At 42.7% G+C, this 60,948-nt stretch overlaps 2 protein-coding genes across 2 annotated transcripts; both read right to left on the reverse strand.

Annotated features, from left to right (window-relative positions):
* Window positions 1–9,365: 9,365 nt before the first annotated feature.
* Window positions 9,366–45,589, reverse strand: LOC140076177 (uncharacterized). The gene is made up of 4 exons (XM_072122688.1): window positions 45,483–45,589; window positions 42,817–42,920; window positions 10,829–11,050; window positions 9,366–10,747 (listed from the first exon to the last, which is right to left on the reverse strand). Exons 1-4 carry the CDS (start codon window positions 45,587–45,589, stop codon window positions 9,366–9,368), a joined length of 1,815 nt encoding a protein of 604 aa, XP_071978789.1.
* Window positions 45,590–51,023: 5,434 nt separating this feature from the next.
* LOC140076178 (uncharacterized) lies at window positions 51,024–52,937 on the reverse strand. Its single transcript, XM_072122689.1, has 3 exons — window positions 52,904–52,937; window positions 51,920–52,798; window positions 51,024–51,331 (listed from the first exon to the last, which is right to left on the reverse strand). The coding sequence occupies exons 1-3, from the start codon at window positions 52,935–52,937 to the stop codon at window positions 51,024–51,026; spliced, it is 1,221 nt and encodes a 406-aa protein (XP_071978790.1).
* Between the last annotated feature and the right edge of the window lie 8,011 nt (window positions 52,938–60,948).

Here is a 60,948-nt window from a genome sequence, read left to right on the forward strand (position 1 = left end):
GAGCTACCGACTGATGGCGCCATGGCCACGGATGGTAATTCGGAGGAGGAGGAGGTGGAGGAGGGGTGGGAGGAGGAGGAGGTATAGTAGGCCTTTGAGACCTGGACCGAGGTAGGCCCCGCAATCCTCGGCGTCGGCAGTATATGACCAGCCCCAGGGTCAGACTCGGTCCCAGCCTGCACCAAGTTAAGTGTAGTAGCGTTCTTATAAGTTTGGGATATGGCGGATGAGGGGAATGTAAGCAGATGCGCAAGAAGCGCTGAAATAATATCCCTAAATGGTAAAAGTTTGCCAGTATATTTTGTGGATAACACAGCAGGGTGGCGACAAAGTTAACAACCTTGATGTGGAATCCATGAAAACAACCCAAATTTGTGCCTGACACACCTCGTTTGATAAGGGGACGATGTATGGAGGCAGCTATATGGACGACTTTTGGAGGTAGCAATGGAGACAACGTGTGGAGGCTGCTATGGAGACAATTTAATTTGGATAGTGCCTGTATGTGGCAGTCCAAAAAAGTTTTCAAACCAGAGGAGCAGGTAGGTGGCCCTCCAGAAAAATGGAATAGATTGAGTGCCTGTATGTGGCAGTCCAAAAAAGTTTTCAAACCAGAGGAGCAGGTAGGTGGCCCTCCAGAAAAATGGAATAGATTGAGTGCCTGTATGTGGCAGTCCAAAAAAGTTTTCAAACCAGAGGAGCAGGTAGGTGGCCCTCCAGAAAAATGGAATAGATTGAGTGCCTGTATGTGGCAGTCCAAAAAAGTTTTCAAACCAGAGGAGCAGGTAGGTGGCCCTCCAGAAAAATGGAATAGATTGAGTGCCTGTATGTGGCAGTCCAAAAAAGTTTTCAAACCAGAGGAGCAGGTAGGTGGCCCTCCAGAAAAATTGAATAGATTGAGTGCCTGTATGTGGCACTCCCAAAAATTGTTTAAAACAGAGGACCGGGTCGGTGGCCCTCCAGAAAAATTAAATGCATAAAGTACTATAGCTAAAGCCAGTGGGCCCTGTCAAAAAATAGCCAGTTTCCTCTGCTTTACTGTACAAAGAGGAGGAGAAGGAGGAAAATGAGGAGGAGGAGGAGTGGATAAATTATTCAGGTTGAGCTTCCTTCACCTGGTGGAGATTGGAAATTAGGAGAAATCCAGGCTTTATTCATCTTGATAAGCGTCAGCCTGTCAGCGCTGTCAGTCAACAGGCGTGTACGCTTATCGGTGATGATGCCACCAGCTGCACTGAAAACCCGCTCGGACAAGACGCTAGCGGCAGGGCAGGCAAGAACCTCCAAGGCGTACAGCGCCAGTTCGTGCCACATGTCCAGCTTTGAAACCCAGTAGTTGTAGGGAGCTGTGTGATCATTTAGGACGATGGTATGGTCAGCTACGTACTCCCTCACCATCTTTCTGTAAAGATCAGCCCTACTCTGCCGAGACTGGGGACAGGTGACAGTGTCTTGCTGGGGTGACATAAAGCTGGCAAAAGCCTTGTAAAGCGTACCCTTGCCAGTGCTGGACAAGCTGCCTGCTCGCCTACTCTCCCTCGCTACTTGTCCCGCAGAACTACGCACTCTGCCGCTAGCGCTGTCAGAAGGGAAATACTGTTTCAGCTTGTGCACCAGGGCCTGCTGGTATTCATGCATTCTCACACTCCTTTCCTCTCCAGGGATGAGAGTGGAAAGATTTTGCTTGTACCGTGGGTCCAGGAGAGTGAACACCCAGTAATCGGTGCTGGAATAAATTCTTTGAACGCGAGGGTCACGGGATAGGCAGCCTAGCATGAAATCTGCCATATGCGCCAGAGTACCAACGCGTAAGAATTCACTCCCCTCACTGGCCTGACTGTCCATTTCCTCCTCCTCCAACTCCTCCAACTCCTCTTCTTCTGCCCACGCTGAACAGTGAAGGACTGAACAATGGTCCCCTCTTGTGTCTCGCCAACATTCTCCTCCTCTTCCTCCTCATCCTCCTCCACCTCCTCCGATATGCGCTGAGAAACAGACCTGAGGGTGCTTTGGCTATCAACAAGGGAATCTTCTTCCCCCGTCTCTTGTGACGAGCGCAAAGCTTCCGGCTTCATGCTGATCAGAGAGTTTTTCAACAGGCCAAGCAGCGGGATGGTGAGGCTGATGATGGCGGCATCGCCACTGACCATCTGTGTTGACTCCTCAAAGTTACTCAGCACCTGACAGATATCAGACATCCACGTCCACTCCTCATTGTAGACTTGAGGAAGCTGACTGACCTGACTACCAGTTCTGGTGGAAGTTGACATCTGGCAGTCTACAATCGCTCTGCGCTGCTGGTAAACTCTGGATAACATGGTTAATGTTGAATTCCACCTCGTGGGCACGTCGCACAACAGTCGGTGAGCGGGCAGTTGTAGGCGGCGCTGCGCTGCCCTGAGAGTGGCAGCATCTGTGCTGGACTTCCTGAAATGCGCACAGATGCGGCGCACCTTCGTGAGCAAATCAGACAGATTGGGGTATGTCTTGAGGAAACGCTGAATTATCAGATTTAACACATGGGCCAGGCATGGCACATGTGTCAGTCTGCCGAGTTGCAGAGCCGCCACCAGGTTACGGCCGTTGTCACACACAACCATGCCTGGCTTCAGGTTCAGCGGTGCCAGCCACAGATCAGTCTGCGCCGTGATGCCCTGTAATAGCTCTTGGGCGGTGTGCCATTTATCGCCTAGGCTCAGCAGTTTGAGCACTGCCTGCTGTCGCTTAGCGACGGCACTGCTGCTGTGCCTAGAGCTAGCGACTGATGGCGCCATGCCCACGGATGGTAGTTCGGAGGAGGAGGTGGAGGAGGGGTGGGAGGAGGAGGAGGCATAGTAGGCCTGAAAGACCTGGACCGAGGTAGGCCCCGCAATCCTCGGCGTCGGCAGTATATGACCAGCCCCAGGGTCAGACTCGGTCCCAGCCTCCACTAAGTTAACCCAATGTGCCGTCAGCGATATATAGTGGCCCTGCCAGGCAGCACTCGTCCACGTGTCCGTGGTCAGGTGGACCTTGTCAGAAACGGCGTTGGTCAGGGCATGGATGATGTTGTCTGACACGTGCTGGTGAAGGGCTGGGACGGCACATCGGGAAAAGTAGTGGCGGCTGGGGACCGAATACCGAGGGGCGGCCGCCGCCATGAGGTTGCGAAAGGCCTCGGTCTCTACCAGCCTATAGGGCAGCATCTCCAGGCTAAGCAATCTGGAGATGTGGACATTGAGGGCTTGGGCGTGCGGGTGGGTTGCACTATATTTCCTTTTCCGCTCCAGCGTCTGGGGTATGGAGAGCTGAACGCTGGTGGATGCTGTGGAGGATCGTGGAGGCGACGATGGGGTCATTTCGGTGACATGGGTGGACTGCGTGGAAGACTGACTGGTGGACAAATTGCTCGAAGCATTGTCGGCAATCCACGACATCACCTGTTCGCACTGTTCTGGCCTCAACAGTGCTCTACCACGAGTCCCAGTAACTTGAGACATGATGAACCTAGGGAGTGTAGCTCTGCGGCGTTCCCCTGCTCCCTCATCAGCAGGTGGTGTCTCACCCCGCCCAGGACCACGGCCTCTGACCCCTGCAGTAGTTGGACATCCACGTCCCCGCCCTCTTCCTCTACCCCTAGCCCTCGGGTTAAACATTTTGAAAATGAAAGTTATAACTTTAATTTTTTTTTTACTTTTTTTTTGTGTTTTTTTTGTTTTGTGTGTTTTTTAGTTTTTAAAACCAAACGATGCTATCCTATTGCTATGGCTATTTTCTAGCCAACTATGAAAGCACACTGCTATGCCAGATGAGATGACGCTAAGTTATGAAAAAATAAACGTAAAATAAAAAGTAAATGGCAGACTGTGCCTAATTTCAATCAAACCCCTAATAAATTGTCCCACTTCGGTCTTTGCGATGGATATGTGCGTCACTAAGCGCTAAACACAACGGTCCCAAGTCTCACTGCAAATTCCTCACAATATGGTAGTAGATGCACTACAGCAAGGCCAGCCACCAGCAGATCAACCAGAAATAAAATATATAACGCTATTGTAGGCCTAAGTAAGCCGTTTGGATTCTCCTATGGCTATTTTCTAGCCAACTATGAAAGCACACTGCTATGCCAGATGAGATGACGCTGAGTTATGAAAAAATAAACGTAAAATAAAAAGTAAATGGCAGACTGTGCCTAATTTCAATCAAACCCCTAATAAATTGTCCCACTTCGGTCTTTGCGATGGATATGTGCGTCACTAAGCACTAAACACAACGGTCGCAAGTCTCACTGCAAATTCCTCACAATATGCTAGTAGATGCACTACAGCAAGGCCAGCCACCAGCAAATCAACCAAAAATCAACTATATAACGCTATTGTAGGCCTAAGTAAGCCGTTTGGATTCTCCTATGGCTATTTTCTAGCCAAGTATGAAAGCACACTGCTATGCCAGATGAGATGACGCTGAGTTATCAAAAAATAAACGTAAAATAAAAAGAAACTGGCAGACTGTGCCTAATTGAAATCCAACCCCTACTAAATTTTCCCACTTTGGTGTTTGAGGTGGATATGTGTGTCACTAAGAGCTAAACACAACGGTAGCAAGTCCCCCTGCAAATTCCTCACAATATGGTACTAGCTGCAAATAAAAAAATAAAATGTATAACGTTATTGTAGCCCTAAGAAAAGCTGTTGGGTTCTTGTAGAATCACTCCTGCCTAACACTATTCTAATAGAACAGCCTAACGCTTTCCCTGACCAGCAGCAGCTCTCTCCCTAGTGGCATCCAGACACAGAATGATCCGAGCAGCGCAGGCAGGGGCTAGTCTATTCCAGGGTCACATGATCTGGCCAGTCAACCACTGCTATCAACGTGTAAGGGTACCACGTCATGCTGGGTGGAGTGCAGAGTCTCCTGGCTTGTGATTGGCTCTGTTTCTGGCCGCCAAAAAGCAAAACGGCGGGAGATGCCATTTTCTCGAGCGGGCGAAGTATTTGTCCGAGCAACGAGCAGTTTCGAGTACGCTAATGCTCGAACGAGCATCAAGCTCGGACGAGTATGTTCACTCATCTCTACTCTTAAACAATGGCAAAGTGACAAAGACTCTTTTTCCGAGATTACATTATCTAAAATAAAACATTATCACCCTTTTAAAGTAAAAAGTAAAACAAAAAATACAATGAAAAATACATTTGTTAAATTTAAAACATAAATTCCGGTGTCTGGTCACATTAATTAGCATCAATTATCTAAATTCTGTGGCGTCTTAAAATTTCAAGATTGTATCTGATGCCCTAAAATAAAAGGAACATTTTTATTTCTTAACTCTTTAAACATAAATTCCTTCATAAACTATAAATTTGAAGTTTTGTAGCATATAGATGACTTAGATTTTTTAAATTAAATTAAATAAAGGGTTCCATGCACACTAGCGCTTTATGAAAAAAACATTATGGAAGCAGAGCCGTATCAATTAACTTTCTACTAGAGCGAAAAATACATTCTGTAAACAACAAAGAAAGGAAGCAAAAATAGAGAGAGAAAGAAAGCAAAAACAAGCCCAAAATTATTTCCCAATTATATAAGCGACAAGAAACTAGAAACTGAAAGTGCCAACCTCTGAGGAACAACATGGGGTCATGGTGGAGGGAGATGAGGAATAACCTGGGGACATGGTGGAGGGAGATGAGGAATAACATGGGGTCATGGTGGAGGGAGATGAGGAATAACCTGGGGTCATGGTGGAGGGAGATGAGGAATAACCTGGGGTCATGGTGGAGGGAGATGAGGAATAACATGGGGTCATGGTGGAGGGAGATGAGGAATAACCTGGGGTCATGGTGGAGGAAGATGAGGAATATTCTGGGGTCATGGTGGAGGGAGATGAGGAATATTCTGGGGTCATGGTGGAGGGAGATGAGGAATAACATGGAGTCATGGTGGAGGGAGATGAGGAACAACATGGGGTTATGGTGAAGGGAGATGAGGAATATTCTGGGGTCATGGTGGAGGGAGATGAGTAATAACATGGAGTCATGGTGGAGGGAGATGAGGAACAACATGGGGTCATGGTGAAGGGAGATGAGGAATATTCTGGGGTCATGGTGGAGGGAGATGAGGAATAACCTGGGCTCATGGTGGAGGGAGATGAGGAATAACCTGGGGTCATGGTGGAGGGAGATGAGGAATATCCTGGGGTCATGGTGGAGGGAGATGAGGAATAACATGGGGTCATGGTGGAGGGAGATGAGGAATATTCTGGGGTCATGGTGGAGGGAGATGAGGAATATCCTGGGGTCATGGTGGAGGGAGATGAGGAATAACATGGGGTCATGGTGGAGGGAGATGAGGAATAACCTGGGGTCATGGTGGAGGGAGATGAGGAATAACATGGGGTCATGGTGGAGGAAGATGAGGAATAACATGGGGTCATGGTGGAGGGAGATGAGGAATAACATGGGGTCATGGTGGAGGGAGATGAGGAATATTCTGGGGTCATGGTGGAGGGAGATGAGGAATAACCTGGGGTCATGCTGTAGGGAGATAAGGAATAACCTGGGGTCATGGTGGAGGGAGATGAGGAATAACATGGGGTCACGGTGGAGGGAGATGAGGAATAACCTGGGGTCATGGTGGAGGGAGATGAGGAATAACCTGGGGTCATGGTGGAGGGAGATGAGGAATAACATGGGGTCATGGTAAAGGGAAATAAGGAATAACATGGGTTCATGCTGTAGGGAGATAAGGAAAGGGTCAATCTGTTCAATGTTTCTTTTTAAATAAAGGAAAATCCCCTGACTGATGATATGAGGAAGAATAATGTAAATCCTCTAACGACTTTTTTTGGTTTTGCCTTTCCATTTGTAACTCCCCACTTTTAAAAAGCAATACCTTTTTTATTTTTCCATGTAAAGAGCTCTGTTTTGCTTTGTTTTCTGCGTAACAAATTGCACTTCATAGTGACGGTATATACTATTCTATGCCATGTACTGGGAAGCAGAAATTTTTTTTTTAATGCAGTGAAAATGATGAAAAAATGCATTTGCGCCATTTTCTTGTGGGCTTGGATTTTACAGCTTTCACTGTGTGCCCCAAATGACAGGTCCACTTCATTATGTGGGTCAGTACGATCACTGAGATAACACATTTTTATAGGTTTTATAATGTTTTCATACATGTACAATAATTAAACCTGTAGAAAAAAAAAATTCATTCTGCCGTCTTCTGGCGCGAATAACTTTTTCATACTTTGGTGTACAGAGCTGTGGGTGGTGTCATTTTTTGTGACTTTTGATGAAGTTTTCAATGCTTCTAATATTAGGATGGTGTGACCTTTTGATCACTTTTTATTGAGTTTTCAAAATGGCAAAAAAGTGCCATTTGCGACTTTTGCCTTACGGGGTTAAACGTTGTGACAAAACTGTTATTATATTTTGATAGATTGAGTATTTTCAGATGCGGCGATATCTAATGTGTTTATGATCTTTACTTTTTATTTATATTAATATGACTTCTAGCGAAAGGGGGGTGATTTGAATTTTAAGCTTTTTTTTTACTTTTATTTTTACTATTTTTAAGACCCCCTAGGTTACTTTAACCCTGGGTTGTCTGATTGATCCTAAAATACCAAGTTGTTTTTCACAAGTTTTGGAGTTCTGACATTTTACAAAATTAGTACTATAAGTTTGATTCTATAGAACTGTGGAATAACTGTAGAGACACAACAGGTGTATTATTGTTGAGGCAATTTTTTGTGCAATAAGTGGAGGTTTTCTTTCGGAGTAAGGTATTTTGCGATCCTTGTGTGCAGCAATATCCTCAGCCCTGGTCAAAGACCATTGGGGGTGACCCTGATTTTTTTATATTTATGAAATCTCTGTAGATTCCTTGTGAAAATCAGAAATTTCACAAAAATTTCTCCTACTTCCGATCAACTAGCCAAACCAAATAACCTTAGTTAATTGTATTGGATGTTGACTCTTGTAGTGAAGTATGTTTCCCGCAGTGGGTTTCCTGAAACTGCTAGTGATGAAAATATGGCCCACTGTCCCCTGAAACCTTAAGTCAAAGAAGATGATTTCGGTGGAATGAGCGTAGTGCGTGAATCTAGAGATGTGAAGTGTTTTTTGGACAGATTTCTTATATGGAAGGAAAACTCCTCCTTATGTGGAGTAGATAAATCTTGTTTAATTCTGTTTTGAAACGTATCCATAGAGAGTGTACGTGATTGTGATGGATAAAAGAACCGGTTGCTGACATTGAGGTCCTTGGACTGGTCAAAAAGTTGCCATCCGTAGCCTGAGAAGTGTCCAGCAGCATCAAATTCACTATAGTAAGTGGCTCACCAAAGCTGAAATCACCACAAATGTTATTACAAATAATTGTCCATTGCAGACAGGAGTAACTTGTGTGACCATGGATTGTTCATCAGAAGGAAAATGTCTTTTTATCGGTAAATTGCTGACAAACTTATTAGTGCCACAAATAGAAAATAAATCAATTTGTGACATTAATAAGTTTGTCCGCAATTTAACGATAAAAGGACACCTGTTTTTCTTTCGCTGGCCTGGAATAACCTATCTCATGCTGCTGTGAGCGGGGGGGGGGGGGGGGGGTCACTCAATAACCTGGTCCTTGTTCCTGGAGGAAGGAACCCTCACTGCAAACTTTGAAAAGAGCAGGAAAAGAGCAGGACAGCTTCAGACGAGTAAAAGAGGGAAAGAGGCGCAGGGGGCAGGGCCAAAAAGGGGCGGGGCCAGCACAATGACCTTCCCAATTCAGACAGGAAGCAGCGCACCTGTCGAGGGGACGAGGGCAGCACTGACAGCCCTGATCGGTGCGTGTTTCAGGAAAGGTTTTCTGCCATCCTCAGCTGGCTGTACCTCTCTGCAGGTGGTGGGGTGTATATTCTGGGAACTGGATGAAAGATACGGGGCTCGTGCCCTGGAAACTTTGACATTGCGATGCCCCTGGCTCTAACACATCATAAATATGGCGCAGCAAGACAGAGAATAAGATCTGCCGAAAAAAAATGAAGAAAAGCCAATAATAAATTCCCCCGTGTTCACACTCAGGCAAAACATCAGCTGCTCCTTTATCCGAGCTCCTCCCCATTTTTCTCTCTTATTCTGATTGTGTTACATAATTGTACAAGTTCTCTAATTCAATCTGAAGTTTATTGGTTATTGCATCTCATACAACTCAACATCAAACTCAATTACAAATGCAGATCTTCAATAAGAACAAGACTTCTCCCCTTGTGGCTCCTCTCATATGTAAAAAAAAGGAAAATGTTTGACACATTCTAAACATTCAAATGTTGTTTTTTCCTGTGTGAGAGACGTGTTTAGAGATGGGATTTCATTGCAAAACATTTGTCACATTGTTTACACAAACTGCTTCTCCCCTGTGTGATTTCTTTCGTGTTTAACAAGATCTGATTTCCTAATAAAACATTTGCCACATTCTGAACATGAAAACGGCTTCTCCCCTGTGTGAATTCTCTCATGTTCAATAAGTTTTGATTTCTGACTAAAACATTTGCCACATTCTGAACATGAAAACCGCTTCTCCCCTGTGTGAATTCTTTCGTGTTTAACAAGATCTGATTTCCTAATAAAACATTTGCCACATTCTGAACATGAAAACGGTTTCTCCCCTGTGTGAATTTTCTCATGCTGAACAAGATCTGATTTTTGAATAAAACTTTTCCCGCATTCTGAACATGAAAATGGTTTCTCCCCTGTGTGAATTCTCTCATGTTTAACAAGATGAGATTTTTGAAAAAAACATTTGTCACATTCTGAACATGAAAACGGCTTCTCCCCTGTGTGAATTCTCTCATGTTCAATAAGTTTTGATTTCTGACTAAAACATTTGCCACATTCTGAACATGAAAACGGCTTCTCCCCTGTGTGAATTCTCTCATGTTTAACAAGATCTGATTTCTGACGAAAACATTTGCCACATTCTGAACATGAAAACGGCTTCTCCCCTGTGTGAATTCTCTCATGTTCAATAAGTTTTGATTTCTGACGAAAACATTTGCCACATTCTGAACATGAAAACGGCTTCTCCCCTGTGTGAATACTCTCATGTTTAACAAGATATGATTTCTGACGAAAACATTTGCCACATTCTGAACATGAAAATGGCTTCTCCCCTGTGTGAATTCTCACATGTTTAACAAGTTCTGATTTATGACGAAAACATTTGCCACATTCTGAACAGGAAAACGGTTTCTCCCCTGTGTGTATTCTCTCGTGCTGAACAAGTTCTGATTTATGACGAAAACATTTGCCACATTCTGAACATGAAAACGGCTTCTCCCCTGTGTGAATTCTCTCATGTTTAACAAGATAAGATTTCTGACGAAAACATTTGCCACATTCTGAACATGAAAATGGCTTCTCCCCTGTGTGAATTCTCACATGTTTAACAAGATCTGATTTATGACGTAAACATTTGCCACATTCTGAACAGGAAAACGGTTTCTCCCCTGTGTGTATTCTCTCGTGCTGAACAAGTTCTGATTTATGACGAAAACATTTGCCACATTCTGAACATGAAAATGGCTTCTCCCCTGTGTGAATTCTCTCATGTACAAGAAGATTTGATTTTTCAATAAAACATTTGGCACATTGCGAACAAGAGAACGTCTTCTCCCCTGTGTTAATTCTCTCGTGCTGAACTAGATCTGATTTTTGAATAAAACATTTTTCACATTCCGAACATGAAAACGGCTTCTCCCCTGTGTGAATTTTCTGATGTGTGAGGAGATTCCATTTAAGAGTAAAACATTTCTCACATTTAGAACAAGAAAATGTCTTCCTGGTTGCAGTTCTTAGATGCTCGGCTTCTCTGTGGTGGCTCCTTTTTGGATTTTTAGTCTGTGTTGTATCAGAAGAAGTGTCCAATGTAATAGAACCAGGTGATAGATTGTTGCGGTGAAGGTCTGAGGGTGAATCCTTTCTGCTGTTGTTTTCTATACATGTATCTTGTGTGATCCCACAATCATCAGCTTTAATATCTGAAGATATCAGATGTTCCTCTGAGTCACAAGTAACGTCATCTACAATATAAGGTTGAATAACAAGTTAATCAATAACAAAGTTAATAAATCTGTAATGATATAAATATTTATAACATTTTATATATCATATCTCACCCTCTAAGATAAATCAAACAAGTCCAAAACCAGGGGAAAAAAAGACAAATGTCTAGACTAAAGATGAATGATCCCTATTTTGTACATATGTGAAGCTTTATATTTCAATATATGTACATCTTTGCACCCCCACCTGTACATGACTGTACCCCTACACCTGTACATGACTGTACCCCTACACCTGTACATGACTGTACCCCTACTCCTGTACTTGACTGTACCCCTACACCTGTACATGATTACACCCCTACACCTGTACCTGGCTACACCCCTACACCTGTACATGACTGCACCCCTACACCTGTACATGACTGCAACCCTACACCTGTACATGACTGTCCCCCTACTCCTGTACTTGACTGTACCCCTACACCTGTACATGATTACACCCCTACACCTGTACCTGACTACACCCCTACACCTGTACATGACTGCACCCCTACACCTGTACATGACTGTACCCCTACACCTGTACATGACTGTACCCCTACACGTGTATATGACTACAACCCTACACCTGTACATGACTGCACCCCTATATCTGTACATGACTGCACCCTTACACCTGTACATGACTGCACCCCTACACCTGTACATGACTGCACCCTTACACCTGTACATGACTGCACCCCTACAGCTGTACATGACTGCACCCCTACACCTGTACATGACTGCACCCCTACATATGTACATGACTGCACCCCTACACCTGTACATGACTGCACCCCTACAGCTGTACATGACTGCACCCCTACATCTGTACATGACTGTACCCCTACACCTGTACATGACTGCACCCCTACACCTGTACATGACTGTACCCCTACACCTGTACATGACTGTACCCCTACAGCTGTACATGACTGCACCCCTACACCTGTACATGACTGCACCCCTACACCTGTACATGACTGTACCCCTACACCTGTACATGACTGCACCCCTACATCTGTACATGACTGTACCCCTACACCTGTACATGACTGCACCCCTATATCTGTACATGACTACACCCCTATATCTGTACATGACTGCACTCCTACATCTGTACATGACTGTACCCCTACTCCTGTACTTGACTGTACCCCTACACCTGTACATGATTACACCCCTACACCTGTACCTGACTACACCCCTACACCTGTACATGACTGCACCCCTACACCTGTACATGACTGTACCCCTACACCTGTACATGACTGTACCCCTACACGTGTATATGACTACAACCCTACACCTGTACATGACTGCACCCCTATATCTGTACATGATTGCACCCTTACACCTGTACATGACTGCACCCCTACACCTGTACATGACTGCACCCTTACACCTGTACATGACTGCACCCCTACAGCTGTACATGACTGCACCCCTACACCTGTACATGACTGCACCCCTACATATGTACATGACTGCACCCCTACACCTGTACATGACTGCACCCCTACACCTGTACATGACTGTACCCCTACACCTGTACATGACTGCACCCCTACACCTGTACATGACTGTACCCCTACACCTGTACATGACTGTACCCCTACAGCTGTACATGACTGCACCCCTACACCTGTACATGACTGCACCCCTACACCTGTACATGACTGTACCCCTACACCTGTACATGACTGCACCCCTACATCTGTACATGACTGTACCCCTACACCTGTACATGACTGCACCCCTATATCTGTACATGACTACACCCCTATATCTGTACATGACTGCACTCCTACATCTGTACATGACTGTACCCCTACATTTCTGCACCTCTTTACTCCTATTGCTGCATTTTTATTTTTATGCAGTTGAGATGCATTTTTTACTGCAAACTGTGAATGTACAATGAAAATCATACATTTGATAAAAAGCACAATGGGGTCTTCATTATCGACTTTAGAAGTGCCCACAATTTGGGCGCTGTTAGGGAATCCACCGCTTTTACAAAATGTTTGGCGCACAATTAGAGCTGCAGAAAACTAGTCTAAGGAGTTCTATTGGCTCCAGATTTATGAAGCCAGGAGCTTGAGTGCACCATTTTTTTCTGGTGAACTCAGTTTAACGGGTGAACAGATTCATGTCAGACTTCCGTGTCACAATCCTTTTGCAAACACTTCAGTAATACAAGTGCAATCGCTATGAACTCCCGAGACCAGCGTTTAGCTGCAATAATTTTGCGCCAAAAATTGTACCCAATAGAGACGGAAATATCTCAGATTCACAAGCAGTGCCACAATTTTGCGCCCAAAAATAGAACAAGTCATGAGAGTCAGATAAACACCAATATTGTGGAGGCACTACCGCTATTTTTCCGTTTGAAAGGCTATATTTTGTGGTAGTGGATATAGGCAGAAATAATGTGGCAGAGGAAAAATCATTTATAGAAAGCAATGAAGGATGTCAGTACTCACCATCCTGGTGGTCCTTGGCACAAGCTTCATGTCCTCCTTCCCAGGCTCCCTCCTCCACACATATCTGGACCTGCTCCCTCTCCATTCTGTGTCTCAGTCTCTCAGTCTAAGCTCCTCCAGTAAGATCTTCCAACAAGAAGTTCTCCTCATGTGAGTTGTATCTGGGTTTCTTATACTACTTAGTCGGCCCCCTTTTGTCTCAACAACCTCCCCCATGTAAATGAAGGGTGTTGGTCCCACTTTCTTATTAGCGAGGCTTTTTGTTTAAGAGTGTCTTGTTATGAGTGTTCTCCTTTGTTATGTGTTTATTATCCCTTCCCACTAAAGAAAGGCCAGGATGTGTCTTTCTGATGAAACTAGATAACTTCATTTGCAAATCATTTGAAATGTCGCCCTGTGATTCCCTACTGATTCCACATCCTGAACAATAGGGAATGCAAATCCATGCAGACAAGGCGTCTCCAATGACCATGGGACTGCCCTGTCTGGGAAATGGCTTCATGGAGCAGAAGAATATCATACAATCAAGTGTTTTTTATGTCCAATCAAATATTGAGATATGTTTTTATTTTTAAAATAATTTTAGTAAACATTTTTAGAATTTCTTTCCAGTCACAAAATCAGTATTGGTGCTGTATAGTAAACTTTTGTTAGTAACATTTGTATTTCAAAGTCCTGCTTTTTTATAACTGTATTATACAGTCAAGTACATACTATGGCATTGCCAACATTATTACTACAAAATATTGTAAAAGTTTTAATATATGACTTTTTAATTCTTCAATATATTTGTCATATCTTAACTCTTAAACAATGGCAAAGTAACAAAGACTCTTTTTCCGAGTTTACATTATCTAAAATAAAACATTATCACCCTTTTAAAGTAAAAAGTAAAAAAAAAAATACAATGAAAAATACATTTGTTAAATTTAAAACATAAATTCTGGTGTCTGGTCACATTAATTAGCATCAATTATCTAAATTCTGTGGCATCTTAAAATTTCAAGATTGTATCTGATGCCCTAAAATAAAAGGAACATTTTTTTCTTAACTTTTTAAACATAAATTCCTTCATAAACTATAAATTTGAAGTTTTGTAGCATATAGACGACTTGCATGCACACAAGCTCTTTATGAAAAAATATTATGGAAGCAAAGCCGTATCGTTTAACTTTGTACTAGAGCGAAAAATACATTCTGTAAACAACAAAGAAAGGAAGCAAAAATAGAGACAGAAAGAAAGCAAAAACAAGCCCAAAATTATTTCCCAATTATAAATGCGACAAGAAACTAGAAACTGAAAGTGCCAACCTCTGAGGAACAACATGGGGTCATGGTGGAGGGAGATGAGGAATAACATGGCGTCATGGTGGAGGGAGATGAGGAACAACATGGGGTCATGGTGGAGGGAGAAGAGGAATAACATGGGATCATGGTGGAGGGAGATGAGGAATATTCTGGGGTCATGGTGGAGGGAGATAAGGAATAACCTGGGGTCATGGTGGAGGGAGATGAGGAATAACCTGGGGTCATGGTGGAGGGAGATGAGGAATAACCTGGGGTCATGGTGGAGGGAGATGAGGAATAACCTGGGGTCATGGTGGAGGGAGATGAGGAATAACCTGGGGGTCATGGTGGAGGGAGATGAGGAATAACCTGGGGTCATGGTGGAGGGAGATAAGGAATAACCTGGGGTCATGGTGGAGGGAGATGAGGAATAACCTGGGGTCATGGTGGAGGGAGATGAGGAATAACCTGGGGTCATGCTGTAGGGAGATAAGGAATAACCTGGGTTCATGGTGGAGGGAGATGAGGAATATCCTGGGGTCATGGTGGAGGGAGATGAAGAATAACCTGGGGTCATGGTGGAGGGAGATGAGGAATAACATGGGGTCATGGTGGAGGGAGATGAGGAATAACATGGAGTCATGGTGGAGGGAGATGAGGAATAACCTGGGGTCATGGTGGAGGGAGATGAGGAATAACATGGAGTCATGGTGGAGGGAGATGAGGAATATTCTGGGGTCATGGTGGAGGGAGATGAGGAATAACATGGGGTCATGGTGGAGGGAGATGAGGAATATTCTGGGGTCATGGTGGAGGGAGATGAGGAATAACATGGGGTCATGGTGGAGGGAGATGAGGAATATCCTGGGGTCATGGTGGAGGGAGATGAGGAATATCCTGGGGTCATGGTGGAGGGAGATGAGGAATAACATGGGGTCATGGTGGAGGGAGATGAGGAATAACTTGGGGTCATGGTGGAGGGAGATGAGGAATATCCTGGGGTCATGGTGGAGGGAGATGAGGAATAACCTGGGGTCATGGTGGAGGGAGATGAGGAATAACATGGGGTCATGGTAAAGGGAAATAAGGATTAACATGGGCTTATGCTGTAGGGAGATAAGGAAAGGGTCAATCTGTTCAATGTTTCTTTTTAAACAAAGGAAAATCCCCTGACTGATGATATGAGGAAGAATAATGTAAATCCTCTTTTTGTTTTTGCCTTTCCATTTTTTACTCCCCACCTTTAAAAAGCAATAACTTTTTTTTATTTTTCCATGTAAAGAGCTCTGTTTTGCTTTGTTTTCTGCATAACAAATTGTACTTCATAGTGACGGTATATACTATTCTATGCCATGTACTGGGAAGCAGAAATTTTTTTTTTAATGCAGTGAAAATGATGAAAAAATGCATTTGCGCCATTTTCTTGTGGGCTTGGATTTTACAGCTTTCACTGTGTGCCCCAAATGACAGGTCCACTTCATTATGTGGGTCAGTACGATCACTGAGATAACACATTTTTATAGGTTTTATAATGTTTTCATACATGTACAAAAATTTAAACCTGTACAAAAAGAAAATTCTTCATTTTGCCCTCTTCTGGCAGTAATAACTTTTTCATACTTTGGTGTATAGAGCTGTGGGTGGTGTTTTTTTTTGTGACTTTTGATGAAGTTTTCAATGCTTCTATTATTAGGATGGTGCATCCCTTTGATCACTTTTTATTGAATTTTTTATATTTTTCAAAATGGCAAAAAAGTGCCATTTGCGATTTTGGGCACTATTTTCCATTACAGAGTTAAACGAAGTGACAAAACCAGTATTATATTATGATAGATTGGGCATTTTTGAATGCGGTAATACCTAATGTGTTTATGATCTTTACTGTTTATTTATATTAATATGACTTCTAGTGAAAGGGGGGTGATTTGAATTATTAGGTTTTTTAATATAGCTTTTTTTTACTTTACTATTTTTAAAACCCCCTAGGTTACTTTAACCCTAGGTTGTCTGATTGATCCTACCATACACTGCCATACTACAGTATGGCAGTATATGGGGATTTTGTACATTATTTATTACATTGTGTAGTTAAAACGGAACGCAAAACGGGGCAGCCTCGGATCTTTGTATGACCCAAGGCTGTCCTGGTAACTGATTTCTGCCTCCGATGACTTCACAGGGGGACAGTAATCAAATCTAATATGGCTGAGCCCATGCTCCCCTAGGGCCTCCAGAAGCCTTACCAGAGGCATTTACAGGTCAGTACTGCCACCGATCGCTGGTGTTACCGGTGGGTGTTTGCTGCAATATGCAGCAAAGGCCCACCTTGCATGGAGAGGGCTCAGCCCATCTCGGGATGAAGTGCAATGTCACGTCAATAAGACTAAAATAGACCAATCACTGGGCCCAGGTGGGACATGTATACTATATAACTTGATAGATCTTTTTTTTTATATATATATTTGAAGATTTCTTAACCCCTTATGGATGCAGCATTTTTTTTGTTCATTTTTCGCCCCCACATTTAAAAATCTGTAACTTTTTACATATCTTTTACATTTCTTTGTGTACAGAGCTGTGTGAGGGCTTATTTTCTAGATAACAAATTTTACTACTCCATGACATTATTTATAATATCATCGCTTGTACTGGGAAGCTTGAAAAAAATCAAAATGTGATTACAATTGGCAAAAAAAACCTCACATTTGTGGCACTTTCTTGTGTGATCAGTTTTTACGACTTTCACTCTGGACTCCAAACGATACATCTACTTTATTCTTTGGTTCAGTACGATCAAGGTGATCCCAATTTATACAGGTTTTATTGTGCTGTAAAGGAAACCTACCATTTCAAATGGTAGGTGTAAGCTGTAAACACCGAGCACCAGCTCAGGGTGAGCTGGTGCTGGTGCTTAGTTTCGTTAGTGTTAAAACCGCGGTATCGCGGTTTTAACACTTTTTAAACTTTATAGCAAAAGCTGCTTCGGCGCTGCGCACGACCGTGCGCGTGCAACGCCTGCGACATTTCCTATGTAGGCGCGCGCATCATCGTGCGCACGCAGCGCCGAAGCAGTTTCTGCTATAAAGTTTAAAAAGTGTTAAAACCGCGATACCGTGGTTTTAACACTAACGAAACTAAGCACCGGCACCAGCTCACCCTGAGCTGTGCTCGGTGTTTACAGCTTACACCAACCATTTGAAATGGTAGGTTTCCTTTAATACATTTTCAAAAATTAATATCTTTTTCATACTTATGGAGCTGTGTGAGGTGTCATTTTCTGAAAAATGAGCTGATGTTTTCATTGCTACCATTGCTACCATTTTGATGCCTGTGCAACCTTTTGATTACTTTTGAATTCATTTTTTATGGTATGTAAAATGGTGTAAAAGTAGCGTTTCAGACATTTGGGTTCCATAGGGGTTCCACCATCTGTAATAACTGTTTTCATATTTTGTTTGAAACGCAGTGATACCTAAACTAATACTAATTTTTTTTTTTTTAAATTTTCATTATTTTTGCATTCTAGCATTGTAATCTCTATAGCCATTCTCTATTGTGTGCACATTTATACAGAATGCTGTGGATTTTTACTGCAATTTTCACCCTTGTCAATGCCAGGGTCAGACTCCAATAGAAAATCGATTTATACCCTTGTAAACCTGTTATTAGCCCTTTAGCTGCACCCGCTAAGGCACTGCAGTCCAGGTTTGACTACGGTTTCAAAGGGGTTAAATACCCAGGATTGAAGCTTTTCCATTCCTGGGTGTTGGTGCAGTGATAACATAACCAGCAGGCACCAACAGGACCTGATGTCCTGCAAACTTCCTCTGACACTGTAAAAACCTGATACAGTGGTCATTGAAGGGTTAATTGTAAGGATGAAAACTAAATTGTGTCTTTAAAACGAAAAATAAAAAGATGCATGGCCTGAAATAGTAATTCCTGCTTCTGACAGATGAGGGTATCATTTTTTATGTTAAAGTATGTGCAGCATAGCATGGGCAAACATTCGGCCCCCTGCTGGAGAGAAGATGGGTGAGCAGACCCCTCTCAATAGAGAAGAGCAGGACTGGCACCGGAATACATCAGAATATAGGACATTTCTTTGCCTGATCACGGTGCGGTGATTCAACGTATGCTGACCCCAATGTGACTGTTTGCAATAGACATCTACAGGGAATGATACCATTTTTGGCTGGATATCGGTCCCCATTATGTTTTGTGTGCATTGGTTCCATAGGCCTTATGCACTTGCATTAATGCAGGAGGGGTGTGTGCTTCATGGAAAGCAGCCATTATATGGGACATATCTTATATCATGTGGAGCAGCCGCCCAGTTCAGCCATGGTGTGGTGTATGCAGGTGCTATAGACCTCTATGGGGCTGAGATCTGATCATGGGCTCCCATATATTTAGTCACCATAGGCTTTACTTATACAGGGCGAAATTTATCAAACACCTGTATACGATAAAACATCAGCTGATCCTTTATCCGAGCTCCTCCACATTTTTCTCTCTTATTCTGATTGTGTTACATAATTGTACAAGTTCTCTAATTCAATCTGAAGTTTATTGGTTATTGCATCTCATACAACACAACATCAAACTGAATTACAAATACAGATGTTCAATAACAACAAGACTTCTCCCCTTATGGCTCCTTTCATATATAAAAAGTTTTTCATCAAAGTAAAATGTTTGTCACATTCTTAACATTAAGCTGCCTTTTTCCTGTGTGAGAGACGTGTTTAGAGATGGGATTTCATTGTAAAACATTTGTCACATTGTTAACACAAACCGCTTCTCCCCTGTGTGAGTTCTCTCATGTTTAACAAGATCTGATTTCCTAATAAAACATTTTCCACATTCTGAACATGAAAACGGTTTCTCCCCTGTGTGAATTCTTTTATGTCCACCAAGATTTGATTTACGAGCAAAACACTTGTCACATTCTGAACATGAAAACAGCTTTTATCTGATGGAGCTTAATAACTTCATTTGCAAATATTTACTAGGAAAAATGTCCCTGTGTGATTCCCTACTGATTCCACATCCTGAACCATAGAAAATGCAAATCCATGCAGACAAGGCATCTCCAATGACCATGTGACTGCCTTGTCCTGGAAATGACTTCATGGAGCAGAAGAATATCATACAATAAAGTGTTATTCATGTCCTTTCAAATATAGAGATTTTTTAAAAATCATTTTAGTATAAATTATTTTACATTTTCATTCCAGTCAAAATCAGTTTTGGTGATAAAAATAAACTTTTATTGGTAAAATTTGTATTTCTAGTGCTGCCTTTTTATAACTATGTTATACAGACAGTTCCGGGTTACATACAAGATAGGGTCTAAAGGTTTGTTCTTAAGTTGAATTTGTATGTAAGTCGGAAATGTTTACTTTATTATTGTAACCCCCAGCCAAATTTTTTTTGGTCTCTGTGACAATTGGATTTTAAAAATGTTGGATTTTCATTAGAACCAGGATTAACACTAAAGCTTCATTATAGACACCAGTGATAACTGTTACAGCTGATTAATGTAACCTAGGGCTAAAGTACAGTAAATTACCAACATCCAGAGGTCCGTTTATAACTAGGGGCCGTACGTAAGTCAGGTGTTCTTAAGTAGGCAACCGCCTGTACAGTCAAATACATACCATAATTTACATTGCCAACATTTATACTTCAACATTTTTATTCCTCAATATATTTGTCATAGATTTTACTCTTAAACAATGGCAAAAAGCCAAAACCTTGAGCTCTTTTTCCAAGTTGACATCATCTAAAATATTATTATTAGAGATGAGCGAGCACTAAAATGCTCGGGTACTCGTTATTCGAGACGAACTTTTCCCGATGCTCGAGTGCTCGTCTCGAATAACGAACCCCATTGAAGTCAATGGGAGACTCGAGCATTTTTCAAGGGGACCAAGGCTCTGCACAGGGAAGCTTGGCCAAACACCTGGGAACCTCAGAAAAGGATGGAAACACCACGGAAATGGACAGGAAACAGCAGGGGCAGCATGCATGGATGCCTCTGAGGCTGCATAATCGCACCATTATGCCAAAATTATGGGCAACAGCATGGCCATGACAGAGTGACAGAATGAAGCTAGATAGCATCTAAAACATCCAATAATTGACCCTGACACTATAGGGGACGGCATGCAGAGGCAGCAGCGGCAGGCTAGAGAGTGTCATGGCGACATACCCTAAATGGACTCAGGCTTCAAACCAATGGGTGGCAGAGAGGAACCAAAGGAGGTGAGCAAGAAGCGCTCAAATAATATCGGTACATGATAAAAGTTTGCCAGTATATTTTGTGGATTACACAGCAGGGTGGCGACAAAGTTAACATGGAAGCCATGAAAACAACCCAAAATTCTGCCTGACACAGCTCGTTTGATAAGGGGACCATGTATGGAGGCAGTGAACTAGTAGTAGATTAAAGGTGCTGCAGTTAAAACTATGTTAGTTGGATCTTGGGATGGAGCTGGCGCTCCGCAGCCAGGCGAGCTTTCGCCAATCCAAGCCCCTGTCTCTAGGCTACTCCCCAAACAGCACTTCTAAGAACCTTTTGTATAAGATCAAGTGTAGTAGCGTTCTTATAAGTTTAGGATATGGCGGGTGAGGGGAATGTAAACAGATGCGCAAGAAGCGCTGAAATAATATCGGTAAATGATAAAAGTTTGCCAGTATTTTTTGTGGATTACACAGCAGGGTGGCGACAAAGTTAACAAGTTTGTTGTGGAAGCCATGAAAACAACCCAAAATTCTGCCTGACACAGCTCGTTTGATAAGGGGACCATGTATGCTTACAGTTCATGCCAGTAGCTGCACTGGCTGCCAGTCTCCTTTTGAATAGTTTAAAATAATAACCCTCATCCATAAAGCTCTGTATAATGCTGCACCCCCCTACCTCTCCTCTCTTATCTCAGTCTATCGCCCAACCCGTGCTCTTAGATCCGCCAGTGATCTTAGATTAACCTCTCCCCTAGTGCGGACCTCCCACTCGCGTCTCCAAGACTTCTCTAGAGCTGCACCAATTCTATGGAATGCTCTGCCCTGGACTATCAGACTAATACCTAACCTCCAAAGTTTCAAACGTGCTCTTAAAACCTATTTCTTTAGGCAAGCCTATAACACTCATTAACTGCATGAAGTTTTAACTCTTCTACTAACCCGTCCTGTGTCGTCCTCCCATCTGTTATCCAGCAACCAACAGGCACCAGACTTCTCTACAGTCCCATTCACCCTGGACCTGGTATATAAGATGACGGCTGAGTGGTTCAAGCGACAGCAATTCCATTTATTATATTTTGTTCTATTCCCTAAGAAGAATGGCTTGACCATTAAATATTCTTTTACCTCGTGTTACCCCATCATCTTCATAAACCGTAAGCTCTGGCGAGCAGGGACCTCACTCCTGTTGTTCCATACAAATGTTGTGCTCTGTTACATTACATTTGTATTTGTTTCCTATGATTTGTAAAGCGCTACGGAATATGATGGCGCTATATAAATAAAGATTATTATTATTATTATGGAGGCAGTGAACTAGTAGTAGATTAAAGGTGCTGCAGTTAAAACTATGTTAGTTGGATCTTGGGATGGAGCTGGCGCTCCGCAGCCAGGCGAGCTTTCGCCAATCCAAGCCCCTGTCTCTAGGCTACTCCCCAAACAGCACTTCTAAGAACCTTTTGTATAAGATCAAGTGTAGTAGCGTTCTTATAAGTTTGGGATATGGCGGGTGAGGGGAATGTAAACAGATGCGCAAGAAGCGCTGAAATAATATTGGTAAATGATAAAAGTTTATTAGTATATTTTGTGGATAACACAGCTGGGTGGCGACAAAGTTAACAACTTTGATGTGGAATCCATGAAAACAACCCAAATTTCTGCCTGACACACCTCGTTTGATAAAGGGACGATGTATGGAGGCAGCTATATGGACAACTTTTGGAGGTAGCAATGGAGACAACGTGTGGAGGCTGCTATGGAGACAATTTAATTTGGATAGTGCCTGTATGTGGCAGTCCCAAAAATTTTTCAAACCAGAGGAGCAGGTAGGTGGCCCTCCAGAAAAATAGAATAGATTGAGTGCCTGTATGTGGCAGTCCCAAAAAGTTTTCAAACCAGAGGAGCAGGTAGGTGGCCCTCCAGAAAAATAGAATAGATTGAGTGCCTGTATGTGGCAGTCCCAAAAAGTTTTCAAACCAGAGGAGCAGGTAGGTGGCCCTCCAGAAAAATTGAATCGATTGAGTGCCTGTATGTGGCAGTCCCAAAAAGTTTTCAAACCAGAGGAGCAGGTAGGTGGCCCTCCAGAAAAATGGAATCGATTGAGTGCCTGTATGTGGCAGTCCCAAAAAGTTTTCAAACCAGAGGAGCAGGTAGGTGGCCCTCCAGAAAAATAGAATAGATTGAGTGCCTGTATGTGGCAGTCCCAAAAAGTTTTCAAACCAGAGGAGCAGGTAGGTGGCCCTCCAGAAAAATTGAATCGATTGAGTGCCTGTATGTGGCAGTCCCAAAAAGTTTTCAAACCAGAGGAGCAGGTAGGTGGCCCTCCAGAAAAATTGAATAGATTGAGTGCCTGTATGTGGCACTCCCAAAAATTGTTTAAAACAGAGGACCGGGTCGGTGGCCCTCCAGAAAATTTAAATGCATAAAGTACTATAGCTAGAGCCAGTGGGCCCTGTCAAAAAATAGCCAGTTTCCTCTGCTTTACTGTACAAAGAGGAGGAGAAGGAGGAAAATGAGGAGGAGGAGGAGTGGATCAATTATTCAGGTTGAGCTTCCTTCACCTGGTGGAGATTGGAAATTATGAGAAATCCAGGCTTTATTCATCTTAATAAGCGTCAGCCTGTCAGCGCTGTCAGTCGACAGGCGTGTACGCTTATCGGTGATGATGCCACCAGCTGCACTGAAAACCCGCTCGGACAAGACGCTAGCGGCAGGGCAGGCAAGAACCTCCAAGGCGTACAGCGCCAGTTCGTGCCACATGTCCAGCTTTGAAACCCAGTAGTTGTAGGGAGCTGTGTGATCATTTAGGACGATGGTATGGTCAGCTACGTACTCCCTCACCATCTTTCTGTAAAGATCAGCCCTACTCTGCCGAGACTGGGGACAGGTGACAGTGTCTTGCTGGGGTGACATAAAGCTGGCAAAAGCCTTGTAAAGCGTACCCTTGCCAGTGCTGGACAAGCTGCCTGCTCGCCTACTCTCCCTCGCTACTTGTCCCGCAGAACTACGCACTCTGCCACTAGCGCTGTCAGAAGGGAAATACTGTTTCAGCTTGTGAACCAGGGCCTGCTGGTATTCATGCATTCTCGCACTCCTTTCCTCTGCAGGGATGAGAGTGGAAAGATTTTGCTTGTACCGTGGGTCCAGGAGAGTGAACACCCAGTAATCGGTGCTGGAATAAATTCTTTGAACGCGAGGGTCACGGGATAGGCAGCCTAGCATGAAATCTGCCATATGCGCCAGAGTACCAACGCGTAAGAATTCACTCCCCTCACTGGCCTGACTGTCCATTTCCTCCTCCTCCAACTCCTCCAACTCCTCTTCTTCTGCCCATACACGCTGAACAGTGAAGGACTCAACAATGGTCCCCTCTTGTGTCTCGCCAACATTCTCCTCCTCTTCCTCCTCATCCTCCTCCACCTCCACCTCCTCCGATATGCGCTGAGAAACAGACCTAAGGGTGCTTTGGCTATCAACAAGGGAATCTTCTTCCCCCGTCTCTTGTGACGAGCGCAAAGCTTCCGACTTCATGCTGATCAGAGAGTTTTTCAACAGGCCAAGCAGCGGGATGGTGAGGCTGATGATGGCGGCATCGCCACTGACCATCTGTGTTGACTCCTCAAAGTTACTCAGCACCTGACAGATATCAGACATCCACGTCCACTCCTCATTGTAGACTTGAGGAAGCTGACTGACCTGACTACCAGTTCTGGTGGAAGTTGACATCTGGCAGTCTACAATGGCTCGGCGCTGCTGGTAAACTCTGGATAACATGGTCAGTGTTGAATTCCACCTCGTGGGCACGTCGCACAACAGTCGGTGAGCGGGCAGTTGGAGGCGGCGCTGCGCTGCCCTGAGAGTGGCAGCATCTGTGCTGGACTTCCTGAAATGCGCACAGATGCGGCGCACCTTCGTGAGCAAATCTGACAGATTGGGGTATGTCTTGAGGAAACGCTGAACTATCAGATTTAACACATGGGCCAGGCATGGCACATGTGTCAGTCTGCCGAGTTGCAGAGCCGCCACCAGGTTACGGCCGTTGTCACACACAACCATGCCTGGCTTCAGGTTCAGCGGTGCCAGCCACAGATCAGTCTGTGCCGTGATGCCCTGTAATAGCTCTTGGGCGGTGTGCCTTTTATCGCCTAGGCTCAGCAGTTTGAGCACCGCCTGCTGTCTCTTAGCAACGGCACTGCTGCTGTGCCTAGAGCTACCGACTGATGGCGCCGTGCCCACGGATGGTAGTTCGGAGGAGGAGGTGGAGGAGGGGTGGGAGGAGGAGGAGGCATAGTAGGCCTGAAACACCTGGACCGAGGTAGGCCCCGCAATCCTCGGCGTCGGCAGTATATGACCAGCCCCAGGGTCAGACTCGGTCCCAGCCTCCACCAAGTTAACCCAATGTGCCGTCAGCGATATATAGTGGCCCTGCCCGGCAGCACTCGTCCACGTGTCCGTGGTCAGGTGGACCTTGTCAGAAACGGCGTTGGTCAGGGCACGGGTGATGTTGTCTGACACGTGCTGGTGCAGGGCTGGAACGGCACATCGGGAAAAGTAGTGGCGGCTGGGGACCGAATACCGAGGGGCGGCCGCCGCCATGAGGTTGCGAAAGGCCTCGGTCTCTACTAGCCTATAGGGCAGCATCTCCAGGCTAAGCAATCTGGAGATGTGGACATTAAGGGCTTGGGCGTGCGGGTGGGTTGCACTATATTTGCGTTTCCGCTCCAGTGTCTGGGGTATGGAGAGCTGAACGCTGGTGGATGCTGTGGAGGATCGTGGAGGTGACGATGGGGTTTTTGTGGCAGGGTCCTGGGCAGGGGGCTGACTATCAGCTGACACAGGGGAAGGAGCAGTGGTGTGCACGGCCGGAGGTGAACGGGCTTGTTGCCACTGAGTGGGGTGTTTAGCATTCATATGCCTGCGCATACTGGTGGTAGTTAAGCTAGTAGTGGTGGAACCCCTGCTGAGCCTGGTTTGGCAAATGTTGCACACCACAGTCCGTCGGTCATCCGGTGTTTCCTTAAAGAACCTCCAGACTTCTGAAGATCTAGCCCTCGCCGCAAGAGCCCTCGCCACGGGAGCTTCACTAGTTGACACATTTGGCGCTGATGCACCAGCTCTGGCCCTGCCTCTCCGTCTGGCCCCACCACTGCCTCTTCCAACCTGTTCTGGTCGAGGACTCTCCTCCGTCTCAGAAGCACTGTGTTCACCCGGCCTCTCAACCCAACTTGGGTCTGTCACCTCATCATCCTCCGATCCCTCAGTCTGCTCCCCCCTCGGACTTCCTGCCCTGACAACAACTTCCCCACTGTCTGACAACCGTGTCTCCTCATCGTCGGACACCTCTTTACACACTTCCACTACGTCAAGAAGGTCATCATCACCCACAGACTGTGACTGGTGGAAAACCTGGGCATCGGAAAATTGCTCAGCAGCAACCGGACAAGTGGTTTGTGACTGTGGGAAGGGTCCAGAAAACAGTTCCTCAGAGTATGCCGGTTCAAATGCCAAATTTTCCTGGGAGGGGGCAGACTGGGGGGGAGGAGGCTGAGGTGCAGGAGCTGGAGGAGTGGCGATTTCGGTGACATGGGTGGACTGCGTGGAAGACTGACTGGTGGACAAATTGCTCGAAGCATTGTCAGCAATCCACGACATCACCTGTTCGCACTGTTCTGGCCTCAACAGTGCTCTACCACGAGTCCCAGTAACTTCAGACATGAACCTAGGGAGTGTAGCTCTGCGGCGTTCCCCTGCTCCCTCATAAGCAGGTGGTGTCTCACCCCGGCCAGGACCACGGCCTCTGACCCCTGCAGTAGTTGGACGCCCACGTCCCCGCCCTCGTCCTCTACCCCTAGCCCTCGGGTTAAACATTTTTAAAATGAGAGTTATAGCTTTAATTTTTTTAAAACTTTTTTTTGTGTTTTTTTTTTTTTTTTGTGTTTTTGAGTTTTTAAAACCAAACAATGCTATCCTATTGCTATGGCTATTTTCTAGCCAAGTATGAAAGCACACTACTATGCCAGATGAGATGACACTGAGTTATTAAACAAAATAAACGTAAAATAAAAAAGGACAAATGGCAGACTGTGCCTAATTGAAATCCAACCCCTACTAAATTTTCCCACTTCGGTCTTTGCAATGGATATGTGCGTCACTAAGCGCAAAACACAGCGGTCGCAAGTCTCACTACAAATTGCTCACAATTGGCTAGTAGATGCACTGCAGCAAGTACAGCCACCAGCAGATCAACCAGAAATCAAATATATAACGCTACTGTAGGCGTAAGCCGTTTGGATTCTCCTATGGCTATTTTCTAGCCAAGTATGAAAGCACACTACTATGCCAGATGAGATGACGCTGAGTTATTAAACAAAATAAACGTAAAATAAAAAAGGACAAATGGCAGACTGTGCCTAATTGAAATCCAACCCCTACTAAATTTTCCCACTTCGGTCTTTGCAATGGATATGTGCGTCACTAAGCGCAAAACACAGCGGTCGCAAGTCTCACTACAAATTGCTCACAATTGGCTAGTAGATGCACTGCAGCAAGGCCAGCCACCAGCAGATCAACCAGAAATCAAATATATAACGCTACTGTAGGCGTAAGCCGTTTGGATTCTCCTATGGCTATTTTCTAGCCAAGTATGAAAGCACACTACTATGCCAGATGAGATGACACTGAGTTATTAAACAAAATAAACGTAAAATAAAAAAGGAAAAATGGCAGACTGTACCTAATTGAAATCCAACCCCTACTAAATTTTCCCACTTTGGTGTTTGAGGTGGATATGTGTGCCACTAAGAGCTAAACACAACGGTAGCAAGTCCCCCTGCTAATTCCTCACAAAATGGTACTAGATGCAAAAAAAAAAAAAAAAAAGTAGAACGTTATTGTAGCCCTAAGAAGGGCTGTTGGGTTCTTGGAGAATCACTCCTGCCTAACAGTAAGCTAATAGAACACCCTAATGCTTTCCCTGACCAGCAGCAGCTCTCTCCCTAGCGGCATCCAGACACAGAATGATCCGAGCAGCGCGGGCAGCGGCTAGTCTATCCCAGGGTCACCTGATCTGGCCAGCCAACCACTGCTATCGACGTGTAAGGGTACCACGTCATGCTGGGTGGAGTGCAGAGTCTCCTGGCTTGTGATTGGCTCTGTTTCTGGCCGCCAAAAAGCAAAACGGCGGGAGCTGCCATTTTCTCGAGCGGGCGAAGTATTCGTCCGAGCAACGAGCAGTTTCGAGTACGCTAATGCTCGAACGAGCATCAAGCTCGGACGAGCATGTTCGCTCATCTCTAATAACAATCAATGTTATTTAGGTGTAAAAAGGCATCTAGACCCTTCTTGACGCTCTCCGCTTTCCCTGCTGTGACCAGCGCCTGAGGCAGGCTATTCCACAGATTGACAGTTCTCATAGTAAAAAAGCCCTGTCGCCTCCGGTGATTAAACCTTGTTTTCTCCAGACGGAGACAGTGCCCCCTCGTCTTTTGATTTGATTTAATCTGAAACAACTTACCACCATATTTTTTGTATGGACCATTCATATATCTATATAAATTAATCATGTCCCCTCGTAGTCGTCTCTTTTCCAGACTAAATAAATCTAGTTGTTTTAATCTTTTCTCATAACTAAGACCCTCCATACCCCTTATCAGTTTTGTGGCTCTACGTTGAACCCTCTCCAGCTCCAGGACATCCTTTTTATGGACCAGTGCCCAGAACTGGACAGCATATTCCAGGTGTGGCCGAATCAGTACCTTGTATAGTGGTAATAGTACATCCCTATCATGAGAGTCCATACCACTTTTGATACATGACATGATCCTACTAGCTTTAGAGGCCGCCAACTGACATTGCATGCTGTTATTCAATTTATGATCTACTAGTACCCCCAGGTCCTTCTCAACAAGCGACTCTCCCAGATTTACTCCCCCAAGGACATATTTTGCCTTGCCTTCTTATATGACTTTTTAATTCTTCAACATATTTGTCATATCTTAACTCTTAAACAATGACAAAAGGACAAAGACTCTTTTTCCGGGTTTACATTATCTAAAATAAAACATTATCACCCTTTTAAAGGAAAAAGTAAAACAAAAAATACAATGAAAAATACATTTGTTAAATTTAAAACATAAATTCTGGTGTCTGGTCTAGAGATGAGCGAGCACTAAAATGCTCGGGTACTCGTTATTCGAGACGAACTTTTCCCGATGCTCGAGTGCTCGTCTCGAATAACGAGCCCCATTGAAGCCATTTTCAAGGGGACCAAGGCTCTGCACAGGGAAGCTTGGCCAAACACCTGGAAACCTCAGAAAAGGATGGAAACACCACGGAAATGGACAGGAAACAGCAGGGGCAGCATGCATGGATGCCTCTGAGGCTGCTTAAACGCACCATTCTGCCAAAATTATGGGCAACAGCATGGCCATGACAGAGTGACAGAATGAAGCTAGATAGCATCTAAAACATCCAATAATTGACCCTGACACTATAGGGGACGGCATGCAGAGGCAGCGGCAGCAGCGGCAGGCTAGAGAGTGGCATGGCGACATACCCTAAATGGACTCAGGCTTCAAACCAATGGGTGGCAGAGAGGAACCAAAGGAGGTGAGCAAGAAGCGCTCAAATAATATCGGTACATGATAAAAGTTTGCCAGTATATTTTGTGGATTACACAGCAGGGTGGCGACAAAGTTAACATGGAAGCCATGAAAACAATCCAAAATTCTGCCTGACACAGCTCGTTTGATAAGGGGACCATGTATGGAGGCAGTGAACTAGTAGTAGATTAAAGGTGCTGCAGTTAAAACTATGTTAGTTGGATCTTGGCATGGAGCTGGCGCTCCGCTGCCAGGCGAGCTTTCGCCAATCCAAGCCCCTGCCTCTAGGCTACTCCCCAAACAGCACTTCTAAGAACCTTTTGTATAAGATCAAGTGTAGTAGCGTTCTTATAAGTTTAGGATATGGCGGGTGAGGGGAATGTAAACAGATGCGCAAGAAGCGCTGAAATAATATTGGTAAATGATAAAAGTTTGCCAGTATATTTTGTGGATTACACAGCAGGGTGGCGACAAAGTTAACAAGTTTTATGTGGAATGCCCTGTAATAGCTCTTGGGCGGTGTGCCTTTTATCGCCTAGGCTCAGCAGTTTGAGCACCGCCTGCTGTCGCTTAGCGACGGCACTGCTGCTGTGCCTAGAGCTACCGACTGATGGCGCCATGCCCACGGATGGTAATTCGGAGGAGGAGGAGGTGGAGGAGGGGTGGGAGGAGGAGGAGGTATAGTAGTCCTTTGAGACCTGGACCGAGGTAGGCCCCGCAATCCTCGGCGTCGCCAGTATATGACCAGCCCCAGGGTCAGACTCGGTCCCAGCCTCCACCAAGTTAAGTGTAGTAGCGTTCTTATAAGTTTGGGATATGGCGGGTGAGGGGAATGTAAACAGATGCGCATGAAGCGCTGAAATAATATCCGTAAATGGTAAAAGTTTGGCAGTATATTTTGTGGATTACACAGCAGTGTAATCAACAGATGCGCAAGAAGCGCTGAAATAATATCGGTTAATCATAAAAGTTTGCCAGTATATTTTGTGGATAACACAGCAGGGTGGCGACAAAGTTAACAACTTTGATGTGGAATCCATGAAAACAACCCAAATTTCTGCCTGACACACCTCGTTTGATAAGGGGACGATGTATGGAGGCAGCTATATGGACGATTTTGGAGGTAGCAATGGAGACAACGTGTGGAGGCTGCTATGGAGACAATTTAATTTGGATAGTGCCTGTATGTGGCAGTCCAAAAAAGTTTTCAAACCAGAGGAGCAGGTAGGTGGCCCTCCAAAAAAATTGAATAGATAGAGTGCCTGTATGTAGCAGTCCCAAAAATTGTTTAAAACAGAGGACCGGGTAGGTGGCCCTCCAGAAAAATTAAATACATAAAGTACTATAGCTAGAGCCAGTGGGCCCTGTCAAAAAATAGCCAGTTTCCTCTGCTTTAGTGTACAAAGAGGAGGAGAAGGAGGAAAATGAGGAGGAGGAGTGCATAAATTATTCAGGTTGAGCTTCCTTCACCTGGTGGAGATTAGAAATCCTGAGAAATCCAGGCTTTATTCATCTTGATAAGCGTCAGCCTGTCAGCACTGTCAGTCGACAGGCGTGTACGCTTATCGGTGATGATGCCACCAGCTGCACTGAAAACCCGCTCGGACAACACGCTAGCGGCAGGGCAGGCAAGAACCTCCAAGGCGTACAGCGCCAGTTCGTGCCACATGTCCAGCTTTGAAACCCAGTAGTTGTAGGGAGCTGTGTGATCATTTAGGACGATGGTATGGTCAGCTACGTACTCCCTCACCATCTTTCTGTAAAGATCAGCCCTACTCTGCCGAGACTGGGGACAGGTGAAAGTGTCTTGCTGGGGTGACATAAAGCTGGCAAAAGCCTTGTAAAGCGTACCCTTGCCAGTGCTGGACAAGCTGCCTGCTCGCCTACTCTCCCTCGCTACTTGTCCCGCAGAACTACGCACTCTGCCGCTAGCGCTGTCAGAAGGGAAATACTGTTTCAGCTTGTGCACCAGGGCCTGCTGGTATTCATGCATTCTCACACTCCTTTCCTCTCCAGGGATGAGAGTGGAAAGATTTTGCTTGTACCGTGGGTCCAGGAGAGTGAATACCCAGTAATCGGTGCTGGAATAAATTCTTTGAACGCGAGGGTCATGGGATAGGCAGCCTAGCATGAAATTTGCCATATGCGCCAGAGTCCCAACGCGCAAGAATTCACTCCCCTCACTGGCCTGACTGCCCATTTCCTCCTCCTCCAACTCCTCCAACTCCTCTTCTTCTGCCCATACATGCTGAACAGTGAAGGACTGAACAATGGTCCCCTCTTCTGTCTCGCCAACATTCTCCTCCTCTTCCTCCTCATCCTCCTCCACCTCCTCCGATATGCGCTGAGAAACAGACCTGAGGGTGCTTTGGCTATCAACAAGGGAATCTTCTTCCCCCGTCTCTTGTGACGAGCGCAAAGCTTCCGACTTCATGCTGATCAGAGAGTTTTTCAACAGGCCAAGCAGCGGGATGGTGAGGCTGATGATGGCGGCATCGCCACTGACCATCTGTGTTGACTCCTCGAAGTTACTCAGCACCTGACAGATATCAGACATCCACGTCCACTCCTCATTGTAGACTTGAGGAAGCTGACTGACCTGACTACCAGTTCTGGTGGAAGTTGACATCTGGCAGTCTATAATCGCTCTGCGCTGCTGGTAAACTCTGGATAACATGGTTAATGTTGAATTCCACCTCGTGGGAACGTCGCACAACAGTCGGTGAGTGGGCAGTTGGAGGCGGCGCTGCGCTGCCCTGAGAGTGGCAGCATCTGTGCTGGACTTCCTGAAATGCGCACAGATGCGGCGCACCTTCGTGAGCAAATCAGACAGATTGGGGTATGTCTTGAGGAAACGCTGAACTATGAGATTAAACACATGGGCCAGGCATGGCACATGTGTCAGTCTGCCGAGTTGCAGAGCCGCCACCAGGTTACGGCTGTTGTCACACACAACCATGCCTGGCTTCAGGTTCAGCGGTGCCAGCCACAGATCAGTCTGCGCCGTGATGCCCTGTAATAGTTCTTGGGCGGTGTGCCTTTTATCGCCTAGGCTCAGCAGTTTGAGCACCGCCTGCTGTCGCTTAGCGACGGCACTGCTGCTGTGCCTAGAGCTACCGACTGATGGCGCCATGCCCACGGATGGTAGTTCGGAGGAGGAGGTGGAGGAGGGGTGGGAGGAGGAGGAGGCATAGTAGGCCTGAAAGACCTGGACCGAGGTAGGCCCCGCAATCCTCGGCGTCTGCAGTATATGACCAGCCGCAGGGTCAGACTCGGTCCCAGCCTCCACCAAGTTAACCCAATGTGCCGTCAGCGATATATAGTGGCCCTGCCTGGCAGCACTCGTCCACGTGTCCGTGGTCAGGTGGACCTTGTCAGAAACGGCGTTGGTCAGGGCACGGATGATGTTGTCTGACACGTGCTGGTGCAGGGTTGGGACGGCACATCGGGAAAAGTAGTGGCGGCTGGGGACCGAATACCGAGGGGCGGCCGCCGCCATGAGGTTGCGAAAGGCCTCGGTCTAGCCTATAGGGCAGCATCTCCAGGCTAAGCAATCTGGAGATGTGGACATTAAGGGCTTGGGCGTGCGGGTGGGTTGCACTATATTTCCTTTTCCGCTCCAGCGTCTGGGGTATGGAGAGCTGAACGCTGGTGGATGCTGTGGAGGATCGTGGAAGCGACGATGGGGTTTTTGTGCCAGGGTACTGGGCAGGGGGCTGACTATCAGCTGACACAGGGGAAGGAGCAGTGGTGTGCACGGCCGGAGGTGAACGGGCTTGTTGCCACTGAGTGGGGTGTTTTTGCAGTCATATGCATGCGCATACTGGTGGTAGTTAAGCTAGTAGTGGTGGAACCCCTGCTGATCCTGGTTTGGCAAAGGTTGCACACCTCAGTCCGTCGGTCGTCCGGTGTTTCCTTAAAGAACCTCCAGACTTCTGAAAATATAGCCCTCGCTATATCCCTTATAGCCCTCGCTATATCCCTCGCCACGGGAGCTTCACTACGTGACACATTTGGCGCTGATGCACCAGCTCTGGCCCTGCCTCTCCATCTGGCCCCATCACTGCCTCTTCCAACCTGTTCTGGTCGAGGACTCTCCTCCGTCTCAGAAGCACTGTGTTCACCCGGCGTCTCAACCCAGCTTGGGTCTGTCACCTCATCATCCTCCGATCCCTCAGTCTGCTCCCCCCTCGGACTTTCTGCCCTGACAACAACTTCACCACTGTCTGACAACCGTGTCTCCTCATCGTCGGACACCTCTTTACACACTTCTTTCACTACGTCAAGAAGGTCATCATCACCCACAGACTGTGACTGGTGGAAAACCTGGGCATCGGAAAATTGCTCAGCAGCAACCGGACAAGTGGTTTGTGACTGTGGGAAGGGTCCAGAAAACAGTTCCTCAGAGTATGCCGGTTCAAATGCCAAATTTTCCTGGGAGGGGGCAGACTGGGGGGGAGGAGGCTGAGGTGCAGGAGCTGGAGGAGTGGCGATTTCGGTGACATGGGTGGACTGCGTGGAAGACTGACTGGTGGACAAATTGCTCGAAGCATTGTCGGCAATCCACGACATCACCTGTTCGCACTGTTCTGGCCTCAACAGTGCTCTACCACGAGTCCCAGTAACTTCAGACATGAACCTAGGGAGTGTAGCTCTGCGGCGTTCCCCTGCTCCCTCATCAGCAGGTGGTGTCTAACCCCGGCCAGGACCACGGCCTCTGACCCCTGCAGTAGTTGGACGCCCACGTCCCCGCCCTCGTCCTCTACCCCTAGCCCTCGGGTTAAACATTTTGAAAATGAAAGTTATAACTTTATTTTTTTATTTTTTGTGTTTTTTAGTTTTTAAAACCAAACGATGCTATCCTATTGCTATGGCTATTTTCTAGCCAAGTATGAAAGCACACTGCTATGCCAGATGAGATGACGCTGAGTTATGAAAAAATAAACGTAAAATAAAAAGAAACTGGCAGACTGTGCCTAATTGAAATCCAACCCCTAATAAATTGTCCCACTTCGGTCTTTGCGATGGATATGTGCGTCACTAAGCGCTAAACACAGCGGTCGCAAGTCTCACTGCAAATTCCTCACAATATGGTAGTAGATGCACTACAGCAAGGCCAGCCACCAGCAGATCAACCAGAAATAAAATATATAACGCTATTGTAGGCCTAAGTAAGCCGTTTGGATTCTCCTATGGCTATTTTCTAGCCAAGTATGAAAGCACACTGCTATGCCAGATGAGATGACGCTGAGTTATGAAAAAATAAACGTAAAATAAAAAGTAAATGGCAGACTGTGCCTAATTGAAATCCAACCCCTAATAAATTGTCCCACTTCGGTCTTTGCGATGGATATGTGCGTCACTAAGCGCTAAACACAACGGTCGCAAGTCTCACTGCAAATTCCTCACAATATGGTAGTAGATGCACTACAGCAAGGCCAGCCACCAGCAGATCAACCAGAAATAAAATATATAACACTATTGTAGGCCCAAGTAAGCCGTTTGGATTCTCCTACGGCTATTTTCTAGCCAAGTATGAAAGCACACTGCTATGCCAGATGAGATGACGCTGAGTTATGAAAAAATAAACGTAAAATAAAAAGAAACTGGCAGACTGTGCCTAATTGAAATCAAACCCCTAATAAATTGTCCCACTTCGGTCTTTGCGATGGATATGTGCGTCACTAAGCGCTAAACACAACGGTCGCAAGTCTCACTGCAAATTCCTCACAATATGGTAGTAGATGCACTGCAGCAAGGACAGCCACCAGCAGATCAACCAGAAATAAAATATATAACGCTATTGTAGGCCCAAGTAAGCCGTTTGGATTCTCCTATGGCTATTTTCTAGCCAAGTATGAAAGCACACTGCTATGCCAGATGAGATGACGCTGAGTTATGAAAAAATAAACGTAAAATAAAAAGTAAATGGCAGACTGTGCCTAATTGAAATCCAACCCCTAAAAAATTGTCCCACTTCGGTATTTGCGATTGATATGTGCGTCACTAAGCGCTAAACACAACGGTCGCAAGTCTCACTGCAAATTCCTCACAATATGGTAGTAGATGCACTACAGCAAGGCCAGCCACCAGCAGATCAACCAGAAATAAAATATATAACGCTATTGTAGGCCCAAGTAAGCCGTTTGGATTCTCCTATGGCTATTTTGTAGCCAAGTATGAAAGCACACTGCTATGCCAGATGAGATGACGCTGAGTTATGAAAAAATAAACGTAAAATAAAAAGTAAATGGCAGACTGTGCCTAATTGAAATCCAACCCCTAATAAATTGTCCCACTTCGGTCTTTGCGATGGATATGTGCGTCACTAAGCGCTAAACACAACGGTCGCAAGTCTCACTGCAAATTTCTCACAATATGGTAGTAGATGCACTACAGCAAGGCCAGCCACCAGCAGATCAACCAGAAATAAAATATATAACGCTATTGAAGGCCCAAGTAAGCCGTTTGGATTCTCCTACGGCTATTTTCTAGTCAAGTATGAAAGCACACTGCTATGCCAGATGAGATGACGCTGAGTTATGAAAAAATAAACGTAAAATAAAAAGTAAATGGCAGACTGTGCCTAATTGAAATCCAACCCCTAATAAATTGTCCCACTTCGGTCTTTGCGATGGATATGTGCGTCACTAAGCGCTAAACACAACGGTCGCAAGTCTCACTGCAAATTCCTCACAATATGGTAGTAGATGCACTGCAGCAAGGACAGCCACCAGCAGATCAACCAGAAATAAAATATATAACGCTATTGTAGGCCCAAGTAAGCCGTTTGGATTCTCCTATGGCTATTTTCTAGCCAAGTATGAAAGCACACTGCTATGCCAGATGAGATGACGCTGAGTTATGAAAAAATAAACGTAAAATAAAAAGTAAATGGCAGACTGTGCCTAATTGAAATCCAACCCCTAATAAATTGTCCCACTTCGGTCTTTGCGATGGATATGTGCGTCACTAAGCGCTAAACACAACGGTCGCAAGTCTCACTGCAAATTCCTCACAATATGGTAGTAGATGCACTACAGCAAGGCCAGCCACCAGCAGATCAACCAGGAATAAAATATATAACGCTATTGTAGGCCCAAGTAAGCCGTTTGGATTCTCCTATGGCTATTTTCTAGCCAAGTATGAAAGCACACTGCTATGCCAGATGAGATGACGCTGAGTTATGAAAAAATAAACGTAAAATAAAAAGAAACTGGCAGACTGTGCCTAATTGAAATCAAACCCCTAATAAATTGTCCCACTTCGGTCTTTGCGATGGATATGTGCGTCACTAAGCGCTAAACACAACGGTCGCAAGTCTCACTGCAAATTCCTCACAATATGGTAGTAGATGCACTACAGCAAGGCCAGCCACCAGCAGATCAACCAGAAATAAAATATATAACGCTATTGTAGGCCCAAGTAAGCCGTTTGGATTCTCCTATGGCTATTTTGTAGCCAAGTATGAAAGCACACTGCTATGCCAGATGAGATGACGCTGAGTTATGAAAAAATAAACGTAAAATAAAAAGTAAATGGCAGACTGTGCCTAATTGAAATCCAACCCCTAATAAATTGTCCCACTTCGGTCTTTGCGATGGATATGTGCGTCACTAAGCGCTAAACACAACGGTCGCAAGTCTCACTGCAAATTTCTCACAATATGGTAGTAGATGCACTACAGCAAGGCCAGCCACCAGCAGATCAACCAGAAATAAAATATATAACGCTATTGAAGGCCCAAGTAAGCCGTTTGGATTCTCCTACGGCTATTTTCTAGTCAAGTATGAAAGCACACTGCTATGCCAGATGAGATGACGCTGAGTTATGAAAAAATAAACGTAAAATAAAAAGTAAATGGCAGACTGTGCCTAATTGAAATCCAACCCCTAATAAATTGTCCCACTTCGGTCTTTGCGATGGATATGTGCGTCACTAAGCGCTAAACACAACGGTCGCAAGTCTCACTGCAAATTCCTCACAATATGGTAGTAGATGCACTGCAGCAAGGACAGCCACCAGCAGATCAACCAGAAATAAAATATATAACGCTATTGTAGGCCCAAGTAAGCCGTTTGGATTCTCCTATGGCTATTTTCTAGCCAAGTATGAAAGCACACTGCTATGCCAGATGAGATGACGCTGAGTTATGAAAAAATAAACGTAAAATAAAAAGTAAATGGCAGACTGTGCCTAATTGAAATCCAACCCCTAATAAATTGTCCCACTTCGGTCTTTGCGATGGATATGTGCGTCACTAAGCGCTAAACACAACGGTCGCAAGTCTCACTGCAAATTCCTCACAATATGGTAGTAGATGCACTACAGCAAGGCCAGCCACCAGCAGATCAACCAGGAATAAAATATATAACGCTATTGTAGGCCCAAGTAAGCCGTTTGGATTCTCCTATGGCTATTTTCTAGCCAAGTATGAAAGCACACTGCTATGCCAGATGAGATGACGCTGAGTTATGAAAAAATAAACGTAAAATAAAAAGAAACTGGCAGACTGTGCCTAATTGAAATCAAACCCCTAATAAATTGTCCCACTTCGGTCTTTGCGATGGATATGTGCGTCACTAAGCGCTAAACACAACGGTCGCAAGTCTCACTGCAAATTCCTCACAATATGGTAGTAGATGCACTACAGCAAGGCCAGCCACCAGCAGATCAACCAGAAATAAAATATATAACGCTATTGTAGGCCCAAGTAAGCCGTTTGGATTCTCCTATGGCTATTTTCTAGTCAAGTATGAAAGCACACTGCTATGCCAGATGAGATGACGCTGAGTTATGAAAAAATAAACGTAAAATAAAAAGTAAATGGCAGACTGTGCCTAATTGAAATCCAACCCCTAATAAATTGTCCCACTTCGGTCTTTGCGATGGATATGTGCGTCACTAAGCGCTAAACACAACGGTCGCAAGTCTCACTGCAAATTTCTCACAATATGGTAGTAGATGCACTACAGCAAGGCCAGCCACCAGCAGATCAACCAGAAATAAAATATATAACGCTATTGAAGGCCCAAGTAAGCCGTTTGGATTCTCCTACGGCTATTTTCTAGTCAAGTATGAAAGCACACTGCTATGCCAGATGAGATGACGCTGAGTTATGAAAAAATAAACGTAAAATAAAAAGTAAATGGCAGACTGTGCCTAATTGAAATCCAACCCCTAATAAATTGTCCCACTTCGGTCTTTGCGATGGATATGTGCGTCACTAAGCGCTAAACACAACGGTCGCAAGTCTCACTGCAAATTCCTCACAATATGGTAGTAGATGCACTACAGCAAGGCCAGCCACCAGCAGATCAACCAGAAATAAAATATATAACGCTATTGTAGGCCTAAGTAAGCCGTTTGGATTCTCCTATGGCTATTTTCTAGCCAAGTATGAAAGCACACTGCTATGCCAGATGAGATGACGCTGAGTTATGAAAAAATAAACGTAAAATAAAAAGTAAATGGCAGACTGTGCCTAATTGAAATCCAACCCCTAATAAATTGTCCCACTTCGGTCTTTGCGATGGATATGTGCGTCACTAAGCGCTAAACACAACGGTCGCAAGTCTCACTGCAAATTCCTCACAATATGGTAGTAGATGCACTACAGCAAGGCCAGCCACCAGCAGATCAACCAGAAATGAAATATATAACGCTATTGTAGGCCCAAGTAAGCCGTTTGGATTCTCCTATGGCTATTTTGTAGCCAAGTATGAAAGCACACTGCTATGCCAGATGAGATGACGCTGAGTTATGAAAAAATAAACGTAAAATAAAAAGTAAATGGCAGACTGTGCCTAATTGAAATCCAACCCCTAATAAATTGTCCCACTTCGGTCTTTGCGATGGATATGTGCGTCACTAAGCGCTAAACACAACGGTCGCAAGTCTCACTGCAAATTCCTCACAATATGGTAGTAGATGCACTACAGCAAGGCCAGCCACCAGCAGATCAACCAGAAATAAAATATATAACGCTATTGTAGGCCCAAGTAAGCCGTTTGGATTCTCCTATGGCTATTTTCTAGCCAAGTATGAAAGCACACTGCTATGCCAGATGAGATGACGCTGAGTTATGAAAAAATAAACGTAAAATAAAAAGAAACTGGCAGACTGTGCCTAATTGAAATCAAACCCCTAATAAATTGTCCCACTTTGGTGTTTGAGGTGGATATGTGTGTCACTAAGAGCTAAACACAACGGTAGCAAGTCCCCCTTCAAATTCCTCACAATATGGTACTAGCTGCAAATAAAAAAAAAATGTATAACGTTATTGTAGCCCTAAGAAGGGCTGTTGGGTTCTTGTAGAATCACTCCTGCCTAACAGTAAGCTAATAGAACAGCCTAACGCTTTCCCTGACCAGCAGCAGCTCTCTCCCTAGCGGCATCCAGACACAGAATGATCCGAGCAGCGCAGGCAGGGGCTAGTCTATCCCAGGGTCACCTGATCTGGCCAGCCAACCACTGCTATCAACGTGTAAGGGTACCACGTCATGCTGGGTGGAGTGCAGAGTCTCCTGGCTTGTGATTGGCTCTGTTTCTGGCCGCCAAAAAGCAAAACGGAGGGAGATGCCTTTTTCTCGAGCGGGCGAAGTATTCGTCCGAGCAATGAGCAGTTTCGAGTACGCTAATGCTCGAACGAGCATCAAGCTCGGACGAGTATGTTCACTCATCTCTAATTATCACCCTTTTAAAGTAAAAAGTAAAACAAAAAATACAATGAAAAATACATTTGTTAAATTTAAAACATAACTTCCGGTGTCTGGTCACATTAATTAGCATCAATTATCTAAATTCTGTGGCGTCTTAAAATTTCAAGATTGTATCTGATGCCCTAAAATAAAAGGAACATTTTTATTTCTTAACTTTTCAAACATAAATTCCTTCATTAACTGCAGATTTGAAGTTTTATAGCATATAGACGACTTAGATTTTTTAAATTAAATTAAATAAAGGGTTACATGCACACAAGCGCTTTATGAAAAAAAATGATGGAAGCAAAGCCGTATCGTTTAACTTTATACTAGAGCAAAAAATACATACTGTAAACAACAAAGAAAGGCAGCAAAAATAGAGACTGAAAGAAAGCAAAAACAAGCCCAAAATTATTTCCCAATTATGTAAGCGACAAGAAACTAGAAACTGAAAGTGCCAACCTCTGAGCAACAACATGGGGTCATGGTGGAGGGAGATGAGGAATATTCTGGGGTCATGGTGGAGGGAGAAAGAAATATTCGGGGGTTATGTTTTCATACAATTAAAACCTGTACAAAAAAAAATTCATTTTGCCGTCTTCTGGCGCCAATAACTTTTTCATACTTTGGTGTACAGAGCTGTGGGTGGTGTTATTTTTTGTGACTTTTGATGATCTTTTCAATGCTTCTATTATTAGGACAGTGTGACCTTTTGATCACTTTTTATTGAATTTTCAAAATGGTAAAAAAGTGCCATTTGCGACTTCGGGCACTATTTTGCCTTACGGGGTTAAACGTAGTGACAAAACTGTTATTATATTTTGATTGAGTATTTTCGGACGCGGCGATATTTAATGTGTTTATGATCTTTACTGTTTATTTATATTAATATGACTTCTAGCGAAAGGGGGGTGATTTGAATTTTAAGCTTTTTTTAACTTTTATTTTTTACAATTTTTATGACCATCTAGGTTACTTTAACCCTTGGTTGTCTGATTGATTCTACCATTTACTGCCATACTGCAGTATGGCAATATATGGGGATTTTGTACATTATTTATTGCATTGTGTAGTTTAAACAAGATGCAAAACGAGACAGCCTCGGATCTTTGTATGACCCAAGACTGTTCTGCCAACTGATTTCTGCCTCTGATGACTTCACAGGGGGCAGTAATCAAATCTAATATGGCTGAGCCCATGCTCCCCTAGGGCCTCTGGAAGCCTTACTAGAGGCATTTACAGGTCAGGACTGCCACCGATCGATGGTGTTACCGATGGGTGTTTGCTGCAATATGCAGCAAAGGCCCACCTTGCATGGAGAGGGCTCAGCCCATCTCGGGATAAAGTGCAATGTCACATCAATAAGACTAAAATAGACCAATTACTGGGCCCAGGTGGGACATACCCTGTATACTACATAACTTGATAGATCTTTTTTATATATATATGATTGAAGATTCCTTAGCCCCTTGTGGATTCATCCCCCCCCCCCACATTTAAAAATCTGTAACTTTTTACATATCTTTTACATTTCTTTGTGTACAGAGCTGTGTGAGGGCTTATTTTCTGCATAACAAATTTTACTAATCCATGACATTATTTATAATATCATGGCTTGTACAGGGAAGCTGGAAAAAAATCTAAATGTGATTAAAATTAGCAAAAAAACTCACATTTGTGGCACTTTCTTGTGGGATCAGTTTTTACGACTTCCACTCTGGACTCCAAATGATACATCTAATTTATTCTTTGGTTCGGTACGATCACGGTGATCCCAATTTATACAGGTTTTATTGTGTTTTAATACATTTTCAAAAATTAAACTTATGTGTAAAAAAACCCAATTTTGCCATCTTCTGACGCTAATAACTTTTTCATACTTACGGAGCTGTGTGAGGTGTCATTTTATGAAAAATGAGCTGATATTTTCATTGCTACCATTTTGATGCCTGTGCAACCTTTTGATTACTTTTGAATTCATTTTTTATGTGATGTAAATTGGTGTAAAAGTAGCATTTCAGACATTTGGGATCCATAGGGGTTCCACCATCTGTAATAACTGTTTTCATATTTTCTTTGAAACACAGTGATATCTAAACTCATACCTGTTTGTGATTTTTACTGTGTATTACATTTTATATCAGTTCTAGGTAAGTTGGGGTGATTTGATTATTTTTTTAATTTTTAATTTTCATTATTTTTGCATTCTAGCATCGTAATCTCGACAGCCATCCCCTATTGTGTGCACATTTATACAGAATGCTGTGGATTTTACTGCAATTTTCACCCTTTTCAATGCCAGGTTCAGACCCCAATGGAAAATCGATTTATACCCTTGTAAACCTGTTATTAGCCCTTTAGCTGCACCCGCTAAGGCACTGCAGTCCAGGTTTGACTACAGTTTCAAAGGGGTTAAATACCCAGGATTAAATCTTTTCCATGGGTGTTGGTGGAGGGACTGGGCTCTGATAACATAACCAGCAGGACCTGATGTCCTACAAACTTCCTCTGACACTGTAAAAACCTGATACAGTGGTCATTGAAGGGTTAATAGTAAGGATGAAAACTAAATTGTGTCTATAAAACGAAAAATAAAAAGATGCATGACCTGAAATAGTAATTCCTGCTTCTGACAGATGAGGGTATAATTTTTTATGTTAACGTATGTGCAGCATAGCATGGGCAAACGTACAGCCCCCTGCTGAAGAGAAGATGGGTGAGCAGACCCCTCTCAATAGACAATTGCAGGACTGGCACCGGAATACAGCAGAATATAGGACATTTCTTTGCCCGGTCATGGTGCAGTGATTCAATGTATGCTGACTATTGGAAGGAGGAAGCCACAGCACCGAAGAATAGGATATGAAGAAGTCTTTATTGGTGCATCATCAAGGCATAAAAAGCGACGTTTCGATTCTAATGCAAATCTTTTTCAAGCATAAAAACATGACCATAACAAACATATATATAGGGAGACTAGTGATGACATCATTTCCTCTAGTGACGTGAACAAAGATTAAAAGTACATAGTTGCCATATAAATTCATAATTTTTTAAAAGTACATAAAGACTGTAACATTCAAAGGTGCAATCTATTGTGCAATACAGTGTATAACAAGTAAGTATATAGCCGAGGTACAGCTCCACACGTGTATCTCATTAGTGACGCGGTTTTAGAAGTCCTCAGCATGATCGGAGCTGATTGCCCCTACTGCACATGTGTGGCTATTGTGGTAGTCAAGACAACAACCTTCCTTATATGCTATTTCCGGGTTCCTTGTCGGCTTCGTCCGTCCCGATCATGTGATCTCTGATCCGATCACGTGACCCCAGCCCCGGTCATATGATTTCCTGAGTGTCCAAAAGGACGACAATTGCGGTGCCAACATTGAAGACATATTTGGTAAGTATATTATAAAAGTATATTGCAATAAGGACCACAAACATATAGAGCAATTGAACAATATGCATCAAAGATCAAGTGGTATTTAAATAACATCTTTATGTACAGTATAGGATGCATAGTGATCCATCAATTAAATTCTATATCTGGGACTGCCACGTGTGCACACTATATGGCCTACAAATGGATCCCCACCAAAAATATTAGAAAAAGTATTGAATGGAAAAATAGTAAATTCGGAGGTCCACTCATCCATCCCATATATTCCACTCTAGCTTATTATGTACTGCAGGGGATTTATGGCATACATAAACTATCCAGGCCCAGTTTTAGCCAAGTCATATAAAGAGAAATGTGCAACCCCTAAGTATTTGGTACAATAAAGAAGTTCTGCTCTTGAAGTTCTGAACGCCTGGACTTCTGGCTGCGGGCACCAAACCCCTGGAGGGATTAGTGTGGATTGCTGTCCTCTTTCTTGATTCTCTCAATGTATGCTGACCCCACTGTGACTGGACACAATAGACATCTACGGGGACTGATAACATTTTTGGGTGGATATCGGTCCCCATTATTTTTAGTACGCATTGGTCCCATAGGGCTCATGCACTTGTATTAATGCAGGAGGGGTGTGTGCTCCATGGAAAGCAGCCATTATATGGGACATATCCTATATCAGTGATGGGGAACCTTTTAGACATCGAGTGCCCAAACTACAACCAAAACCCACATATTTTTCGCAAAGTGCCAATGCAACAATTTAGGCAGTTTCTTATTACTCCTTATTCTGTCACAGGTTTAACTTGCAAAGGCACCTGAGGACACCAATACAGTAGAAAGAAGGAGTAGAAGTTTTGGATCATTGTATTTCCTTCCAAGGTCCTGGGACTGCAAGAGGCCTCGAGTCATGTCTGGCAAACTCTGTTCTTGGGTGATTGTGCGGGTGCCCATAGTGAAGGCTCTAAGTGCCACCTCTGGCACCAGTGCCATAGGTTCGCCACCAATGTCCTATATCATGTAGAGCAGCCGCCCAGTTCATGGCCATGGTGTGGTGAGACAGCGTATGCAGATGCTATAGACCTCTATGGGGCTGAGATCCGATCAAGGGCCCCCATATGTTTAGTCACCATAGGCTTTAGTTATACAGGGGGAAATTTATCAAACACCTGTATATGATAAAACATCAGCTGATCCTTTATCCGAACTCCTCCACATTTTTCTCTCTTTTCTAACTGTGTTATATAATTGTACAAGTTCTTTAATTCAATCTGAAGTTTATTGGTTAATTTATTTCATACAACTCAACATCAAACTCAATTACAAATGCAGATGTTCAAAAAGACTAAGACTTCTCCCCTTGTGGCTCCTCTAATATGTAAAAAGTTTTTCATCAAAGTGAAATGTTTGTCACATTTTTAACATCAAGCTGCCTTTTTCCTGTGTGAGAGACGTGTTTAGAGATGGGATTTCATTGTAAAACATTTGTCACATTGTTTACACAAACTGCTTCTCCCCTGTGTGAGTTCTCTCATGTTTAATAAGATCTGATCTGATTTCCTATTAAAACATTTTCCACATTCTGAACATGAAAATGCCTTCCCCCCTGTGTGAATTTTCTCATGCTTAATAAGGTTACATTTTTGAATAAATAATTTGCCACATTCTGAACATGAAAATGGCTTCTACCCTGCGTGAATTCTTTTATGTCCAACAAGATTTGATTTACGAGCAAAACACTTGTAACATTCTGAACATGAAAACGGCTTCTTTCTGATGGAGTTTAATAACTTCATTTGCAAATATTTACAAGGAAAAATGCTCCAGTGTGATTCTCTACTGATTCCACATCCTGAACCATAGAAAATGCTAATCCATGCAGACAAGGCGTCTCCAATGACCATGTGACTGCCCTGTCCTGGAAATGACTTCATGGAGCAGAAGAATATCATACAATAAAGTGTTATTCATGTCCTTTCAAATATAGAGATTCTTTAAAATCATTTTACTATGAATTTTTTAAAATTTTCTTTCCGGTCAAATTCAGTTTTGGTGATAAATAAAAACTTTTATTGGTAAAATTTGTATTTCTAGTGCTGCCTTTTTATAACTATGTTATATAGGCAGTCCCGGGTTACATACAAGATAGGGTCTAAAGGTTTGTTCTTTAGTTGAATTTGTATGTAATTCGGAAATGTATACTTTATCATTATAACCCCCAGGCACATTTTTTTTTGGTCTCTGTGACAATTGGATTTTAAAAATGTTGGATTTCAATTAGAACCAGGATTAACACTAAAGCTTCATTATAGACACCAGTGATAACTGTTGCAGCTGTTTATTGTAGCCTAGGGCTAAAGTACAGTAAATTAAATCCAGAGGTCTGTTTGTAACTAGGGGTCGTATGTAAGTCATGACATTTTTATTCCTCAATATATTTGTCATATATTTTACTCTTAAACAATGGCAAAAAGCCAAAACCTTGGGCTCCTTTTCCAAGTTTACATCATCTAAAATAAACCATTGTCACTCTCTTTAAGCAAAAATACATTTGTACATCTTACAACCTAAATTCCGGGGTCTGATCACATTAATTATCATCAAATATCAAATTTCTTTGGCGTCTTAAGATTTCAAGATTACATCTGATGCCCTAAAATCCAAGGAATATTTTTTTTTCCGAATTTTACAAGCATATTTTTATATAAACTACAGTTTGGAAATTTTGTCGCATTCAGACTACTTAGATATGTTTTCAAATTAATGAAAGGGTTCCATGCATACAAGGCCTTAATGAAATTATGGAAGCAGAGCCATATTGTTTGACTTTGTGCTGGAGCATAAAATAAATTCTGTAAAAAATAAAGAAAGGCAGCAATAATAGAGACAGAAAAAAAAGTAAAAATTACAAAATTGTAAATTCCACCTCCATACCCCTGTAAAAACCTAAAGAGTTTTTTACTCGTGCATTGAGGGGTGTAGTTTCTATAATGGGGTAATTTATTTGGTTTTACTAATATCAGGCCTCTTGAAAACTGAAAAGGTTTTGGTGATTTTCATAAAAATGTGAAAAATTGCACCCACAATTCTAAGCCCCCATACCAACCTAGAAAAATAAAAGGATGAATAAAAAGCCATGCCAGCATAAAGCGAACATTCGGAAAATGTTATTTACAAAGTTATTTGGGTACTATGACTATCTACTTGAAAAGCAAAGAATTTAGAACTTTGAAAATTTAGAATATTTCAAAATTTTTTGACAAATTTCTATTTTTCTCATAATTAAACGTAAAAGATATGATCCAAATATTTCCACTAATTTGAAGTACAATGTGTGACGAGAAAACAATTTCAAAATTACCGGATTTGAAAGTTATAACCACTTATACTGACACAGGGCAGATTTTAAAAATCGGACTTGGTCCGGAAGCCCTAGAGTGGTTTGGTCCTCAAAGGAAACCTACCTCTACGGATCTATTAAGGTAGATGCGGTGGTAGGTGCATGTAACGTATGTAAGGATAGCCCTTTTTAGGGCTAATCTTTTACTCCCCTCTATCATTTCTAATCTTTAATCAGGGAAATATGATTATTTTTTAAAGAGGCTACTGGGACATGGAGTAGCTGGATAAAAGATACAGGGCTTGTGCTCCAGATATTTTGACCTATCAATGCCCCTGGCTCTGACACATCATAAATATGGCGCAGAAAATCTGCCAAAACACAAGAAAAGCCAATAATAAATCCCCTTGTGTTCATACTTAGGAAAATCTTCAGGCTGATCCTTTATCCGAATCCTCCACAATTTTCTCTCTCATTCTGATTTTGTTACATAATTGTAAAAGTTCTCTTATTCAATCTGAAGTTTATTGCAAGTTTAATGCATTTCATACAACTCAACATATGTAGATGTTCAATAAGAACAAGACTTTTCCCCTTATGGCTCCTCTCATATGTAAAAAGTTTTTCAAAGTAAAATGTTTGCCACATTCTTAACATTAAAATGTGTTTTTCCTGTATGAGAGACGTGTTTAGAGATGGGATTTATTTGTAAGACATTTGTCACACAAACCGCTTCTCCCCTGTGTGAATTCTCTCATGTTTTACAAGATCTGATTTCTGACTAAAACATTTCCCACATTCTGAACATGAAAATGACTTCTCTCCTGTGTGAATTCTCTCATGTTCAACAAGACTTGATTTATGAATAAAATATTTCTCACATTTTAAACACGAAAACGGCTTCTATGCTGTATGAACTCTTATATGTTTCACAAGATTTGATTTAATAATAAAACATATTCCACATTCTGAGCATGAAAACGGCTTCTCTCCTGTGTGAATTCTCTCATGTTGAACAAGAGTTGATTTTTGAGTAAAGCATTTGCCACATTCTGAACATGAAAACGGCTTCTCCCCTGTGTGAATTCTCTCATGTTGGGCACAATGTGATTTTTGAGTAAAACATTTGCCACATTCTGAACATGAAAAAGGCTTTTCCCCTGTGTGAATTTTCTGATGTGTGAGGAGATTCCGTTTAAAAGTAAAACATTTGTCACATTCAGAACATGAAAATGTCTTCCTGGTTGCAGCTCTTAGATGCTCGGCTGCTCTGTGGTGGCTTCTTTTGTGACCATTAGTCTGTGATGTATCAGAATAGATGCCCAATGTAATAGGATCAGATGATAGATTGATTAAAAGGAATATCTGAAGGTAAATTCATTCTGCTGTTGTTTTCTATATATGTATCTTGTGTGACCCCACAATCATCAGCTTTAATATCTGAAGATATCAGATTTTCCCCTGAGCCTAATGTCATCTCCTGGGAATAACATTGTAGGTAACAAAAAAGTTAATGAAATCTGTGAAGATATAAATATTTATAAAATTTCTACATAATTGTTTTATTTGAAACTATTTCTGATTTCAGCATCACATTCTGAACACACAAAACAGCTTCTCTACTGTGTGGATTCTCAGTGAAACATTTTGTAAACTTTCAGAGTAAAACATCTTTCACATTGGGGTAATTTAACTTAGGATTTTATTTTTATATTCTCCTATACAGGCGTTCCCCTACTTAAGAACACCCGACTTACATACGACCCCTAGTTACAACGGTCCCCTGGATATTGGTAATTTCCTGTACTTTACTCCTAGGCTACCATAATCAGCTATAACAGTTATCACAGGCATCTGTAATTAAGCTTTATTACTAATCCTGGTTCTTATGACAACCCAACATTTTTAAAATCCAATTGTCACAGAGACCAAAAAAAATTTATCTGGATCTACAATTATAAAATATACAGTTTCGACTTACATACAAATTCAACTTAAAAACAAACCTATAGAACCTATCTTGTGCGTAATCCGGGGACTGCCTGTATTTGCAACTTGTTTGCATCAATTTGCACCAAAATATTAGCATTTTTGCACCAAAATAAGCCACTCCAATCGCTTAGAAAAACATCACAGCAACAGAATCTTTCAGTCTAGCATCTGATATATCTAAAGACTCCAGAAAAAAAGTCACATAACTCAGCTGCCTGATATTTCATCCTCTAAGATAAATGAAACAATTCCAAAAGCAGAAGAAAACAGAAAAATGTCCGGACTAAAGATGAATGACCCCCATTCTGTACATATTTAAAGCTTTATATTTCATTTCATCTTTGCACCCCTACATTTCTGTAACTCTACACCTCTATAACCCTATAACTCTATGGGGCAGATTTACTTACCCGGTCCACTCGCGATCCAGCGGCGCGTTCTGTGTGGAGGATTCGGGTTCTGCCGGGATTCACTAAGGTAGTTCCTCTGACATCCACCAGGTGTCACTGCTGCGCTGAAGTCCGTCGGAATGCACTGGAGTTCACCGTCCTACCCTGGGTGCAGGTAAGCGCGTGTCAAGCGAAACTTTTTTTTAAAAAATGCGGCGGTTTTTCCGAATCCGTTGGGTTTTTTTTTTTACGGCCACGCCCCCTGATTTCCATCGTGTGCATGGTGGCGCCGATGCACCACAATCCGATCACGTGCGCCAAAATCCCAGGGCAATTCATGGAAAATCGGCGCAAAATAGTAAAATTCGTCAAACCCGCCGTAAAAGCGCAATTCGGCCCTTAGTAAATGACCCCCTATATCTTTGTTAGTGACTTTCATCTGTTCAGTTACGAAACTGCATATCAAAATTTATTGTTATGCAGTTGAGATGCCTTTTGATCTAAAGCCTTTGAATGCACAAATAAAACCATACATCCATTTTTTGAATACATGTGCAATCTATTTACCCTCCCTAGACTAGCTTATAGCAGCTTTCATTTTCCACCAAAAATTGCACCCAAGAACGAGTCTCTGAATCCCAAGTGGCCATAAAAAAACAAGTTGTAAGTGTTGGAAAAAACACCAATATTATGGCAAAGACACTTCACAAATTAGCCACAAGAGGATCAACAAGGATGAAAAAAAAAACACAGCTATTTTTGCGACTAAACACCAAACTAGCTGTGCAGCAAAAATAACCATGTTTCTCTCATTTATCCTGCCAACCCTCAAAGTAAATTGACCATCAGGAGAGAAGTGTCCATCAGGGGGGACCTCTGTTTTAAGCTTTGGAGCTTGTTCCTGTGTTGGACGATGGAGGTGTCAGAGCAGTTCAATTATCAGGCAGAGAGTAATTAAAAAAATAAATGTGTCGTCCGATAACAATGACACAACCGAAATATGTTGTAGCCACGGAGAACTAGCGAGACCTCTGTGCGTCTTTATTTTATGCCCTTTCAGTACAAGGAGGGTTCAAGGTTAGTGCGGAAATGTGACATAAAATTAGAGATAACAAATAAAATCACACATAATAATATATTGAAAACATCATTGATGTATTTGGCAACATCTTGTCGTAGGAATTCATTGTTCATTTATTGTTATTGGACCCATAAACTGGACATAAATACAGACCATCCGGATCGTCATTCACCAGAATAGAATAACCGCTCCCCCAACAAATCCTTGGCCACATCCATTTATCAATGTCAAGTATTACATTTCAAATCAAGAACCAGATTCCCACATCCTGATCTTCCGGGGTCTCTATTTACAAACATTTATGTGTGGCCTGTAGAACGTCTCCTACAGGCCAAGATGTCTTAAGCAATCCTGTTATTTAGTGGAGAAGAGGATGAGTATATATAAATAACAAGACATAGACAAAATGGCGTTACATATCTAAACACTTAAAGACTTGAAAATGGTTTCTCCCCTGTGTGAATTCTCTCATGCTGAACAAGACTTGTTTTTTGAGTAAAACATTTGCCACATTCTGAACATGAAAACGGCTTCTCCCCTGTGTGAATTCTCTCATGTTTCACAAGGTCTGATTTCTGACTAAAACATTTTTTACATTCTAAACATGAAAACGGTTTCTCCCCTGTGTGAATTCTCTCATGCTGAACAAGACGTGTTTTTTGAGTAAAACATTTGCCACATTCTGAACATGAAAACGGTTTCTCCCCTGTGTGAATTCTCTCATGTTTCACAAGGTCTGATTTCTGACTAAAACATTTTTTACATTCTAAACATGAAAACGGTTTCTCCCCTGTGTGAATTCTCTCATGCTGAACAAGACGTGTTTTTTGAGTAAAACATTTGCCACATTCTGAACATGAAAACGGTTTCTCCCCTGTGTGAATTCTCTCATGCTGAACAAGACTTAGTTTATGAGTAAAACATTTTCTACATTCTGAGCATGAAAATGACTTCTCTCCTGTGTGAAGTCTCTCATGCTGAACAAGATGTGTTTCCCGATTAAAACATTTTCCACATTCTGCACATGAAAATGGTTTCTCCCCTGTGTGAATTCTCTCATGCTGAACAAGACTTGTTTTTTGAGAAAAACATTTGCCACATTCTGCACATGAAAACGGTTTCTCCCCTGTGTGAATTCTCTCATGCTGAACAAGACTTAATTTATGAGTAAAACATTTTCCACATTCTGAACATGAAAATGACTTCTCTCCTGTGTGAATTCTCTCATGCTGAACAAGATTTGTTTTCCAATTAAAACGTTTTCCACATTCTGCACATGAAAACGGTTTCTCCCCTGTGTGAATTCTCTCATGCTGAACAAGACTTAATTTATGAGTAAAACATTTTCCACATTCTGAACATGAAAATGACTTCTCTCCTGTGTGAATTCTCTCATGCTGAACAAGATTTGTTTTCCAATTAAAACGTTTTCCACATTCTGAACATGAAAATGGTTTCTCCCCTGTGTGAATTCTCTCATGCTGAACAAGACTTGATTTATCAGCAAAATATTTTCCACATTCTGAACATGAAAACGGTTTCTCCCCTGTGTGAATTCTCTCATGCTTAACAAGACTTGATTTATGAGTAAAACATTTTCCACATTTTGAACATGAAAACGGCTTCTCCCCTGTGTGAACTCTTTCATGTATCACAAGATTTGATTTCTTAATAAAACATTTGCCACATTCTGAACATGAAAACGGCTTCTCCCCTGTGTGAGTTCTCTCGTGATGAATAAGGTGTGTTTTCCGATTAAAATATTTTCCACATTCTGAACATGAAAACGGTTTCTCCCCTGTGTGATTTCTCTCATGTTGAACAAGATTTTTTCGTTCAATAAAACATTTTCCATTTTCTGAACATGAAAAAGGCTGCTCCCCTGAGTGAATGTTCTGATGTGTGAGATTCCAATTAACAGTAACATTTTTCCCATGTTCAGAACATGAAAATGTTTTCCTGGTTGCATCTGTTAGATGCTCGGCTGATCTGTGGTGGCTTCTTTCTTGACTGTTCATCTGTGATAAATCAGAATAGATAGGACAGAATGTAATAGGATCAGATGATAGATTGTTGCAATGAAGGTCTGAGGGTAAATCTGTTCTGCTGTTGTGTTCTATACATGTATCTTGTGTGATCCCACAATCATCAGCTGTAATATTTGAAGATGTCAGATGTTCCTCTGAGCTCCAGTTATCGTCATCTGCAAGGAACAAGATGTTAAATGATAACAAAGTTAATAAAATCTGTAATGAAATAAATATTTATAACATTTCTGCATAAATTGCTAAATTGTTTCATGTCAAACCATTTCTGATTTCTGCATCACATTCTGGAAACATCTTCTCTCCTGTGTGAATTCTCAGTAAAACTCAGATTTCAGAGTAAAGCATTTGACATGTTGGGGGTCATTTATCTCAGGGTTTTATGTTTATTTGCTCTTATCTTTCATCTTATTGGGTGCATTTGCATATTTGCACCAAGAGCCTAACAAAGTTGCAGAAGAATTTAAATTTTTGTGCAACTCTAGTCACAAAAACTCAGCTTGTTGATATATCACCCTCTAAGACAAATCAAACAAGTCCAAAACCAGGAAAAAAAAGACAGACAAATGTCCAGCCTAAAGATGAATGACCCCTATTTTGTACATACAGGCGGTCCCCTACTTAAGAACACTCGACTGTTGGTAATTTCCTGTACGTTAGCCTTAGGCTACAATAAACAGCTGTAACAGTTATCACAGGTGTCTGCAATCAAACATTTTAAAAATCCAATTGTCAAAGAGACCAAAAAGAATTTGGCTGGGGGTTACCATTATAAACTATATAGTTCCGACTTACATACAAATTCAACTTAAGAAAAAACCTACAGAACCAATCTTGTACGTAGCCCCAGGACTGCCTGTATTTGAAGCTTTATATTTCAATGTATCTACATCTTTGCACCCCTACACCTGTATATGACTGTACCCCTACATTTCTGAACCTCTATGGTTCTATGTCGCTTCATTCCTAACCATCTACATTCCTGCAACCCCATACTTCCACTGCTAAGCCTCAAGTTTACTATACCTCTACATAACTGCGAAACTTGTGACATAAATGTGGTGGCCAGTGTGAATACATATTGGAACGCCTCTTTCTGTGCACAGCATTGTGTCGCAGCATGAACAGTGCAGCCGCGGCACAATCCTGATGGAAGCACTTCCTAAGTTCATGTGCAATCACTTTGCAGATGTTTTTATGTGAAGTTTATGCTAGAATTCTGGTGCAGACTGCATAATAAATGTGGCCCATGGTGCTCATTCCCAATTGCGTGTTTTCTGTCTGAAACACACGTGCAAACGGCTATGCCCCTGGGTGCATTGGGACATACCAAAAAAGTACAATGAATAATGCTGCCAAACCAGCTCAAATCCTTTGTTAATATGGAATAGAATAGTGGAATATGTCATGCTATACAACATTGTAATAAATATATGTGTACATACAGAAATACAAATATATATGTTTACATCCTTTACTTGTACACTACACATCTATATGCATTATAGCATAGATACAAGTTACACATTCTAAGGACACACATATTCTGCAGATATACAAATCCTTAATTTATGGATATTACTGGCTCATATACACTGGAGATAACAGATATTCACATCCAACATCCAAAGAAGAGGTCAGAAGAAGGATCAGTTCTACAAAGTATCGAAGGCTGTCAGTACTTACCATTCTGGGGGTCCCTGGCACCAGCGTCATGTCCTCCTTCCCAGGCTCCCTCCACCGCACATATCTGGACCTGCTCTCTCTCCATTCTGTGTCTCAGTCTCTTAGTCTAAGCTCCTCCAGTAAGATCTTCCACCAAGAAGTTCTCCTAAAGTGAGTCCTGCTTGGGTCTCTTATACCCCTTGGTCTGCCCACTCTTGTCTCAACAATCTCTCCCATGTATCAGCCAGACTCATTGTTTATGACACTCTGACTGTTCTCCTTTGTTATGGGTTTATCACTCCCTCCCACCAAAGAAAGGAGACCAGGATGTGTCTTTCTGATGAAACTAGATAACTTAATTTGCAAATCTTTACTCGGCCAAATGTCCCTTTGTGATTCCCTACTGATTCCACATCCTGAACAATAGGGAATGCAAATCCATGCAGACAAGGCGTCTCCAATGACCATGTGACTGCCCTGTCCTGGAAATGGCTTCATGGAGCAGAAGAATATCATACAATAAAGTGTTATTTTTGTCCATTAAAATTTTGAGATCTTTTTGCATTTTTTAAATCTTTTTAGTAATTTAACCGTAAAAAAAAATCAGTATCGGTGGCGAATAATAAATTTTTTAATGGCAACATTTGCTGCTTTTTTGTCACTATATGATACAGTCAAGTAAATACTATAATCAGCATTGCCAAAGTTTTACTTCAACATAATTGTAAAGGTTTTAATTTCTGTATGAAATTTTTTAATTCTTCCATATATTTGTTACATCTTTTACTCTTAAACAGTGGCAAAAAAACCAAAGCCGTGAGCTCCTTTCCCAAGTTTACATTATCTAAAATAAGCCTTTATCAACGTTTTTAGATAAAAAGTAAAAAAAAATGCAATGAAAAATATATTTGGGAATTTTATAACCAAATGCCAATGTCTGATCACAGTAATCATCATCAAATATCTAAGTTCTTTGTCATCTCAATATTTCAGGATTACATATGCTGTCCAAAAATAAAAGGAATATTTAGATGTCTAAACTTTTTAAACATAAAATCCTCCTTAAACTATGGTTTTGAAATTTTGCTTCACATAAACTAATCGGATACTTTTTATAATTAAGTTAAATAAATACTATGATAATACAGACATATTGTTTTACTTTGTTGATTCTATAAACAACAAAGAAAGGCAGAAACAAAAGTAAAGTAAAAAATATACCAAATTATCTAATGAATATATAAATAAAAAGAAACTAAACACAAATAAAAACCTTGGGGAATGATGGAGTGAGATAAGAAATAACCTGGGGTCATGGTTGAGTAATTTAAAAATAACTTGGGATTGTGGTGGAGGGAGATAAGGAAAGGGTCAATCTATTCAATGTTGCGTTTCAAATAAACGAAAATCCCCTGACCGATGATATGAAAAATAATGTAATTTTCCTATTAAACTCAGCTGCTTAACCCAAAAACAGCTGCAACGCTGTATTAAAACACCTAAAATAGACCAATCACTGGGCCCCGGTGGAATACACCCTGGATACTACATGACTAGTCTTCTCTGATAGTAAGCCAAGTAAAAGAGAGTATACGTGGCACATCCCATAAAACTTCAAAACTTTATTCTTCTTACATTAAAAAGAGTGCAGGAAAAGTGACATGTAGGTAATCCACCTACGCGTTTCAGCTTGCTTTCAAGCCTTAGTCATGGTGTGGACAAACAAGCCAGCAACACGTGGGCACTCCAAACAAGCCTCCACTATCCTCAAAGTAAGTTTCTGGACATAAGGATATGTGAGACATTTTTTCCTATTTTTCTCTACGTTTGTCTTCTCTGATAGATATGTTGTGATTTTAATATTTAAGATTCCATAAAATTCCACAGGACTAGGGCATAGCAAATGTGGTGCCAAGATTCAAAGAAATGGTCAAAAGGCAATCAGGAAACTACAGACTTTAAAGAGATTAACTTCAGATGTTGGAGAATAGGGCAGTACAGTGCACAAACAAGACCATAATAATGATGGAAATTGTCTGAACCTATGCAGCAGGTGCATACTGCCCCCTATGTACCAGAATATAACTACTATAGTACTGTCCCCTATGTACAGGAATATAACTACTATAATACTGCCCCCTATGTACAGGAATATAACTACTATAATACTGCCCCCTATGTACAAGAATATAACTACTATAGTACTGCACCCTATGTACAGGGATATAACTACTATAATACTGCCCCCTATGTACAGGAATATAACTACTATAATACTGCCCCCTATGTACAAGAATATAACTACTATAATACTGCTCCCTATGTACAAGAATATAACTACTATAATACTGCCCCCTATGTACAGGAATATAACTACTATAATACTGCCCCCTATGTACAGGAATATAACTACTATAATACTGCCTCCTATGTACAGGAATATAACTACTATAATACTGCCCCCTATGTACAAGAATATAACTACTATAATACTGCCCCCTATGTACAGGAATATAACTACTATAATACTGCCCCCTATGTACAGGAATATAACTACTATAATACTGCCCCCTATGTACAGGAATATAACTACTATAATACTGCCTCCTATGTACAGGAATATAACTACTATAATACTGCCCCCTATGTACAAGAATATAACTACTATAATACTGCCTCCTATGTACAAGAATATAACTACTATAATACTGCCCCTATGTACAAAAATATAACTATTATAATACTGCCCCTATGTACAAGAATATAACTATTATAATACTGCCCCTATGTACAGGAATGTAACTACTATAATACTGCCCCTATGTACAAGAATATACTATAATACTGCCCCCTATGTACAGGAATATAACTACTATAATACTGCCCCCTGTGTACAAGAATATAGCTACTATAATACTGCCCCTATGTACAAGAATATAACTACAGACAGCAGGGCAAGGGCAGCAACTTGGGGGTCTACGGGCCGTGGGTCATTCACCCCTGAACTACACCTAGAGGAGAGGGGGTTGTACCATCACCATAGACAGGGGGCATCCTCTACACCTAGAGGAGAGGAGGTTCTACCATCACCATAGACAGAGGGGATCCGCTACACCTAAAGGAGAGGCAGTTATACAAACACCATAGACAGGGGCATCCTCTACACCTAGAGGAGAGGAGGTTCTACCATCACCATAGACAGGGGGCATCCTCTACACCTAGAGGAGAGGAGGTTCTACCATCACCATAGACAGAGGGGATCCGCTACACCTAAAGGAGAGGCAGTTATACAAACACCATAGACAAGGGCATCCTCTACACCTAGAGGAGAGGATGATCTACCATCACCATAGACAGGGGGCATCCTCTACACCTAGACGAGAGGAGGTTCTACCATCACCATAGACAGGGTGCATCCTCTACGCCTAGAGGAGAGAAGGTTCTACCATCACCATAGACAGGGGGCATCCTCTACACCTAGAGGAGAGGAGTTTCTACCATTACCATAGACAGGGGGCAAAAAATGACACCTCACACAGCTCTGTACACCAAATTGTGAAAAAGTTATTCGCTTCAGAAGATGGAGAAATTTTTTTTCTTTTTCATACACGTCTGTTTAATATTTCAAAATGTATTAAAAGGCAATAATACCTATGTAAATTTGGTATCTCTGTGATAGTACCAAAGCAAAGAATAAAGCAGAGGAGCGTAACGTAAAAGTCGTAAAAACTGAGTCCACAAGAAAGTGACTGAAACACTTTTTGTTGCCCAACTTTTCCACATCTGGAATTTTTTTCCAGTTTCCTATTGCTTGCCATGGAATAATAAATAATGCCACAGAGAAGTAAAATTTGTTTCACAGAAAATCAGTCCTCAAACAGCTCAGTACACGAAAAAATGAAAAAGCTATGGATTTTTGAAGGCGGAGAGCGAGAAATGAGCGAAAAAACACTCCGTTAAAGACTATCTAACCATTAACCATTTGTCACATTGTAAACACAAACCGCTTCTCCCCTTTGTGAATTCTCTCATGCTGAACAAAATGGGATTTATAAACCCACTTGCACCACAATTCTGGTGGTTTTGTGCCAAAAACACTGTCTATAATGCCTTGCGCCACATTTATCAAGGCTTTTAGACAGTTTTTTGGCACTTTTTCGACTTGTCCAATTAAGGAGGCGTGGCCATCAGAAACCAGGCTGATAAGAAGCATCGAGCTCCTCCTGTCTTCTCTCTGGGTGACAAGGTGTAATTATCCTCCAGATACGTCCGCTAAAGATACCTAGCTACAAGCTTGGTCCCCGGTTCCTTGGTTCCTTTGAGGTAATCAAGCACATCAACCCGGTGTCCATGTCTCTCTTCTGAAGCCAGCCGTCTTGAACCGCTTCTCAAAACATTCTCCTCTTCCTGAGGCTTACTCTACTGATGTCTATGAAGTCAAGGAGGTGTTGGACATGAAGGGGTGAGAGTTAGGCGGTTCTTCCTTGTAGACTGGAAGGGGTTGAGGCCTGAGTAGAGATCCTGGGAGCCTGAAGAGAATATTTTGGGTCAAAGTCTCCTCCAGAGGTTTCTTGGGACCAAGAAGAGGGGGAGGCCGAAGGGGGAAAGGGTACTGTCACAAGTGCCCTTGCGATCCATGTCACAGATTGCGGGCATAACAGTGCCCCTCTCCATGGCACTGCCCCATCCACTGGCCCACACTTACCTCTCCATGACCTCTCCCTTCCTGGCCGTGCACCACCACTCGAAGATTTAAAGAGCCACAGCATCTTTGATTGGCGCTGTCACTTCCTCACACATATTCTGCACATGTACACATCCTTTATTTATGGAAATTACTGGTTCATATACACTGGATATAACAGATATTCACATCCAACATATGTACCAGGTTCTTGGAAACATTTTGTGGTAGTGGATATAGAAATAATGGGACAGAGGAGAAATCATTTCACAAAAACAATAAAGGCTGTCAGTACTCACCATTCTGGGGGTCCCCGGCACCAGCGTCATGTCCTCCTTCCCAGACTCCCTCCTCCGCACATATCTGGACCTGCTCTCTCTCCATTCTGTGTCTCAGTCTCTTAGTCTAAGCTCCTCCAGTAAGATCTTCCACCAAGAAGTTCACCCATGTGAGTCCTGCTTGCGTCTCTTATACACCTTGGTCTGCCCCCTCTTGTCTCAAAAAGCTCCCCCATGTAAATGAAGGGTGTTGGTCCCACTTTCTTATCAGTCAGGCTGATGGTTTATGACACATGGTTTATTGCCCAGAGAGAAACCTTAACCCACAAGTAACATCTACTGGAGACACATGGACTAGGGTGATATTCTGAATACAATATGGCTCCCACATGTTGAGGAACAACCCTTCTTAACCAGGGATCATAAATGGCCATGTCTCTGATCAATTAGAACCTAAAAATGTCAAAAATAAAGGCAAGTGAATTTGTAGATTAAAAACCGGTGGGACGTCACAAGTGTGTGGAGATGTTGTGGAGGGCTGAGGAGCAAATCCGGGAATGGATTTCCATAACACGCAGAGTCCATCCTCACACTATGTGGTGCTGAATACAAGAAGAGTGTATGGGCCTATTTGAATAAGTTTGGCTTCTTTTTACATAAACTTCACTGATAGAACACAATGGGGGCATTCATTCATAGCGGTGAAAGGTCTGGTATTCCGGAGCACAAATTGTCCAATTTTTAGATTGGGATGTTAGATTTTGGCACAGGAGCTGAATGACTTGGCGCACAACCGAAAAGGTTCTGAACTTGCTCCACATTTATGTAGGTGAAATAGAACCTGGTCAACAGCTTTTAGCTTGTCTAATTGGACGCTAAAAAATGTGCCTAAAAAAGTGTTGGGAACCTAGAAGCACAGGAAACGCGTTGGGTTCACAAGTTGCGCCCAAATTCAGGTACCAAACAAAAGGCATGAGGATTGTGAAGAGGAACAATATTGTGGCGGCGATACCTCATAAATATGGCTAAAAAAAATCTGCCAAAAACGGGTAGAAAGCCAATAAAAAATTCCCTCCAATGTTCTTTGTTACTTAGGTAAAAATTCAGGTGGTTCCTTTATCTACATTTTTCTCTGCTTCTCTGTATATGTATTACGATTGTCAAAGTCCTCCAACTTTTTTCATGTGTACAGGCGGTCCCCTACCTAAGAACACCTGACTTACATACGACCCCTAGTTACAAACGGACCTCTGGATGTTGCCAATTTACTGTACTTTATCCTTAGGCTACAATAAACAGCTGTAACAGTTATCACTGGTGTCTACAATGAAGCTTTATTATGAATCCAGGTTCTAATGAAAATCCAACATTTTTAAAATTCAATTGTTACAGAGACCAAAAAAAAATTTGGTTGTAGATCGATAGGGGTGCAGGGGTGTAGAGGTATAGAGGTGCAGGGATGTAGAGGTATAGAGGTGCAGGGATTTAGAGGTACAGGGGTGCAAGGATATAGAGGTATAGGGGTGCAGGGATGTAGAGGTATAGGGGCGCAGGGATGTAGAGGGATAGGGGCGCAGGGATGTAGAGGGATAGGGGCGCAGGGATGTAGAGGTATAGGGGTGCAGGGATGTAGAGGTATAGGGGTGCAGGGATGTAGCGGTATAGGGGTGCAGGGATGTAG

The sequence above is a fragment of the Engystomops pustulosus genome, chromosome 8 (assembly GCF_040894005.1).
Source record: "Engystomops pustulosus chromosome 8, aEngPut4.maternal, whole genome shotgun sequence".
In the NCBI taxonomy this organism is placed as follows: Eukaryota; Metazoa; Chordata; class Amphibia; order Anura; family Leptodactylidae; genus Engystomops; species Engystomops pustulosus.

Coding starts and splice junctions, on each gene's coding strand:
- LOC140076177 (XM_072122688.1), bottom strand. CDS start 45,589: ATGAAGTTATTAAACTCCATCAGAAAGAAGCCGTTTTCATGTTCAGAA. Junction 11,051..42,816: donor TGGAAAAGATTTAATCCTGG/GTATTTAACCCC, acceptor CTTATATTGTAG/ATGACGTTACTTGTGACTCA. Junction 10,748..10,828: donor CCACCACAGAGAAGCCGAGC/ATCTAAGAACTG, acceptor ATCTCCTCACAC/ATCAGAAAATTCACACAGGG.
- LOC140076178 (XM_072122689.1), bottom strand. CDS start 52,937: ATGTTTCCAGAATGTGATGCAGAAATCAGAAATG. Junction 52,799..52,903: donor TGATGCAGAAATCAGAAATG/GTTTGACATGAA, acceptor TGTTCCTTGCAG/ATGACGATAACTGGAGCTCA. Junction 51,332..51,919: donor ATGTTTTACTCATAAATTAA/GTCTTGTTCAGC, acceptor GTCAGAAATCAG/ACCTTGTGAAACATGAGAGA.